This window comes from Chionomys nivalis, chromosome 25, assembly GCF_950005125.1.
Source record: "Chionomys nivalis chromosome 25, mChiNiv1.1, whole genome shotgun sequence".
Classification (NCBI taxonomy): domain Eukaryota; kingdom Metazoa; phylum Chordata; class Mammalia; order Rodentia; family Cricetidae; genus Chionomys; species Chionomys nivalis.
The window spans coordinates 29098466-29158497 of record NC_080110.1 but is presented as its reverse complement, the minus strand read 5'-3'; the positions used below and the strand labels follow the sequence as shown (position 1 = coordinate 29158497).

General features: G+C 43.8%; 4 protein-coding genes and 1 pseudogene across 5 annotated transcripts; 4 read left to right on the top strand and 1 right to left on the bottom strand.

Annotated features, from left to right (window-relative positions):
* Nucleotides 1-723: 723 nt before the first annotated feature.
* LOC130866529 (retinol dehydrogenase 16-like) lies at nt 724-6231 on the top strand. Of its 2 annotated transcripts, XM_057758047.1 has the most exons (5): nt 724-1036; nt 3572-3830; nt 5379-5534; nt 5936-5951; nt 6031-6231. In XM_057758047.1, the coding sequence occupies exons 1-5, from the start codon at nt 724-726 to the stop codon at nt 6229-6231; spliced, it is 945 nt and encodes a 314-aa protein (XP_057614030.1). The 2 variants fall into 2 exon arrangements, with proteins under 2 accessions (XP_057614030.1, XP_057614029.1); XM_057758046.1 differs by lacking the exon at nt 5936-5951 and having other exon boundaries at nt 5379-5542; nt 6014-6231.
* An 11119-nt stretch (nt 6232-17350) lies between these two features.
* On the top strand, nt 17351-24861 carry LOC130866534 (retinol dehydrogenase 16-like). Its single transcript, XM_057758054.1, has 4 exons — nt 17351-17663; nt 22134-22392; nt 23987-24150; nt 24644-24861. Exons 1-4 carry the CDS (start codon nt 17351-17353, stop codon nt 24859-24861), a joined length of 954 nt encoding a protein of 317 aa, XP_057614037.1.
* A 4580-nt stretch (nt 24862-29441) lies between these two features.
* LOC130866201 (retinol dehydrogenase 16-like) lies at nt 29442-33034 on the bottom strand (annotated as a pseudogene).
* Nucleotides 33035-40989: 7955 nt separating this feature from the next.
* On the top strand, nt 40990-46544 carry LOC130866535 (retinol dehydrogenase 16-like). Its single transcript, XM_057758055.1, has 4 exons — nt 40990-41296; nt 43835-44093; nt 45671-45834; nt 46327-46544. Exons 1-4 carry the CDS (start codon nt 40990-40992, stop codon nt 46542-46544), a joined length of 948 nt encoding a protein of 315 aa, XP_057614038.1.
* A 2921-nt stretch (nt 46545-49465) lies between these two features.
* On the top strand, nt 49466-54276 carry LOC130866520 (retinol dehydrogenase 16-like). Its single transcript, XM_057758031.1, has 4 exons — nt 49466-49833; nt 52004-52262; nt 53450-53613; nt 54059-54276. The coding sequence occupies exons 1-4, from the start codon at nt 49521-49523 to the stop codon at nt 54274-54276; spliced, it is 954 nt and encodes a 317-aa protein (XP_057614014.1). The 5' UTR covers nt 49466-49520.
* The last annotated feature ends 5756 nt before the right edge of the window (nt 54277-60032 follow it).

Here is a 60032-nt window from a genome sequence, read left to right as displayed (position 1 = left end):
TTTCACACTGATGTCTGCTCATCTCTTCCTTCCAGTCGGTGCAGGTGGGGCCTGTACCTCTGTGGGTAAGCCTTCCTATTTATATTTGATCCCTCCTTGTTCCCAGGCAGCTGCTGTACCAGGAAGTCTCCAGCTTGCCCTGGCCTCACTTTAGCCTCTTCTAAATCTCTAGACCAGAAGAGCAGCTGTATTTTCTGAGGAGAGATTCCTGGTTGAGGAGCCCAAGGAGGAGGCCTGAGCTCAGAGCAGTATTTTTTTTGTAAATTGTGTCCTGAGTCCCAGCACCTAAGTATGTTCACAAACAAATCCTGCATTTTTTTTGTGGAGGTGGAATGCAAGATGCCGAGACATAGATGAGGCAGGGATTGACTGCAGTGGGCATTTGTAAGGAAAGGTGCATGTATTCCCATATGAGAAAAAGGAGCAAAGATCATAAGAGAATGGAGGTGTGTTACTGAACAGAAAGTGATGTTTTCTTTGGCAGTAAGTAAAGAAATGCCAAAGGCCATTATATATCATGAGACCAAACAGGTGAGAGAGCAGAGAGAAGTGGGGCATGAATAAATACCCAGATAGGCAGTGGACAGAGAAGCAAGTGTGGACTTCCTGCTAGAAGCCTGCCTTCCTCTGTGTCTCCTGAGTCCTGTTTGCATATTTTGTCCTCTGTGAATAGAGGCCAGGATCACTCTGCCCCAGACTGTCTGTGCCTGTCCTTTGAAAGCCATGTGGCTCTACCTGGTGACTCTTGTGGGTCTTTACTACCTTCTGCGTTGGTACCGTGAGAGGCAAGTGGTGAGCAATCTCCAAGACAAGCATGTCTTCATCACGGGCTGTGACTCGGGCTTTGGGAATCTGCTGTCCAGACAGCTGGACAGGAGAGGCATGAGGGTGCTGGCTGCATGTCTGACGGAGAAGGGAGCTGAGGAGCTGAGGAACAAAACATCAGACAGGCTGAAGACAGTGATCCTTGATGTCACCAAGACAGAGAGTGTTGTGGAAGCCACTCAGTGGGTGAAGGAGCGTGTTGGGAACAGAGGTACAATTGAGATCCCTGTCTGTGTCTGCTGGTTTGACTCATGTGTGAAGGGGCCTCCCGGTTACACTCCTTGGAAGAAGCTTTATGTGGGTTGGGGCACTTGAAGTACCAGAGCCTCCTCCTCTCCCCTGAATATCACCTGAGCACTTTCTCTTTCTCTCCAGCCCCTACCTGCTATTTCTCAGTCTCTCTGGTCTTGGTAAGAAGGTGCCCTTTGGAGGATTTACCTTCTCACCTTCCTGTCTGTGTTCTGTCCCCTTCTCTATGTAGACAATCTAGACTGCTGGATGCTTAGAGCAGGGTCCCTTTCTGGAGCAGAGGATGGGACTTGTCCCTGGGCTATGTGTGCAGGGTATCTGGGGCCACACTTGGGTAGATGTCCTAGGTCAGCACTGTACTTGCTCTTTCTTGTCACCTGCCATCCTCTGTGGAGGGAGACAAGACTGCTCCTGTGTAGAGTGTCTATGACAAGATTAAGGACTGATTTGGGAAAGTAAGATAAAGGCTAATCTTTTTTCATCCAGCTGACATTGTTAATTGTGATGGCACAAAAAAGACCCTTGGTTAAAAGAAGTTTAAGAATAAGTTGAAAACATGGTGATTGTTCAAATTACTAGAACATGTTAAATAACAAATTTAACCTATAATTTAGCACCCAGTGCATAAAAACGGGTAACATTTTCACCTGTGTGCATTAAAGTAAATGCATTCTTTTCACTTAAAAAAGGCAAGAAATTTTTACCTTGACATTTCTTTGATGATTTTACTTTTAAAATATGGTTTCTCTGTTTCTTGATTGTTCTGGAATTCTGCAGATCAAGCATGCCTCAACTCAGAGATCAGTCCTCTTGTGCCTCCCAACTGCTGGGATTAAAGGCATATGCCACCACAGCCTGGTTTATATGGTAATATTTAATGAATTAAAAAATCTGACCATCAAGAAAGTCCCACTAATGTAACCATATCTTGGGGTTAGATGCTGGGATTGTTTGTACATTTGTGTTTGTTTTACCTTGAGTTTTTAGGATAGGAAATGGATACTGATTGGCCTTGAACTCACTACATTTCTGCCTCAGACCCTCCGGTACCAGGATTGCAGGTCTGTGCTACCACCCACATCTTGTTCCCTACAGTTATGATAATGAGCACTGTCCTGGTGGTCAGTTTTCTGATCTTGTGGTGGGATCCTAGCAATAAAATATCTCAGTTAAACAGTTTGCGTTTCCAGGCGGATAAGGTATGGGATAGGAGTGAGGTGGCACGTGACTCTTGGGAACAATTCTTCAAAACAATAAGCACCACATTAGCCTTAAACCAAGTAGTCTGCAGGAGAGAAAGCTAGTACAAAAAGCCAAAAACTTAAAGCAAAAATAAAGTAAACAGAATTGAAAATAAAGCCACGAGAAGATGGAAAGCACACAGAGAATCTGGATACTGTGTTATTATATTCTCTTTGAATTGTTTGAATGCTGAGGAAGGGGCAACAGCTGCTAAAAGACATTTGATATTAAATGTTGCTGGATTAATCCAACATACATATTTTGAAAATATGACTTTACAATTTAATTCAAAAGTTGAGTTACTTTGAAGCAGAGGTTTATTTTTGTTTCCACAAAAAAGGAGAAGCTGTGGATTTATTCTTGATTAAGAAAAATGAGGTTTGATCAAGGAAGACCCCCTGAGAAAGCTCTGATAGGAGCAGATGGCCCAGATATCTGAATTCTACATCTAGAGCAGCCTCAAGACTGCTCGCTGAGATGATCAAGCCCCACAGAATATTCCAGCCAGGACTTGATTATAATTCTAAATTTTCTTTAGGACCCCCTAAGATTATCAATGCTCCCTTCAACAGGAAGTAGTTTGAAAAACTATGCACACATTCCCCAAAAAATGGATTATGGATTTTATTTTCTTTATAGAGTGTTGGTTACAAGATGTTATGGATAATGGTCTGGACAAAAAGCTAAACAAACAATATTAGATTCAGAGGTCTTGTTTAATATAAGGGGGAGGAAGTGCTGTGGGACAATGTTCTTTTATCCTGTCACTTATCTTATTTTAATAAAATGCTGACTGGCCAGTGTAGTCAGGCAGGAAGTATAGGCGGGGTGACCAGGCAGGATGTGGAGGTGGCGGAGATGAGAAGAGGAGAATTATGGGAAGAGAAAAGGTCACACTGAAGCCATCACCCAGATGTAGAGGAAGCAAGATGAGAATATCTTGCTGATAAAAGGTGCTAAGCTGTGTGGCTAACACATACAAGAATTATGGGCTAATGTAAGTTATATGAGTTAATAAGAAGCCTGCATTAATAGGCTAACCGAATTATAATTAATGTGGGCCTTTGTGTGTTTTCTTTGTGACTAAATGTCTGTGGGGCCTGGTGGGACAGAAACCTCTGTCAACTCCATGCTGCTCTTCACTGTGTCCTAGTCTCCAGTGCACACATGTCTAAGCTGTCTTATCTTGTGGAGTGTGCATTTCATCCATAACTACACCTGACTGTGTGACTCTCTCTCTTCCCAATGTCCCCAGGACTCTGGGGCCTGGTCAACAATGCTGGCATCTCCATCCCCTCGGGTCTCAATGAGTTCCTGAAGAAAGAGCATTTTGCAAAGATACTGGATGTGAATCTGTTGGGCATGATCGACGTGACTCTGAGCATGCTGCCCTTAGTGAGGAAGGCAAAGGGCCGAGTGGTCAATGTTTCCAGCATCTTGGGTCGTTTGTGTATGTTTGGTGGAGGTTATTGCATCTCCAAGTATGGTGTAGAAGCCTTCTCGGATTCCCTCAGGTAATGACAGGGATGTGGGTATCTGAGAGAATCATTGGAATAGGATTTTATTTAATCAAGACTATTAGGAGGCCATCATGAAGAAGAAATGCTCTGGTTTTGGGGTTAATAACTGTCTCCTTGTTGGAGGTATGTGATCATTCTCCAGGGATACATTTCCATGTCTCCAGTAAAGGCAGGGCTGAGACAGGAGTGAGTTATTATTTATTTATTTATTTATTTATTTATTTATTTATTTATATTTAATTTATTTTAGACATGATCTATGTAAACTTGACTGGCCTACAATTCACTAGGTAGATCAGGCTGGCCTCAAACCTATACAGACTTATCTCCTGACCACTGGAATTAAAGGAATCTGTCAAGATGAAAATTGTGTGCCAGCATTCTGCCAAGTTCAGTTAATTGTATCCTGCTTGGAGCTGGAGACATGGCTCAGCAAAATGAGCACTGGCTGCTCTTCTAGAGGATCCAGGTTCAATTCCCAGGACCCACATGGCAACTCACAACTGTCTATGACTCCAAGATCTGACATCCTCACAAAGGCACACATCCAAGAAAAACTCCAATGCACATAAAAATGTATAATCCTTTGTAGCAGAAGGCGGACAAAGGGAATATTTTTTGAGGCATAGTCAGACATATGATATTTGTTCAACTTGAGGATGTACTTGAAGTAGGCTGAGCATCTCATTCAGCTCATATCGTAGTTTCTACACTCTTGTTATATAGTCTGTGGTCAACTCAATACGGAATCAGAAAAAGGCTTTCCTCTAGACCTTAAAAACTCTGACAACTGAGAAATTGAAAGAGGAGAGAGAGACTGTGGCCATCCTTGCAGTGAGCAGAGCAGTTATCAGACTTAGGGTCCTAGAGCAAAGAGCCAAGAGGGAACCTAGCAGCCTGGTGAGGAGGCCTGTTGGGGCAAATGCTCAGTCTCAGGCTCTGTGTGGCCATTGAATGTGCTGCTGGCTGCTACTCAACCAAAGGATACGTCATAGGATACAGGCAGGAGGCTGAGTCGGTGAGCACATGCAGGACAAGGATGTACTTCACGATCTTGGCAAGGCAAATGGGAAGAGGGTGAATCAGGGAAGCCCTGTGTGCCATGCAACCTGTCATTGTAAGAATGGGGGGATGGTATATGTGAGAGGCACTAAGAAAGCGGCCAGAGAGTGTTTCCAGAAAGATGCCTGCAGGAGCCATGGGCCATTTGGACTGAGACAGATTTAGGGAAGGTTCAAACCTAAGATTGAGGATCAGGTGACATGGGCAAGGGTAACCCTTTGCACCTGGAATGTATAGACAGGTCTTACCTGAAGTCTAGTTCTAGTTCAGAGAACTACATGCACCAAATACTTAGGGTGATATTTAAAGTGCAGAGGCATTGCCTTCACCATGAATTTCATCCCCATTTGCTGCACAACACCTATCTGAAACTTGTGGCATCTCCTCAACACAGACTCACATTGTCATGTGACTCTACTCTGATTCTGAGTTACCTGACAGAAAGTCCTCTGAAGTCCTTGACGTCTCTCTATCTTGCAGGAGGGAGCTCTCCTATTTTGGAGCGAAGGTGGCTATCATAGAACCTGGTTTCTTCCAGACTGCTATTTCCAGTAGTGACAGACATTTGTCATGTAACAAGATGCTGTGGGACCAGGCCAGCTCAGAAGTCAAAGAGATCTATGACGAGAAGTTTTTGTTATCCTGTGAGTAGGTTTTGGGGACCAAAGAAAACAAGTCTAGAATTCTGAGTCTCCTGGTGGTGTTGACAGCGCTCACCCTAAGGTGTTTCTTCTTAAAATGAGCATGATTAGCCTCTGTTTCCTTGGTATAGGGTGGGCATCTCTTCACATAATGAGATCCTGGCATCTAGAACGTAAGGTGTTGTTTCATTTAAATCCCTTATTATTAGGACACGAAACAGTGACTTTTGATGAGCTTGGACTTGTTTCCACTCTTGCAGAGACAAGAGAGTTCTCTGAACAGAGACCCAGGTGGAGCATGTATGTGGTTCCTCCTTGAAGCTGGGCTTTTGCCTCCTACGACTTCAGACCGGCTAGGCTTGGGCAGGATTCAGACATTGGCGGCTTGGGTTCTAGTGATGCTTTCCGTCATGTTGATGTAGAGCAAGAGTGTCAGAGGTAATCACCATCTGAATCCTTTCTCCTTTTGCATAGATGAAACAACGATAAAGTTATTGGACAAACTGTGCAACAAGGACCTCTCCATGGTGACGGACTGCATGGAGCATGCGCTGACTTCCCGTCATCCCCGGACTCGATACTCAGCTGGTTGGGATGCCAAGCTCTTCTACATCCCTGTGAGCTACCTGCCCACCTTTCTTGCAGATCGCATCTTATTCTGGACCTCCACGAAGCCTGAAAAAGCTCTGTGAAGCCTGCATCTGTTTCTGTTGTTAGTGGTATAAGAGTGCAGTGTGAGGGAGAGAATCCTCAGGAAAAGGCAGATGTTGGGCTCGGGACAAAATTGTCATTGGGAGGGAGAACCATAGGTGCCTGACTTTATTCCTTTGGTATGACCATGGAGAACATAGAGCCACAGGAAAAGCTTCTGTGTTTAAATAATGATTTTAATCTTGATAAAAATAAAAAAGTGATCTTCTGTGTATCACAGTCATCCATTTAACTTATTTTAATTTAAAGAATTATTATTTGTTTGTCTGCTTGTGTGTCTATATTGCATGTGTTTGGAAATACTCATAGAGGCCAGATTATTGATTTTCCTGAACATATGCAGTCTTCCATGAGAAGAATCATATGTAAAACTTGACACAGCATCCTTTAAGGGATCTTTTTCTATAAGTTTTGGGAAAATAAGATAATGTAGTTGTGCAAATTGTAGCAATCAATTAGCTGGAAAAAGATAGTTAATCTGGCCTTCAAATTGAGCAGATGCAATTGCTCAAGAATCACTATTTGGAAATAATCAATCTGATGCTTAGTATAAGGAATGTTGATCACAGCAGGTTCTCTGCCAAAACATCTCTTAGATTCCATCCAGGTTTTCTGTGCTAAGCATGCTGCTGTTTATAAATAAGGGTTAAATCCTTAACTGGTGAAACAGGAAGGTGTAGCCATAAAAGTGGACCTTTTTTTTTTTGCCATAATACTGCTATAGGAGTTTTATTATTTTTTTTAAATTTTTTTATTAAAAATTTCCACCTTCTCCCCTCCTCCCATTTCCCTTTGTCTCCCACTACTCCCTCCCCCTCCCTCTCCAGTCCAAAGAGCAGTCAGGGTTCCCTGCCCTGTGGGAAGTCCAAGGTCCTCCCTGCTACATCCAGGTCTAGGAAGGTGAACACCCAAACAGGCTAAGCTCCCACAAAGCCAGTACATGCAGTAGGATCAAAATGCAGTGCCATTGTCCTTGGCTTCTCAGTCAGCCCTCCTTGTCAGCCACGTTCAGAGAGTCTGGTTTGATCACATGTTCCATCAGTCTCAGTCCAGCTGGCCTTGGTGAGCTCCCAATAGATCAGTCCCACTGTCTCAGTCGGTTGGCACACCCCTCGCGGTCCTGACTTTCTTGCTCATGTTCTCCCTCCTTCTGCTCCTTCTTGTGAGTCTATAATGTATTGACCACAGAGTATAATAGGAATCTAGAAACTATGCTAGGAGCTGAATGAGATGCTCCACCCACCTCAAGGACCTCCTCAAGTTGAACATCATTAAAGGTCAGACTCAGAACTCAAGCCAAATAAGCACAGTAGCACCAAACAATTGCCACGGTGATAATAAGACTGCACCTCTGCAATTGTAACTGAGTCGCCCAATTTAAATAATTTCCTTTATTAGAGTTGCCAGAGTCATGGTGTCTCTTCACAGCAATAAAAACCCTAAGACTGAAGTTGGTGCATGGGCCTGGTGTATTGCTGCGATAAACCCATCCATATTTTTGCTTGGAGTAAAATGGACTCTGGGACTGTGGATTAGAAAAGCAGTTGAATGAGTTAAGTGCTGCTTAATGGGCCGTACTAGTAGGAGCAGGGAATACAGTGGTGCTGAGTGTCATTTGTCTCTACTGCATGTACTGGCTTTTTGGGATCTTAGTCTGTTTGGATGCACACCTTCCTTGGTCTGGATGGAGGGGGGCTTAGACTTCCCACAGGGCAGGGTACCCTGCCCTCTCTTATGTCTGTAGGGGGAAGGAGAAGGGTGAGTGAGGGGCAGGATGGAAATGGGAAAAGGGGAGGAAGTGGAAAATTTGAATGGTATTATTCATAAAGAAATCAAAAATTTAAAAAATCATTCAATTAAAATAGCAAGTCCTGCCCTTCTCAGCATGCCTTGGAATTGTTTGGTGCTGCTGTGTTTATTTGGCTTGGGTTTCGAGTCAGGTCTTACTATGGAGCAGGCCAGGATCTGATGTTCTTCTTTCTCAGCCTCCTCTGTGCCGGGATTGCAGTCACAGGCCACCACGCCTGGCTTCTTTCTTATATTGCTGTGCTGGCCAACTTCTACTCACTTCAGAGTCTGCCAGCATGTTAATTTTAGGATCCTAGGAATAAAATACATTTCCTTGCTTTACTAATTCTTTACATGCATTATAATTTGATCAGGTTTTCTCTTTTTACAACAACTTTAAGATTTTCCAATGTTCCTGCCACCCAGGTTCATATTCTTTTTTTCTCTCTCCGTCAAAAATAAAAACCCAAGATGAAAGTCAAAGTAAATAAACAGAAAAGCAAGAAGACAGAAAACTGCAGAAGAAACCCTTATGAGCCCCTCCTTCAAACACTAATACTTGCGGTCTGGTTTGTGTGAGCTGACCGACTCCCCGGCATGCAGCTCCAATAAGGAGACAGTGCATTCCCTGTGGCAGCAGGGATCAGCTGCAAATAGCCACTTGGGGAAAGGTAGGACCATGTGTGCCCTTGCCCTGCTCACTGCCGGTTACTGTCTGGAGCGTGCAGGTCTTGTGTGTGCTGCCACAACCTCTGTGAGTGCATTTGTGTGATGGTGCCCTTGTGTCTAGAAGCCAGTTGACTGGAGTCATCCATCACCTGTGCCTCTGAAAATCTGCCACTACCTGTCTGCACAGACCCTGTGCCTTGAGGGAGGGCTTGGACGAAGATGCCCCTCTAGGACTGAGTGTTACGAGTCTCTTGCTCTCTGCATGGTGTCCATTTGTGCATGCCTGGGCTGACTCTCATCTAGGGGAAGAAAAATGTTTTCTGATGAGGGCTGTGCAGGTCCTGATCTGTGAGTACCATGTATTCCTGCAGCAGAACAATGTTACTAGGATTTCTTGTAGACCCATGACCTGTCCATTAGTCTCAGGTATTTGAGTGCTGTAGGAGAGTCAAACATGGGTTTCATCTCAGAGTGGACCATAAGTCTACTACCAAGTGCTTAGTTACTCCCATGTCTTTGGTGCCTCTATTGCAGTAGTACATGTACATGCAGATCACTGCTGCAGGTCACAGGGTTGGTTTGTAGCTGGATGAGCCTGGTGATTGCCTTTCTCCTCTGGTAGTGTGCAGAACGTCTTCTCGGACCTCAAATGATAATCAGTAGGGGTGAATCGTTTAGTTGGGCATCTGCTCAACTCCTCCCATTTCGATGGCGTGAGTAAGTGTCATGTTCAGCAACATGGCTACTGTCAGGATTGTGGGAAACAGCGAGAAGTGTTGACAATAGCTTGTGACATAGGTTGGAAGTGGGGCTCCATTTTGATCAATGACTCTTTTGACCAATGACTCAACTGGATGTAACCTGTTCCTGGCACTGAAGGTTTTATTTAGTGGCATAAGATGTATAGGTCAGGTATCATTTCCCCATCCTATGGTGTACCCATTTAAATTCCTTGCCTATATTCATGTATTTTAGGTAGTTTCTACAGAAGTAGATTTTGATATGACTTCTCAAAACAAAACAGGATAAAATCTTGATGCCAAAGTGGGATATGACATATTGAGCAATTTTTTGAAATCAGCAAATGCCATGCTTTTTCTCAGTCAAGAAGTCTCCAATGCACAATGCAGATAGTGATATTTAGCTGTGGTGTTACTTGTAAGCCTTACTGATTGGTTACTTGATCATCCAGAATCTAAAGACCAGAGGCACTGAGGAAGGGCAGCCTCTGGCTGAGGTACAAGGAAGGGTGCCATTTCTGTGGTTGAGAGGGGAGGCTCAGTGCTGTTGGTATTCAGCAAGCCTTGTCACTTCCCTTATTCTGTCCCTGGGTTTTGCAAGCATCTGAGGAGAGCTGCCCAATATTGATGCTGGACCCTGCAAGGCCCAGCTTCATCCGAGCCCTGAACACAGCACTCTTTTCCAAAACCTCCTTGAATCAAATCTTCCTTTGTTTGTTTTTTGTAGTAAGGAGGCCACTTGTTGGTTCCCAGCTGCTTAGCCCCCAAATAGTCACACAAAAACTGTATTAATTAAATCACTGCTTGGTCCACAACTCTAGCTTCTTATTGGCTAAGTCTTATATTAATTTAAGCCATTCCTATCAATCTGTATATCACAATGTGGCTGTGGCTTACCAGGTAAAGTTCCCAGCATCTATCTCCGGAGGCTCCATAGCTTCTCTCTGATTCCACCCTTCTTTCTCCCAGCATTCAGTTTGTTTTTCCCTGCCTACCTAAATTCTGCCCTATCAACAAGCCCAAAGTAGCTTCTTTATTCATTAATGCTAATCACAGTATACATACAGAGGAGAATCCCACAGCAGTTTCTTAATCAAATCTCAACTCTGCTGGTTGGGATGCCAAGCTCTTCTTCATCCCTGTGAGCTACCTGCCCACCTGTCTTGCGGATGCCTTCTTCTACAGGGCCTCCACGAAGCCTGACAAAGCTCTGTGAAGCCTGCATCCATTTCCGTAGTTGGGGGTATAAGAGTGCAGTGTGAGGGAGAAAATCCTAGGGAGAAGGTAGATGCTGGGCTCAGGACAAACTTGTCATTAGGCGGGACATCCACAGGTGCCTGACTTGTCTTCCTTCACTGTGAGCATGGAAGACATAGAGCCACAGGAGAAACTGCTTTGTTTATACAATATTCCAATGTTACTCATTTTAATTATCCATGTTACTTATTTTAATTACCATGATTTGTTTTTTTATTTATCTGTATGCATGTGTGTCTCCATTCCATGTGTGCAGAAGTACCCATAGAGCTCAGATCATTGTGTCATCTGGATTGGAGTTACAGGCAGTAGTGAGCTACTTAAATGTGGAATTGAAATAAAAGTGGGCCCTCTAGTGTAGAAGCAAGTTCTCTTACCTGCTGTTCCTGAGTCTGAACTTTTACGTTTTTAAACAGTAAGTTTGAGACAGGATCTCACTATGTCACCCAGGTACATCATAACCTTCTCATTCTCTAGCCTTGCTTTAGCACAGCTATTAGGTCTGACACCACAGGGCCTTTGAGGGGCGGCGAGAGAATGAAGAAAGGGCAGACACACAGACACATGGACAGAAAAGCTGGCATCAGTGTCTCTTGTGTGCTCTGATGGAGCCTCAGCTGCTCCACTCTAAGCTGCGGCCTCAGTTTGTTTACTATAAACAGCATCGTGGAGGGTTTGTCTATTCCCTATAGGAAATCTGAAGGCAACAGTCTCCCACCCCACCCCCCAAAACCAAAAACCCAGGGTAACTAAAATAAGCTTATACAATAAAAGAACTTCTGGAGGTATCACCACCCCTGATTTCAAGCACTTCTACAGAGTAGAGTAATAGAAACTGCATGGTGTTGGCATAGAAACAGACAGGGTGATCAACGGAATCGAATTGAAGACCCAGACCTAAATTCACACACTTATGGACACCTGGTTTTTGATAAAGAACCCAGAACTAGAATGTGGAAAAAGGCAGCTACTTCACCCTTCATCCTTCTTTTCAGCCTCCACAGAACAGCGCCTGGTTTTCAACAGCCTCTGCAGCTCAAATCCCCCAAATCCTTTCACAATCTACACCAACAGTCACGTATGCAGGACCATCAGAATAACAACCACCCTCTGGTACCAAGCTGGATCCTAGTTTGCATTTCTGTGTGTGATGAAACGCTAAGCACTTGAGAAGGAGGAAGGGTTTTTCTGGCTTTCATGGCAGGATGGAACCCAGAGCAGGAACCTAGAGGAAATGGAACCAGAGACCATGGAGGAACACTGCTTCCTGTTTTGCCTCCGTGGCTGGTCATCAACTCCCACAGTGGACTGGACCATAAATTAGAAGTCAAGAAAAAAAAAATCCCACAGACATGCCCACATTGTGTTGGAGGACTTGCAGATGAAATCAGGTCCTTGAGAGCAAAAGGACCAGTTTGAGTCCTTACAGGTCAGGCCAGAGTGGTGGAAGAAACAGATACTGGAAACATGACTTCATCTCTGGTGGAAGGTGCCTGGGTTAGTTTGATCTGGAATCACAGAGTTAGTTGGGCACATCTCTAGAGCCAGGAACCAGAGGCACAGCTCCACACAAACTCTAGAGGTTCTGAGTAAGCCTTGCTGGGAAATTAAGCAAGAAATCCTGGCTCAGGTCGGTCAGTGACAGCCGTGGAGGTTACAACTCAAGATGGCTAAGCACATATCTGACTGAATCTATGGAAAAAAATCTATGGAAAAAAATTTTCTTTTATTTTACATACCAAACCCATTTCCCCCTCCATCCTCTTCCCAAATCCCTCCCCTTCCCCTCTTTCACCCCACCCACCCACTCCTCAGAAGGGATAGGGCCTTCCTTTGGGAGTCAACAAAGTCTGGTATACTAATTTGAGGTAGGACCATGGCCCTGCCCTTTCTCTGTAGCTTTGGAGTCTGTCCTGGAACTAGTTCTTGTAGACCAGGCTGGCCTCGAACTCACAGAGATCCACCTGCCTCTGCCTCCCAAGTGCTGGGATTAAAGTCATGCTCCACCACCACCCAGTTACTGTAGCTCTATAGTAGAGCTTGAAGTCAAGGATGGCGATGCCTCTGGAAGCTCCTTTATTGTACAGGATTGTTTGGCTATCCTGGGTGTTTTATTTTTTCATATGCAGCTGAGTATTGTTCATTTGAGGTTTATACAGAATTGTGTTGGAATTTTGATGAGATTTCATTGAGTATGTAGATTACTTTGGGTAAGATGGTTATTTTTATTATGTTGATCCCACCTACCCAAGAGCATGGATGATCTTTCCATCCTCTGATTTCTTCTTTAATTTCTTTCTTCAAAGACTTAAAGTTCTTGTCATACAGGTCTTTTACTTGTTTAATTAAAGTTACCCCAAGATATTTTATGTTATTTGTGGCTTTTATAAAGGTTGATGTTTCTCTGATATCTCTCTCAGCCCATTTATCATTTGTATATAGGAAGGCTACTGGTTTTTATTTATTTGTTTGTTTGTTTTTGAGTTAATCTTGTATCCTGCCATATTACTGAAGGTGTTATCAACTGTATGAGCTCCCGGGAAGAATTCTTGGGGGTCACTTATGTAAACTATCATATTATCAGCGAAGAGTGAAAGCTTAACTTCTTTTCTCTAATTTTTCTCCCCTTGATCTCCTTTTGTTGACTTACTGCTCCGGCTAGAACTTTGAGTACAATATTGAATAGATATGAAGACAGTGGACAATCTTGACTTCTGGCTGATTTTAGTGGGATTGCTTTGAGTTTCTCTCTATTTAATTTGATGTTAGCTGTTGGCTTGCTGTATATTACATTTTTCATGTTCAGGTATCCCCGATCTTTCCAAGAACTTTATCATGAAGGGTCCTAGATTTTGTCAAATGCTTTTTCAGCATCTAATGTGATGATCATGTGTTCTTTTCTTTCAGTTAATTATATGGTGGATTATATTAACAGATTTTCTGATGCTGAACATCCCTGCATCTCTGGGATGCAGCCTGGGTTTTATTTTGTTGTTGTTTTCTTCTGTTCTTGGATTCTGTGTGCCACTATTTTATTGAGTATTTTTGTTCAATAAAATACTCAAAACAAAAAAATATTCATGAGGGAGATTGGTTTGCAAATCTCTTTCATTGTTGTGTCTTTGCATGATTTCTGTATCAGGGTGATATAGCCTTGTGAAAAGAATTTGGCAATATTCCTTCTGTTTCTAGTGAGTGGAACAGTTTGAGGAGTATTGATATTAACTCTTCTTTGAAATTCCGGTTGAATTCTGCACTGAAACCATCTGGCCCTGGGCGTTTCTTTTTGGTTGGGAGAATTTTGATGATTGTTTCTATTTCCTAAGGGGTATATGTCTATTTAAATTGTCGACTTGGTCTTGATTTAGTTTTGGTATGTGGTACCTATGAAGAAAGTTGTCCTTTTTTTTTTTACATTTTCCAATTTTGTGGAGAACAAGTTTTCAAACTATAACCTGGTGATTCTCTGGATTTCCTCCATGTCTGCTGTTAAATCCTCCTTTTCATTACTTATTTTGTTAATTTGGATATTCTCTCTCTGCTTTTTAGATAGTTTAGATAAGGGTTTTTCTGTCTTGTTGATTTTCTAGAAGAACCAACTTTTTGTTTCATTGATTCTTGTATTGTTCTCTTTGTTTCTATTTTGTTGATTTGATTATTGCATATTGACCGCTCCTCATGGTTGAGTTTGCTTCTTTTTGTTCTAGAGCTTTCAAGTGTACTGTTAAGTCACGAGTTGTGAGATTTCTCCATGTTCTTTATGTAGGCCCTTAGTGCTGTGAACTTTCCTTTTAGCACTGCTTTCATAGTATCCCATAGGTTTGGGTATGTTGTACCTCCATTTTCACTGAATTCTAGGAAGTCTTTAACTTCTTTGTTTGTTTGTTTCTTTTTTTCTTTCTTACTTTCTTGACTTACTGATGATTCAGTTGAGAACTGTTAAATTTTCATGAATTTGTAGGCTTTTTGCAATTAGATTTGTTTGTGAATTCTAACTTTAAGTCATGGTGATCTGATAAGATACAGGGGGTTATTTTAAGTTTTTATCTGTTGAAGTTTTTTTTGTTATTGAGTATGTGGTCAATTATGGAGAAGTTTCCATCGGTGCTGAGAAGAAGGTATATTATTTTGTGTTTGGATGGAATGTTCTGTAGATGTCTGTTAAGTCCATTTTAGTCATAACATCTGTTAAATCCCTTATTTCTATGTTAGGTTTCTGTCTGGCAGACCTGTTCCTTGGTGAGATTGGGGTGCTGAAGTCTTCTACTACTAGTGTGTGGGGTTTGATGTATGATTTAAGCTTTGTGATGTTTTTTATTACAGATGTGTTTGCCCTTGTATTTGGGTCATAGATGGTTAGACTTGAGGCTTCTTTGTGATGGACTTTCCCTGTGATGAATATGAAATGTCCTTCTCCATTTCTTCTGATTAATTTGAGTTTGAAGTCTATTTTGTCAGATATTAGGATATCTACACCGCTTGTTTCTTAGGTTCATTTGATTGGAAAATCTTTTCCCAACCTTTTACTCTGAGCTAATGTCTGTCTTTGAAGTTTAAATGTGTTTCGTGTATGTAGCAGAAGGATGGTTTTGTATCCATTCTGTTAGCCTGTGTCTTTGTTTTATTTTGTTTTTCAAGACAGTGCTTCTCTGTAGCTTTGGAACCTGTCTTACAACTAGCTCTCATAGACCAGGCTGGCCTTGAACTCAGAGTTCTACCTTCCTTTGCCTCCTGAGTGCTTGGATTAAAGGCATGTGCCACCACCACCAGGCTAACCTGTGTCTTTAAATAGGTTAATTGAATTCATTGATATTAAGAGATATTAATGACCAATGATTGTTAATTCCTGTTACATTTGGTTTTGTTGATAGTGGTGGTAGTGTTTGTGTGTTGCTCTTTTTTGGATTTTGCTGGTGTGAGGTGTTAGAGTACCTGTTTTCTGTGTGTTTGTGGATGCAGCAAACTTCCTTGGGTTTTAGTTTCCCTTCTAGTACTTTCTGTAGGGCAGATTTTGTGGATATCATTTCAATCTGATTTTTCCATGGAATACCTTGTTTTCTCCATCTATGGTGACTGAAATCTTTGCTGGGTATAGTAGTCTAGGCTGACATCTGTGGTCTCTTGGTGTCTGGAGCACATCTGCCTAGGACCTTCTGGCTTTTAGAGTTCCCATTGAGAAGGCAGGTGTAATTCTGATAGGTCTGCTTTTCTATATGACTTGGCCTTTTCCTTTGCAGCTCTTAGTATTCTTTCTTTATTCTGTATGTTTAGTGTTTTTATTATGATATGGTGTGGGGAATTTCTTTTTTGATCCAGTGTGTTTGGAGTTCTGTAAGCTTCTTGTACCTTCATAGTCATATCTTTCTTTAGGTTGGGAAAATTTTCTTCTATCACTTTGTTAAATATATTTTCTGTGCTTTTGGTAAGGACTTCTATTTCTTCATCAATTCCTATCCTTAGATTTGGTCTTTTCATGGTGTCCCAAATATTTGGATGTTTGGTCTTAAGAATTTTTTGGGTTTACCATTTTCTTTGACTCTATTTCTTCTATTGATTCTCTCTTCCATCTTTTGTGATCTGCTGGTTATGCTTGCATCTGTAGTTCCTGTTCCTTTACCCAGATTTCCCATTTCCAGAATTTCCTAGGTTTGTATTTTCTTATTGCCTCTATTTCAATTTTTAAGACTTGGACAGATTCCTTCACTTGTTTGATTGTTTTTCTTCATTTTCTTGCCTTTCTTTAAGGGCTTTTTTTTTTTTAATTTCTTGCAATCTTTTGTTTTTTCCCCTTTTTTTATTTAATGGAATTTTTCTTTTCCTCTTAAAAGCCTCCATCATCTTCATAAAATTATTTTTGAGGTTGCTTTCTCCTGCTTCATCTGTGTTGGGATGTTCAGGTCTTGCTGATGTAGAAACACTAGTTTCTGGTGCTGCCATTTAGCTTTTTATGCCGTCTGGCCATCTCCTCCTGTCGGTGCAGGTGGGGCCTGTACCTCCGTGGGTCAGTCTTCCTATTCATATTTGATTCTTCCTTGTTCCCAGGCAGCTGCTGTACCAGGAAGTCACCAGCTTGCCCTGGCCTCACTTTAGCCTCTCCTAAATCTCTAGAATCCTGAAGAGCAGCTGTGTTGCCTGAGGAGACATTGTGGCTGAGGAGCCTGTGTAGGAGACCTGAGCTCAAAGCAGGATTTCCTTGTAAATGTGTCCTGAGTACCAACACTGAAATATGTTCACAAATCCTGCATTTGTGGAGGTGAAGTGCAAGATGCTGAGACACAGGTGAGGCAGGGACTTGACTGTATGGGCACGTGTAAGGAAACGTGCATGTATTCCCATATGAGTAAAAGGAGCAAAGATCATAAGAGAATGGAGCTGTGTTACTGAATAGACTGTGGTGTTGTCTTTGGCAGCAATAAAAGAATGCCAAAGGCCATTGTATATTACAAAACCAAACACGTGAAGGAACAGAGAAGTGAGGCATGAATATATACCAAGTTAGGCAGTGGACAGAGAACCAAGTGTGGACTTTCTGCTAGAAGCCTGCATCCCTCTGTGTCTCCTGAGTCCTGTGGGCCTACTTTGTCCTCTGTGAATAGAGACCAGGTTCACTCTGTCCCAGACTGTCTGTGCCTGTCCTTTGAAAGACATGTGGCTCTACCTGGCGACCCCTGTGGGTCTTTACTACCTTCTGCATTGGTACCGTGAGAGGCAGGTGGTGAGCAATCTCCAAGACAAGCATGTCTTCATCACGGGATGTGACTCGGGCTTTGGGAACCTGCTGGCCAGACAGCTGGACAGGAGAGGCATGAGGGTGCTGGCTGCATGTCTGACGGAGAAGGGAGCCGCGGAGCTGAGGAACAAGACATCAGACAGGCTGAAGACAGTGATCCTTGATGTCACCAAGACAGAGAGTGTTGTGGCAGCCACTCAATGGGTGAAGGAGTGTATTGGGAATAGAGGTACAATTGAGATCCTTGTCTGTGTCTGCTGGTTTGACTCCGTGTTTGAAGGGGACTCCTGGTTATACTCCCTGGGAAGATGCTTTATGTGGGTTGGGGCACTTGAAGTACTAGAGCCTCCTCTTCTCCCCTGAACATCACCTGAGCACTTTCTCTCTCTCTCCAGCCCCTACCTGCTGTCTCTCAGTCTCTCTGGTCTTGGTAAGAAGGTGCCCTGTGGAGGATTTGCCTTCTCATCTTCCTGTCTGTGTTCTGTCCCCTTCTCTATGTAGACAATCTAGACTGCTGGATGCTTAGAGCAGGGTCCCTTTCTGGAGCAGAGGATGGGACTTGTCCCTGGGCTATGTGTGCAGGGTATCTGGGGCCACACTTGGGTAGATGTCCTGGGTCAGCACTGTACTTGCTCTTTCTTGTCACCTGCCATCCTTTGTGGAGGGAGGCAAGACTGCTCCTGTGTAGAGTGTCTATGACAAGATTAAGGACTGATTTGGGAAAGTAAGATAAAGGCTATTTTTTTTTCATCCAGCTGACATTGTTAATTGTGATGGCACAAAAAAGACCCTTGGTTAAAAGAAGTTTAAGAATAAGTTGAAAACATGGTGATTGTTCAAATTACTAGAACATGTTAAATAACAAAATTTAACCTATAATTTAGCACCCAGTGCATAAAAACTGGTAACATTTTCACCTGTGTGCATTAAAGTAAATGCATTCTTTTCCCTTAGAAAGGTGAGCAATTTTTACCTTGACAATTCTTTGATGATTTTACTTTTGAAACATCGTTTATCTGTTTCTTGATTGTTCTGGAACTCTGTAGACCAAGCTGGGCTCCAAATCAGATATCAGTCCTCTTGTGTCTCTTAATTGCTGGGATTAAAGGCGTGCACCACCAGAGCCTGACTTGCATGGTAATACTTAATGAATTAAGAAAATCTAACCATCAAGAAAGCCGCACAAATGAACCATATCTTGGGGTCAGATGCTGGGATTTTTTGGTTTATATGTGTTTTTTTTTTAGCTTGAGTTTTTAGGATAGGAAATGGATAATGACTGGCCTTGAACTCACGACCTTTCTGCCCCAGAACCTCCTGTACCAGGATTGCAGGTCTGTGCCACCACCCACATCTTGTTCCCTACAGTTATGATCATGAGCACTGGCCTGGTCGTCAGTTTTCTGAGCTTGTGATGGAATCCTAGCAATAAAATATCTCAGTTAAACAGTTTGTGTTTCCAGGAAGATAAGGTATGAGTTTGGAGTGAGGTGGCATGTGACTTTTGGGGCCGATTCCTCAAAACCAATAAGCACCACATTAGCCTTGAACCCAGTAGCCTGCAGGTGACAGGCACGGTGGCTGACAGTGAGCGTGATGGTGAGGTGTGCAGCACTGACGGGGTGGCTGCCTGGATTCTGCCACAGTGACTAAAAGAGACCAGCGACAGCGTCCCAAGGATGAGCGGGATGAGAGGGTTCTGTTCTCTGGGGCAGAGTGGGAAGCTGTGCTGTAGCCTTGCTGCTCCCTCAGGTTGGCCTTGTGTTTTGTAAGCTCCTCGGGGAAGTTGCTCAGTGTTGATGCTCAATATGCCAAGGCATATTGGCCAGAAGACACCCTGGGATTTGTCATGGGCTTCCTTAGATTATTTATTCCTGTGGGTTTCATTGCTTTTTTTTTTTTTTTTTAAAAAAAGGGATCTCCCACCTAGGTTTCACAGATTTGTCTAGGTTATTGGGCTAGTAGTCTCCTGCCTAGGCCTCCCCAGTTTCAAGATTACACACAAGCCCCCTCTCTGGCCTTTTCATGTGGGATGTGGCGCTCAGCCTCAGGTTTTTGTGCATGGGAGGCAAGTGCTATGCAGACTGAGCTGTCCCCCACGACCCTTTCTCCTACTTTTGTTTGCCATGAAAGACAGAGGCCTCAGTGTGTAAACTGCTCAGAGAGATCTGAAAACACGGCTGTAAGCGTAAAGTATGTGCAAGCATGAAATCTACCTGTAAAACACAAGCAGAGCATCTTGATCTCCAGGTTAGCAGAGGCACAGCATGTGTTCAACATCTGTTCTGAAGATCTGCTGAGAAGTGACTGCTATTGATTCCCATGCAGCACACGGGGCCATGAAGGGTTAAAGGAGCTTGGAGCCTCGGGGATGGGTTCCCCAGCTCTGATGATACCATGCTGCTGTGGGACAGTAGTCTTTTATCCTGCCACTTGCCTTATTTTTAACAAAATGCTGATTGGCCAGTAGCCAGGCAGGAAGTATAGGCAGGGCAACAAGGCAGGAAGTGGATGCAGGGAAACGAGAACAGGAGAATTCTGGGATGAGGAAAGGTCCCTCTGCAGCTATCATCCAGAGGCAGAAGAAGCAAGGTGAGAATGCCCCACTGATAACAGGTTCCGAGCCACATGGCTAATACAGACAAGAATATGGGATAATATAAGTTATAAGAGTTAATAAGAAGCCTGTGCTAATACGCTAACCAGTTTATAATTATTGTGGGCCTTTGTGTGTTTTCTTTGTGCCTAAATGGCTGTGGGACCTTGTGGGACAGAAACCTCAGTCAACCAAATGGCACCAACATGGACAGCTAAATCCACTTAAAACCTGAGAGAGTTTGGGAAGGAATTCTAGATACAAAATAATAGCGTTATGCACGGCTTGTTGGTAACATTTTCTCAGGTGGACTCTGTTTGCTAGAGGCAAGTGCACCTCATTTAAGAGAGGCTTCCTGAGTCAGCTTTAGAAGCAAAAACCTTGCAGCTGTTTTAAGAGGCCCCACACCTAACACTTAAATGGTGTTTATGGGTAGCCAATAGCATGCTTCTTGGTGATGGCAGGGACCTTGAAACTTCATATAGCTGTGGCAATAAACACGGCTCCAGCCAGTTCCTCCACCATGAGGCTAGACTCTCAGAAAGCTAAGGATTGAGGTGGATCCAGCTGTCAAAGCTATGGTGTTAATGCAAGCTATATATATCAATTAGCCAATTAAAGACTCTTATGGTCAGAAACAGAATGATATACAGTAAAGATAGGTTCAAAGACAAAGAAAACCTCTAAATGGTTTACAGTGTGTTTAAAAATATATGTAGGTTTGGGAGAGAAAAGTAAAAGGATAAAGTTCTTAAAATAAAAAAGAAAGGAAGAGAGAAGTTGTGTGTGGTGGCACACACCTTTAATCCCAACAATGGGAGGCAGAGGCAGGCAGATTTCTGAGTTCAAGGACAACCTGGTCTACAGAGTGAGTGCCAAGACAGCCAAAGATACATGGAGAAAGCTAGTCTCAAAAAGCCAAAAACTTAATGTAAAAATGAAAGAATCAGAATTGAAAATAAAACCATGAGAAGAAGGAAAGCACACAGAGAATCTGGATACTGTATGTTATTATATTCTCTTTGAATTGTTTGAATGCTGAGGAAGGTACAACAGCTGTTAAAAGACATTTGATATTAAATGTTGCTGGATTAATCCAACATACATATTTTGAAAATGCTTTGACTTCAAAATTTAAGTCAAAAGATATGTTACTTTGGAACAGAGGTTTTGTTTTTGATTCCACAGGAAGTGAGAGGCTGTGGATTCATTCTTGTTTAAGAAAAAAGAGGTTTGATCAAGGAAGACCTCCTGTGTAATCTCTGATACAAATAGATGGACCAGATGTCTGAATTCTACATGCAGAACAGCCTCAAGACTGCTCGCTGAGATGATCAAGCCCCATAGAACATTCCAGCCAGGACTGGAACATAATTCTAAATTTTCTTTAGTTCCCTGTAATATTATTAGCCCTCTCCACCATCAGGGTGTAGCTTGGAAAACTATGCCCATATTCCCCAAAAATGGATTATGGATATTTATCCTTGTTTACAGTGTTGGTTACAAGATGTTATGAATAATGGTCTGGACAAACAGATTAAGAAAGAATATTATATGCAGAGTTCTTGTTCAAAAAGGTGGGAATGTGCTGTGGGACAATGGTCTTTTATCCTGTCACTTGTCTTATTTTTAATAAAACACTAATTGGCCAGTAGCCAGGCAGGAAGTATAGGCGGGGTGACCAGGCAGGATGTAGAGGTGGCGTGATGAGAAGAGGAGAATTCTGGGAGGAAGAAAGGTCACTCTGCAGCCATCACCCAGATACAGAGGAGGTAAGATAAAAATGCTTAGCTGAAAACAGGTACCAAGCTTTGTGGCTAACGCCGACAAGATTTATGGGCTAATATAAATTATAAGAGCTAATAGGAAGCTTGAACTAATAGGCTAACCAGTTTATAATTAATGCAAGCCTTTGTATGTTTTCTTTGGGACTGAATGGCTGTGGGACCTGGTGGGACAGAAACCTCTGTCAACTCCATGCTGCTCTTCACTGTGTCCTAGTCTCCAGTGCACACACGTCTAAGCTGTCTTATCTTGTGGAGTGTGCATTTCATCCATAACTACACCTGACTGTGTGACTCTCTCTCTTCCCACTGTTCCCAGGACTCTGGGGCCTGGTCAACAATGCTGGCATCTCCATCCCCTCGGGTCTCAATGAGTGGATGAACAAAGAGGATTTTGCAAAGATACTGGATGTGAACCTGTTGGGCATGATCGACGTGACTCTGAACATGATGCCCTTAGTGAGGAAGGCCAGGGGTCGAGTGGTCAACGTTTCCAGCGTCTTGGGACGATTGTCTTTGTTTGGTGGTGGTTACTGCATCTCCAAGTATGGTGTGGAGGCCTTCTCGGATTCCCTCAGGTAATGACAGGGATGTGGGTATCTGAGAGAATCATTGGAATAGGGTTTTATTTAATGAAGACTATTAGGAGGCCATTATAAATAGGACAAGCTCTGGTTTGGTCTTCTATAACTATCTCCTTATCAGAGTAAAGTGATCATTCTCCAATAATATATTTCCATGTCTCGAGTAAGGCCAAGGTGGAGACAGGAGTTATTTATTTATTTATTTATTTACTGACTTACTTACTTACTTAGTTTATTTTTGTCACGGTCTATGTAATTTTGACTGGCCTGCAATTTACTACATAGACCAGGCTGGCCTCAAACTCATACAGAGCTATCACCTGAGGACTGGAATTAAAGGGTTCTGTCAAGATCAAAGTTGTGTTCCAGCATCCTGCCTAGTTCAGTTCATCTTATCCTGCTTGGAGTTGGAGACATGGCTCAAAGGCTATGAACACTGGCTGTTCTTCTGGAGGTTCCAGGTTCAATTCCCAGGAGCCACATGGCAGCTCACAACTATCTCTGACTCCAAGATCTGACCCCCTCACACAGACATACATGCAGAAAAACACCTGTGCGCATAAACATGTAATATCCTCCTGTAGTGGAAGGCACAGAAAGGGAATATTTTTTGAGGCATAGTCAGACATATGATATTTGGGGAAGAGTCTAGACTCTTGACATTTAATGATGTTCAACTTGAGGATGTCCTTGAGGTAGGCTGAGCATCTCATTCAGCTCATATCGTAGTTTCTACACTCTTGTTATAGTCTGTGGTCAACTCAATAAGAAATCAGAAGAAGGCTTTCCCCTAGACCTTAAAAACTCTGACAACTGAGAAATTGAAAGAGGAGAGAGAGACTGTGGCCATCCTTGCAGTGAGCAGAGCAGTTATCAGACTTAGGGTCCTAGAGCAAGGAGTCACGTGGGAACCTAGCAGCCTGGTGAGGAGGCCTTTGTGGCAAATGCTCAGTCTTAGGCTCTGTGTGGCCATTGAATGTGCTGCTGGCTGCTACTCGTCCAAAGGATAAGTCATATGATACAGGCAGGAGGCTGAGTCGGTGAGCACATGCAGGCATGTAGGGAGCATGAGAACCACAGACAAGGATGTACTTCATGATCTTCATGAGGCAAATGGGAAAAGAGTGAATCAGGGGAGCCCTGTGTGCCATGCAACCTGTCATTGTAAGAATGGGGGGATGGTATATGTGAGAGGCACTAAGAAAGCGGCCAGAGAGTGTTTCCAGGAAGATGCCTGCAGGAGCCATGGGCCAGCTGGACTGAGACAGATTTAGGGAAGGTTCAAACCTAAGAGTGAGGAGGAAGTGACTTGTGGAAGGGTAACCTGTTCACCTGGAATGTATAGACAGGTCTTACCTGGAGTCTAGTTTCAGGCCAGAGAGCCTCATGCACCAAATACTTAGTGTGACATTTGAAGCGCAGAGGCATTGCCCTCACCATGAGTTCCATCCCCATCTGCTGCACAATGCCTGTCTGAAGCTTGTGGCCTCTCCTCACCGCAGCCTCACATTTTCACGTGACTGTACTCTGATTCTGAGTGGCCTCATGGAAACTCCTCTGAAATCCTTGATGTCTCTCTATCTTGCAGGAGGGAGCTCTCTTACTTTGGAGTGAAGGTGGCTATCATAGAACCTAGTTTCTTCCAGACTGCTATTTCAAGGAGTGACAGGCATTTGTCACATTCCCGGATACTGTGGGACCGGTCAAGCTCAGAAGCCAAAGAGATCTATGACGAGAAGTTTTTGTTATCCTGTGAGTGGGTTTTGGGGTCCAAAGCAAAAGAGTCTAGAATTCTGAGTCTCCTGGTGGTGTTGACAGCAGTCTCCCTAAGGTGTTTCTTCTTAAAATGAGCATGATTAGCCTCTGTTTCCTTGGTACAGGGTGGGCATCTCTTCACATAATGAGATCCTGGGTTCTAGAACATGAGGTGTTGTTTCATTTAAATCCCTTATTATCAGGACATGAAAGTGAAGCTGGAGTCACGAAACAGTGACTTTTGATGAGCTTGGACTTGTTTCCACTCTTGCAGAGACAAGAGAGTTCTCTGTACAGAGACCCAGGTGGAGCATGTGTGCGGTTCCTCCTTGAAGCTGGGCTGTTTCCTCCTAATGACCTCAGACCGGCTGGGCTTGGCAAGGGCTTCAGATGTGGGCGGCTTGGCCTCTAGTGAGGCTTTCCTTCATGTTGGTCTAGAGCAGGAGTGTCAGAGGTAATCACCTCCTGAATCCTTTCTCCTTTTGCATAGATCTGACAGGGCTAAAGTTATTGGACAAAATGTGCAACACGGACCTCTCCTTGGTGACGAACTGCATGGAGCATGCGCTGACTTCCCGTCATCCCCGGACTCGATACTCAGTTGGTTGGGATGCCAAGCTCTTCTACATCCCTGTGAGCTACTTGCCCACCTTTCTTGCAGATCGCATCTTATTCTGGACCTCCACGAAGCCTGAAAAAGCTCTGTGAAGCCTGCATCAGTTTACGTAGTTGGGAATTTAAGAATGCAGTGTGAGGGAGAGAATCCTCAGGAGAAGGCAGATGCTGGGTTTGGGACAAACTTGTCATTGGGAGGGAGATCCATAGGTGCCTGACTTGTCTTCCTTTGGTATGACCATGGAGAACATAGAGCCACAGGAAAACCTTCTATGTTTAAACAATGATTCCAATCTTGATAAAAATAAGAAAGTGATCTTCCATATATCAGGTCATCCATGTTACTTATTTTAATTTAAATTTTTTTATTTGTCTGTCTTTATGTGTGTCTATATTGCATATGTGTAGGAATACCCATGGAGTCCAGATTATTAATTTTCCTGAACATGGAGTTACAGGCTGTTGTGAATTACCTAACTGTGGAGTTTAACACAACTTAGGTCCTCTAGTCTACCACCTCCCCTATGGTTAAACCCTTTATTTATGATTTTAGTTAATTATCTATTTTGAGAGAGGTTCTTCCTATGCCGCACTGGTACATAAAAACATTCTGACTCTGCTTTCCTGCAGCAATCTGGCTTAGCTATGAAGCCCTGACTAGGATCAGTGAGGGAATAAAGAAAGGACAGACATACAGACACATGGACAGAAAAACTGGTATCCAGTGGCATGCAACATGTACTCTTAGTATGTATATTATAAACAGCTAAGGGAAAAGACTTTGTGATCTCTGTAGGAGGTCTGAAGACAGCTGATGTGGGATTCACCTCTGTAGGTATGTATTTCTGTTCATCTGTGTATTGCCACATGGCTGTGGCTTACCAGCTAAGGTTCCATCTGGCTCCTGCAAGGCTACATGGCTTCTCTCTGACTCCACCCTTTTTTCTCCCAGCATTCAGTTTAGTTTGACCTGTTCTGCGTGCTGACTGTGGGGAGTAAAAATATTCCTCTAAGTTTCTTTGTTTCCTGCTTGGCTTTCCTGGCTCCACCATACAGCACAGACTCAGCTGGCTACAGCAAGGGTCAAACTCAGCAGGCAACGAGGTATGTGTGTGGACTGTGACAATCTCAGTGTTAATCTAGGCAAATTTTGGGTGAAACACTGCATTTTCTTCACTCTTCCTACCAGTGATAGAAGCTGCATCTTTGTGACTACAGCTCTTCACTAATATGGGAAGGTAGGGCCTCACCTTGGCTCCCCCAAGGCCCAGAGTAGCTCCAAGGCAGCAGCTTGGATGCTGCCAGTATAGGGGTGGGAATGTGCTATTTACAAACTCTAAATATCTCTGCCTTTGTTTCTGCTCCACTTTAGCTCTTATAGCTATCAAAATACATCCAAGCAACTGTACCGATAGCTGAATATTATTTCCTTGTCTCATATCTACAACTATATACAGTTTTGCTCTCTATTTTTTCTTCTTCACTTCTCTCTTTTTTTAATATCTCCTTATTTCTGAGAGCTCATTACTCACCTCTTCACCTGTGGGGCAATGTTTTCCTCTGGGGTTCCTCATGGGCCCCCCGTACACCTGGTACTCTTCTGTGTTTTTTGGGGTTCCTCAGTCAGCTCCTCATTGTGGCGCTATATGTTGGGGATCAGCCATAAAAGTGGACCTTTTTGCCATAATACTGCTGTAAGAGTAAGTATTGTAGATAATGTAATGCTTGCCAAGGCTGATCAAAATTAATATAATGGACTTGCTGTCTCTTTATGGCATTCTCTAACAGTGTGAGTGCCTCTTTGGCTGCTTCTGTAAGCTGTCTAGTGGAATTTGGATCACTGTTCCCTTTAAGAATTTTACTTAGTAGATCAAGGCCTCCCGTAGGATATTTTAAATAAGATCTCAGTTATTGGATGTTTTCCAACAACTTTTAAAAATCATTTAGAGTCTTTAAACTATCATTTTTAATTTTTAGTTTTGAGGCCTAATTTTTTCTTTAAAATTTAACATATCACCTAAATTCTGGAAAGGCGTGTCTCTTGTATTTTCTGTGGAGCAACGATTAACCCTGTATGCTCTGTTGTAGTAGTCCATATTTCTCAAGTAAAACACCTTCATCTTTATGGGCAAGTAAGATATCACTCATATACTGGACAATATAAACCTGTGGAAATAGATCTCTAGCATTTTGTATAGCCTGAGCTACAAATTTCTGGCACAAGGTAGCACTGTTTGCCATACCCTGAGGTAAGACACTCCACTGATATCTTTTCATTGGCTCTTTGAAATTAACTTAGGTTATACTAAATACAAATCTTTGACAATCTTGTGGTGCGAAAAAGATGGCATAAAAACAATCTTTTGAATCTAAAATAATCTTATGGGTGTCTTTTGGTATAGTTATAGGAGAAGGCAACCCAGGTTGTGATGCTCACATCAGCTACATGGTTCCATTAGCCTCTCTTAGGTCCTGAATTAATCTCTACTTTTCAGACTTCTTTTTAATTACAAAAATAGGAGAATTATGGGAGTGGGGATTGGATGGTATAATGTGACATTTTCCCAGCTATTCTGGCACTAGCTGTTGGGAAGCTTGTAAGTTTTCTTCTATTAGAGGCCACTGATTTTACCCATATAGGCTTGCTACTTTTCCAGACAATTGGGTAACCTGCATGGAGTGCAGGTTTCTCAGTGACCTCTCCTAAAAACATCCTAATGCTACTTTGGGAGACCTTTCACTAGGAATGATAGGATTGCTTCTTCTCTTATTTTCCTTGTCTAGACCCTGATTGGGTAATAATCCTTGCTGAAACATTTGATTAGCAATAACTGTTGGAGGGATATGTCAGCCCCATAAATTTACCGGTAAATGAGGAACAATGTATGACTGAAAAGTTCCTTCATGACCTTTTCCATCCTTTCATAAAGCTCATTCTTACTTTGTTCAGGATTTTGAGTCTGACCAATCCCTTGTAGCTTTGGTACAGTCTCCATTTTTCACAATTTTGAAGGCCATTTACTGACAGGTATAACAGAAATATCCACAGCAGTATCCAGAAGAGCAGAAAAACTGGTAGTCCCCTCCTGACAGGCAAGCTTTGGCTTCTAGTCTCCTGGGGGCAGAGCTTGAGTTATGTCACTTTCTGTGAGGTCACGCAGAATCAGAGTACAGTCACATGACAATGTGAGGCTGCGGTGAGGAGAGGCCACAGCTCAGACAGGCGTTGTGCAGCAATGGGGGTGGAACTCATGGTGAGGGCAATGCCTCTGCGCTTTAAATATCACACTAAGTATTTGGTGCATGTAGCTCTCTAGCCTGAAACTAGACTCCAGGTAAGACCTGTCTATACATTCCAGGTGCAAAGGGTTACCCTTGCGCAAGTCACCTCCTCCTCACTCTTAGGTTTGAACCTTCCCAAATATGTCTTAGTCCAGCTGGCCCATAGCTCCTGCAGGCATCTTCCTGGAAACACTCTCTGGCTGCTTTCTTAGTTCCTCTCACATTTACCATCCCCCCATTCTCTACAACTGACAGGCTGCATGGCACACAGGGCTCCCCTGATTCACTCTTTTCCCATTTGCCTCATGAAGATCATGAAGTACATCCTTGTCTTTGGTTCTCATGCTCCCTACATGCGTGCATGTGCTCACCGACTCAGCCTCCTGCCTGTATCATATGACGTATCCTTTGGTTGAGTAGCAGCCAGCAGCACATTCAATGGCCACACAGAGCCTAAGACTGAGCATTTGCCACAAAGGCCTCCTCACCAGGCTGCTAGGTTCCCACGTGACTCCTTGCTCTAGGACCCTAAGTCTGATAACTGCTCTGCTCACTGCAAGGATGGCCACAGTCTCTCTCTCCTCTTTCAATTTCTCAGTTGTCAGAGCTTTTAAGGTCTGGGAGAAAGTCTTCTTGTGATTCTATAATGGGTTTATCACAGACAAAAACAAGAGTCTAGAAACTACGATATGAGTTGAATGAGATGCTCATCCCATCTCAATGACATCCTCACGTTGACCACAACTAAAGGTCAAGAGTCTAGACTCTTCCCCAAATATCATGTGAACTGTCTTGTGGGTCCTGGAATTAAACCTGGATCCTCTAGAAGAGCAGCCAGTGCTCATAGCTGCTGAGTCATGTCTCCAGCATCAAGCAGGATATGATTAACTGAACTTGGCAGGATGCTGGCATACAATTTTCATCTTGACAGGTTCTTTTAATTCCAATCCTCAGGAGATAGGTCTGTATGTGTTTGAGGCCAGCCAGGCCAGTCACAGTTACATAAACCGTGTTAGAAAGAAGGAAAGAAGGAAAGAAGGAAAGAAAGAAAGAAAGAAAGAAAGAAAGAAAGAAAGAAAGAAAGAAAGGAGGGAGGGAGGGAGGGAGGGAGGGAGGGAGGGAGGAAAGAAAGAAAGAAAGAAAGAGAGAAGAAAGAAAGAAAGAAAGAAAGAAAGAAAGAAAGAAAGAAAGAAAGAAAAAGTCTTGTCTCAGTCCTGCCCTTCCAGTAACACATGGAAATGTGTTCCTGGAGAATGATCACCTCCCTCCTACAAGGAGACAGTTATCGAACCTGAAAACCTGAGTGTGCCCTCTTCATGATGACCTTCTAATGGTCTTGATTAAATAAAACCCTATTCCACTGATTCTCTCAGATACTCACATCCCTATCATTACCTGAGGGAGTCTGAAAAGGCTTCTACACCATACTTGGAGATGCAGTAACCACCACCAAATATAGATATTCGACCCAAACCATGGAAACGTTGACCACTTGGCCTTTTACCTTCCACACTAAGGGCAGCATGCTCAGAGTCACCTCGATCATGCACAACAGGTTCACATCCAGTATCTCTGCAAAATCCTCTTTGTTCATTCATTCATTGAGACCCGAGAGGATGGAGATGCCAGCATTGTTGACCAGGCCCCAGAGTCCTGGGGACAGTGGGAAGAGAGAGAGTCACACAGCACAGGTATAGTTATGGATGAAATGCACACTCCACAAGATAAGACAGCTTAGACATGTGTGCACTGGAGACTAGGACACAGTGAAGAGCAGAATGGAGTTGACAGAGGTTTCTGTCCCACCAGGTCCCACAGCCATTCAGTCCCAAAGAAAACACACAAGTGCCACATTAATTAAAACTGGTTAGCATATTAGTGCAGCTTCTTACTAACTCTTATAATTTATATTAGTCCATAATTCTTGTCTGTGTCAGCCACACAGCTTGGTTTTTGCTATCAGTGAGGCATTCTCATCTTGTTTCCTTTGCCTCTGGGTGATGGCTGCAGAGTGGCCTTTCCTCTTCCCAGAATTCTCCTGTTCTCGTTGCCCTGCCTCCATTTCCTGCCTGGTTGCCCTACCTATACTTCCTGCCAGGCTACTGGCCAATCAGCGTTTTGTTAAAAATAAGGCAAATGACAGGATAAAAGACAACTATCCCTAAGCAGCATGGTTTTATCAGGGCTGGGGAACCCATCCCTGAGACTCCAGGCTCCTTTAACCCTTCATGGCCCCGTGTGCTGAAATGGGAAGCAATAGCAGTCACTTCTCAGCTGATCTTCAGAACAGATGTTGAACACATGCTGTGCCTCTGCTAACCTGGAGAACAAGATGCTCTGCTTGTGTTTTACAGGTAGATTTCATGTTTGCACATACTTTACGCTTACAGCCGTGTTTTCAGATCTCTCTGAGCAGTTTACACTCTGAGGCCTCTGTCTTTCATGGCAAACAAAAGTAGGAGAAAGGGTCGTGGGGGACAGCTCAGTCTGCATAGCACTTGCCTCCTATGCATGAAGACCTAAATTTGAGCACCACATCCCACATGAAAAGGCCAGAAAGGGGCTTGTGTGTAATCCTGGAACTAGGGAGGCCTAGACAGGAGCCTACTAGCCCAATAGTCTAGACAAATCTGTGAAACCCAGGCAGGAGATCCTTTTTTATAAAAACCAGGCAAACGAAACCCACAGGAATAAACGAAGAGGGTAGGCAATGACCACTCCCTGGGTGTCTTCTGGCCGATATGCCTTAGCACATTCAGCATCAATATTGAGCAACTTCCCCGAGGAGCTTACAAAACACAAGGCCAACCTGAGGGAGCAGCAAGGCTACAGCACAGCTTCCCACTCTGCCCCAGAGAACAGAACCCTCTCATCCAGCTCATCCTTGGGACGCTGTCGCTGTTCTCTTTTAGTCACTGTTGCAGAATCCAGGCAGCCACCCCGTCAGTGCTGCACACCTCACCATCACGCTCACTGTCAGCCACCGTGCCTGTCACCTGCAGGCTACTTGGTTCATGGCTATTGTCGTGCTTATTGGCCCCGAAAGTCATGTGCCACCTCATTACAAATCCATACCTTAGCCAGCTGGAAATGCAAACTGTTTAACTGAGATATTTTATTGCTAGGATCCCATCACAAGCTCAGAAAACTGACGACCAGGCCAGTGCTCATGATCATAACTGTAGGGAACAAGATGTGGGTGGTGGGACAGACCTGCAATCCTGGTATAGGAGGGTCTGAAGCAGAAAGTTCGTGAGTTCAAGGCCAATCAGTATTCATTTCCTATCCTACAAACAAAAGCTAAAACAAACACAAATGTACCAAACAATCCCAGCATCTTACCCCAAGATATGCTTACATTAGTAGGGCTTTCTTGATGGTCAGATTTTTTCAATTCATTAAGTATTACCATGCAAGCCAGGCTGTGGGGAAGCACGCCTTTAATCTCAGCAGTTGGGAGGCACAAGAAGATTGATCTCTGAGTTGGAGGCCAGCTTGGTCTACAGAGTTCCAGAACATTCAAGAAACAGAGAAACGATGTTTCAAAAGTAAAATCATTTAAGAAATGTCGAGGTAAATATTGCTCACCTTTCTTAAGTGAAAATAATGCATTTACTTTAATGCACACAGGTGAAAACGTTACCAATTTTTATGCACTGGGTGCTAAATTATAGGTTAAATTTTGCTGTTTAACATGTTCTAGTAATTTGAACAATCAACATGTTTTCAACTCTTCTTAGATTTCTTTTAACCAAGGGTCTTCTTTGTGCCATTACAATTAACACTGTCAGCTGGATTAAAGAAGAATAACCTCTATCTTACTTTCCCAAATCAGTCCTTAAGCTTGTCATGGCTGCTCTACACAGGAGCAGTCTTGTCTCCCTCCACAGAGGATTGCAGATGACAATGACGGTGCTGGCCCACAAGATCTACCCAGGTGTAGCCCCAGACACCCTGTACAAATAGCAAAGGGAAAGTCCCATCCTCTGCTCCACTAAGGGACCCTGCTCTAAGAATCCAGCAGTCTAGATTGTCTACATAGAGATGGGAACAGAGCACAGACAGGAAGGTGAGAAGTTAAATCCTCCAAAGGGCATGTTCTTACCAAGACCAGAAAGACTGAGAGACAACAGATAGGGGCTGGAGATTAAGTGATCAGGTGATGTTCAGGGGAGATCAGGAGACTGCTGGTATTTCAAGTGCCCCAACCCACATAAGGCTTCTTGCCACAGAGTATAACCGGAAGACCCATTCAAACACGGAGTCAAACCAGCAGACACAGATAGAGATCTCAATGGTACCTCTGTTCCCAACACGCTCCTTCACCCACTGAGTGGCTGCCAAAATACTCTCTGTCTTGGTGACGTCAATGATCACTGTCTCCAGCCTGTCTGATGTCTTGTTCCTCAGCTCCTCTGCTCCCTTCTCCGTCAGACATGCAGCCAGCACCCTCATGCCTCTCCTGTCCAGCTGTCTGGACAGCAGATTCCCAAAGCCTGAGTCACAGCCTGTGATGAAGACATGCTTGTCTTGGAGATGGCTCACCACCTGCCTCTCCCTGATGAAGCACAGGAGGGTCCACAGGCCCACTAGAGCCACATGGCTTTCAAAGGACAGGCACAGACAGTCTGGGACAGAGTCAGCCTGGCCTCTATTCACAGAGGACAAAGTAGGCCCACAGGACTCAGGAGACACAGAGGAAGGCAGGCTTCTAGCAGGAAGTCCACACTTGCTTCTCTGTCCACTGCCTATCTGGGTATTTATTCATGCCCCACTTCTCTGCTCTCTCACCTGTTTGGTCTTATGATATATAATGGCCTTTGACATTTCTTTACTTACTGCCAAAGAAAACATCACTGTCTGTTCAGTAACACACCTCCACTTTCTTATGATCTTTGCTCCTTATTCTTATATGGGAATACATGCACGTTTCCTTACACATACCTACTACAGTCAAGTCCCTGCCTCACCTGTGTTTCAGCATCTTGCACTCTACCTAAACAAATGCAGGATTTGTGAACATATTTCGGTGCTGGGAATCAAGACACAATTTACAAGAAAATCCTGCTCTGAATTAAGGTCTCCTCCTCAGGCTCCTCAGCCAGAATCTCTCCTCAAAAAATACAGCTGCTCTTCTGGTTTCTAGAGATTTAGGAGAGGCTAAAGTGAAGTAGGGGTAAGCTGGTGATTTTTTGGTACAGCAGCTGCCTGGGAACAAGGAGGGATCAAATATGAATAGGAAGACTGACCCACAGAGGTACAGGCCCCACCTGCACCGACAAGAAGGAACCGATGGGCAGAGGGCAGTGTAAGAACACATTCAACAACATAAAGACCAATATGGCAGCACCAGAAACTATTGTTTCTACACCAACAAGACGTGAACATCCCAGCACAGCTGAAGCAGGAGTAAGAAACCTCAAAAATAATTTTATGAATATGATGGATGCCGTAAAAAGGAAAAGAAAAATTCCATTAAAAAATGGAGGAAAGACAAAAAAAAAAAAAACTGGGAAAAAGTCCCATAAAGAAATCCAAGAAAACCAAGAAAAAACAATCAAACAAGTGAAGGAAACAGTCCAAGACTTAAAAATTGAAATAGAGTAATTAGAAAACACAAACTGAAGGAATTCTGGAAATGGAAAATCTGGGTAAAGAAACAGGAACTACAGATGCAAGCATAACCAGCAGATCACAAGAGATGGAAGAGAGAATCTCAGGCATTGAAGATACAATAGAAGAAATAGAGTCATCGATCAAAGAAAATGGTAAACCCAGATAATTCTTAGCCTAAACATCAAAATATCTGGGAAAGGTTCAAACCTACCAATAGGAGTGGAAGAAGAAAGAGAAGTACAGACCAAAAGCACAGAAAATATATTTAACAAAGTGATAGAAGAAAACTTCCCCAAGCTAAAGAAGGATATGACTATGAACATACAAGAAGCTTACAGAACTCTAAATAGACTGGATCAAAAAAGAAAGTCCCATCCCCATATATTAAAGAAAACACTAAACATACAGAATAAAGAAAGAATACTGAGAGCTGCAAAGGAAAAAGGCCAAGTAATATAGAAAGGCAGTCCTATCAGAATTACACCTGACTTCTCAATTGCAACTGAAAGCCAGAAGATCCTGGGCACATGTGCTACAGACACTAAGAGACCATAGATGTCAGCCTAGATTACTATATCCAACAAAGATTTCAGTAATCATAGATGGAGAAAACAAGGTATTCCATGACAAAATCAGATTGAAATGATATCCACAAAATCTGCCCTATAGGAAGTACTAGAAGGGAAACTAAAACCCAAGGAAGTTTGCTGCACCCACAAACACACAGAAAACAGGTACTCTAACACCTCACACCAGCAAAATCCAAAGAAGAGAAACACACAAACACTACCACCACTAACAGCAAAACCAAATGTAACAGGAATTAACAATCATTGGTCATTAATATCTCTTAATATCAATGGCTTCTATTCAACTTGTTAAAGACACAGGTTAGCCTGGTGTTGGGGGCACATGCCTTTAATCCAAGCATTCAGGAGGCAAAGGAAGGTAGAACTCTGAGTTCAATGTAAGCCTGGTCTATGAGAGCTAGTTGTAAGACAGATTCCAAAGCTACAGAGAAGCACTGTCTTGAAAAACAAAATAAAACAAAGACACAGGCTAACAGAATGGATACAAAACCATCCTTCTGCTACATACAAGAAACACACCTCAAACCCAAAAACAGACATTAGCTCAGAGTAAAGGGTTGGGAAAAGTTTATCCAAATGGACCTAAGTGGTGTAGCAATCCTAATATCTGACAAAATAGACTTCAAACTCAAATTAATCAGAAGAAATGGAGAAGGACATTTCATATTTATCACAGGGAAAGTCCATCATGAAGAAGTCTCAAGTCTAACCATCTATGACCCAAATACAAGGGCAAACACATCTGTAATAAAAAACATCACAAAGCTTAAATCATATATCAAACCCCACACACTAGTAGAAGAAGACTTCAGCACCCCAATCTCACCAAGGAACAGGTCTGCCAGACAGAAACCTAACATAGAAATAAGGGATTTAACAGATGTTATGACTAAAACAGACTTAACAGACATCTACAGAACATTCCATCCCAACACAAAATAATATACCTTATCTCAGCACTGCATGGAACCTTCTCTAAAATTGACCACATACTCAATAACAAAGAAAACCTCAACAGATTTTTTTAAAAATGAAATAAGCTCCTGTATCTTATCAGATCACCATGGCTTAAGGTTAGAATTCAAAAACAAAACTAATTGCAGAAATCCTACAAACTCATGGAAATGTAAAAGTTCTCAACTGAATCATCACTGGATCAAGGAAGAAAGAAAGAAAGAGAGAGAGAGAGAGAGAGAGAGAGAGAGAAAGAAAGAAAGAGAGAGAAAGAAAGAAAGAAATTAAAGACTTCCTAGAATTCAGAGTAAATGAAGGCACAACATATCCAAACCTATAGGACACTATGAAAGCAGTGCTAAGAGGCAAGTTCATAGCTCTAAGTGCCTACATAAAGAACGTGGAGAAATCTCACACTAGCGACTTAACAGTACCCTTGAAAGATCTAGAACAAAAAGAAGCAGACTCAACCAGGAGGAGTAGTCAACAGGAAATAATCAAATTGAAGCTAAAATCAATATAATAGAAACAAAGAGAACAATACAAAGAATTAATGAAACAAAAAGTTTGGTTCTTCAAGAAAATCAACAAGACAGACAAACCCTTATCCAAACTATCCAAAAACCAGAGAGAGAATATCCAAATTAACAAATTCAGAAATGAAAAGGAGGATTTAACAGCAGACATGGAGGAAATCCAGAGAATCACCAGTTCATACCTTGAAAACTTGTTCTCCACAAAATTGGAAAATGTAAAAGAAAAGGACAACTTTCTTCATAGGGACCACATACCAAAACTAAATCAAGATCCGGTAGACAATTTAAATACACCTATAACCCTTTAGGAAATAGAAACAGTCATCAAAAGTCTCCCAACCAAAAGTAAAGCCCAAGGCCAGATGGTTTCAGTGCAGAATTTGACCAGAATTTCAAAGAAGAGTTAATATCAATACTCCTCAAACTGTTCCACTCACTAAAAACAGAAGAAACATTGTCAAACTCTTTATACAAGACTACAGTCACCCTGATACCAAATCATACAAAGACACATCTGAAAAAGAGAATTACAGACCAAATTCCTTCATGAGTATTTTATTGAACAAAGCATTCAATAAAAACTGGTAAGCAGAATCCAAGAACACAACAACAACAACAACAAAATAAATCCTAGCCTGCATCCCAGAGATGCAGGGATGTTCAACATACAAAAATCTGTCAATATAATCCACCATATAATTAACTGAAGGAAAAAAATGCATTATCATCTCATCAGATGCTGAAAAAGCATTTGAAAAAATCCAGCACCTTCATGATAAAGGTCTTGGAGAGATCAGGGATACCTAAACATGATAAAGGTAATATACAGCAAGCCAACAGCCAACATCAAATTAAATAGAGAGAAACTCAAAGTGATCCCACTAAAATCAGCCAGAAGACAAGGTTGTCCACTCTCTCCATATCTCCATATCAGTATTGTACTCAAAGTTCTAGTTAGAGCAGTAAGTCAGCAAAAGGAGATCAAGGGGAGACAAATTAGAAGAAAATGAGTTAAACTTTCACTATTTGCTGATGATGTGATACTTTACATAAGAGACCCCAAGAATCCTTCCAGGGAGTTCCTAAAGCTGATAACACCTTCAGTAAAATGGCAGGATACAAGATTAAATAAAAAACAAACCAATAAAGAAATACAGCAGTAACCCTCCTATATATAAATGACAAGTGGGCTGAGAATGAAATCAGAGAAATGAGCGGGAGAGATGGCTCAGAGGTTAAGAGCACTGACTATTCTACCAGAGGACACGAGTTCAGTTCCCAGCACCTATATGGCAGCTCACAACTGTCAGTAACTCCAGTTCCAGGGGATCTGAAACCCTCACACGGTCATTCACGTGGCAAAATCACCAATGCACATAAAATAAAAATAAGAAATATTTTTTAAAAAAGCAGGCCGGCAGTGGCACAAGCCTTTAATCCCAGCACTTGGGAGGCAGAGGCAGGTGGATCTCTGTGAATTCAAGAAGAGCCTGGTCTACAAGAGCTAGTTCCAGCACAGGCTCCAAAGCTACAGAGAAACCCTGTCTCGAAAAACCAAAAAAGAAAAAAAGAAAAAAAAAAAAAGAAAAGAAAAGAAATCAGAGAAACATCACCCTTCCTAAAAGCCACAAATAACATAAAATACCTTGGGGTAACTCTAATCAAACAAGTAAAAGGCCTGTATGACAAGAACTTTAAGTCTTTGAAGAAAGAAATTGAAGGAGATATCAGAGGATGGAAAGATCTCGCATGCTCTTGGGTAGGTGGAATCAACGTAATAAAAATGACCATCTTAACAAAAGCAATCTACAGATTCAATGCAATCCCATCAAAATTCCAACACAATTCTTCACAAACCCCGAAAGAAAAATATTCGGCTTCATATGGAAAAATAAAAAGTCCAGGATAGCCAAACAATCCTGTACAATAAAGGAGCTTCCAGACGCATCACCATCCTTGACTTAAAGCTCTACCATAGAGCTACAGTAATAAAACAGCTTCATAGTAGCATAAAAAAGACAATGGATCAATGGAATCCCCTGATATTAATCCATACACCTATAAACACCTGGTTTTTGACAAAGAAGCCAAAATTGTACAATGGAAAAAAGAAAGCATCTTCAACAAATGGTGCTGGCATAACTGGATGTTGACATTTAGAATAATAAAAATAGATCCATATCTATTCCCATGCATAAAACTCAAGTCCAAATGTGTCAACGATCTCAACATAAATTCAGTTACATTGAACCTGATAGAAGAGAAAGTGGGAAGTAGCCTTGAACGCATGGGCACAAGAGACCACTTCCTAAATATAACCCCAGCAGCACAGACACTGAAAGCAACAATAAATGGTACCTCCTGAAACTGACAAAAGGACAATCTACAGAATGAAAAAAGAAATTTACCAACCCCAGAGGGCTGTCTCCAAAATATATAAAAAACTCAGGAAACTAAGCACCTAAATACAAGATAACCCAATTAAAAAGTGGGGTAGAGTTCTAAACAGAGAGTTCTAAACAGAAGAAACTCAAATGTCTGAAAGACATTTAAAGAATTGTTCAACATCCTTAGCTATCGGGGAAATGTAAAATAAAACAACTCTGAGATACCTCTTACACCTATCAGAATGGCTAAGATAAAAAACTCTGATGACAGCTTATGTTAGAGAGGACGTGGAGTAAGGGGAACACTCCTCCATTGCTGATGGGAGTGAAAACTTGTACAGTCACTTTGGAAATCAGTATGGCAATTTCTCAGAAAATCTGGAATCAGTCTACCTCAAGACTAAGCATTATCACTCTTGGGCACATACCCAAAGGATGCACAATCGTATCACAAGGACATTTGCTCAGTTAAGTTAATAGTAGCATTATTTACAATAGTCAGAACCTGGAAACAACCTAGATGTCCCTCAACCGAAGAATGGATAAAGAAAAGGTGGTACATTTGCACAATAGGGTACTGCTCAGTGCTAAAAAATAATAACATTTAAAATTTGCAGACAAATGGTTGGAAGCTAAAAGACCATGCTAAGTGAAGTAACCCAGACCCAGAAAGACCAACACGGTGTATACAAACTCCTAAGTGGATCTTAGACTTAAAGCAAAGGAGAACCGGGTACAATCCACAAGCCCGGGGAGTTAGGTAAAAAAGAGGACCCCAAGAGTGACACACATGGAGGGCCCTAATGGGAGCCCTAAGTCTCTGGATTGACAGCTGGGAAACCTGTATGGAACCAAACTAGGCCTATGAATGTGCCCGACAGCTATGTGCTTGATCTGTTGTGGGGTCCCTTGGCGGTGGGACCAGGACCTATTCCAAGTGCATGAACTGGCTTTTTGGACCCTATTCCCTATGGTGGGATACCTTGCTCAGCCTTGATAGAGGGGCGAGGGGCTTGGTCCTACCTCAACTTAGTATGCCAGACTTTCTTTTCTTTTCTTTTGGATTATTTCTTTTTTTTTTTTTTTTTACTTAAAAATTTCCACCTCCTCCTCCCCTCCCATTTCCCTCCCCCTCCTCCTATACCCCTCCTCCTCCCTCTCCAGTTCTAAGAGCAGTCAGGGTTCCCTGTCCTGTGGGAAGTCCAAGGTCCTCCCCCCTCCATTCAGGTCTAGGAAGGTGGGCATCTAAACAGACTAGTCTCCCACAAAGCCAGTACATGCAGTAGGATCAAAACCCAGTGCCATTGTCCTTGGCTTCTCAGTCAGCCCTCCTTGTCAGCCACGTTCAGAGAGTCCAGTTTGATCACATGCTCCATCAGTCCCAGTCCAGCTTGCTTTGGTGAGCTCCCATTATTCAGCCCCACCGTCTCAGTGGGTGGTATGCCAGACTTTCTTGACTCCCCAAGGAAGGCCTCACCCCTTCTGAGGAGTGGGTAGATGGTGTGAAAAGGGAGGAAGTGGAGGGGCGGAAGGAGAGGAGGGAGGGGAAACTAGGGTTGGTATGTAAAATAAAAGAAAAATTTTTAAATAAAAAAAGATGCTCTTCTCCGGGTTCCATAGATTCAGTCAGACAAGAGCTCAGCCATCTTGAGTTGTAACCTCCATGACTGTTACTGACCGACCTGAGCCAGGACTTCTTGCTTAATTTCCCAGCAAGCCTTACTCAGAACCTCTAGAGTTTGTGTGGAGCTGTGCCTCTGGTTCCTGGCTCTAGAGATGTGCTCAACTAACTCTGTGATTCCAGCTCAAACTAAACCAGGCACCTTCCACCAGAGATCAAGCCATGTTTCCAGTATCTGTTTCTTCCACCACTCTGGCCTGACCTGTAAGGACTCAAATTGGTCCTTTTGCTCTCAAGGACCCGATTCCATCTGCAAGTCCTCCAACACAATGTGGGCAATTTTGATTTTCCCCCTGTTTCTTTAATGGAATTTTTCATTTCTTCTTCAAGGGCTTCTATCATCCTCATAAAATTATTTTTGAGGTTGCTTTCTCCTGCTTCATCTGTGTTGGGATGTTCACGTCTTGCTGGTGTAGAAACACTAGTTTCTGGTGCTGCCATATTGCTCTTTATGTTGTTGAATTTGTTCTTACATTGCCGTCTGCTCATCTCTTCCTTCCTGTTGGTGCAGGTGTAGCCTGTAACTCCGTGGGTAAACCTTCCTATTTATTTGATCCCTCCTTGTTCCCAGGCAGCTGCTGTACCAGGAAGTCTCCAGCTTTCCCTGGCCTCACTTTAGCCTCTCCTAAATCTCTAGAAACCAGAAAAACGGCTTTGTTTTCTGAAGAGATTCTGGCTGAGGATCCCGAGCAGGAGACCTGAACTCAGGGCAGGATTTCCTTGTAAATGTGTCCTGAGTCCCAGCACCTAAGTATGTTCACAAATCCTGCATTTGTGGAGGTGGAGTGCAAGATGCTGAGACACAGGTGAGGCAGGGATTGACTGTAGTGGACATGTGTAAGGAAACGTGCATGTATTCCCATATGAGTAAAAGGAGTAAAGATCATAAGAGAATGGAGCTGTGTTACTGGACAGTGATTTTTTTTTCCCATTGGCAATAAGTAAAGGAATACCAAAGGCCATTATATATTATGAGACCAAACAGGTGAGAAAGCAGAGAAGTGGGGCATGAATAAATACCCAGATAGGTAGTGGATAGAGAACCAAGTGTGGACTTTCTGCTAGAAGCCTGCATTACTCTGTATCTCCTGAGTCCTGTTTGCATATTTTATCCTCTGTGAATAGAGGCCAGGATCACTCTGCCCCAGACTGTCGGTGCCTGTCCTTTGAAAGACATGTGGCTCTACCTGGTGACCCCTGTGGGCCTTTATTACCTTCTCCGATGGTACCGTGAGAGGCAGGTGGTGAGCAATCTCCAAGACAAGCATGTCTTCATCACGGGCTGTGACTCGGGCTTTGGGAACCTGTTGGCCAGACAGCTGGACAGGAGAGGCATGAAGGTGCTGGCTGCATGTCTGACGGAGAAGGGAGCCGAGGAGTTGAGAAAGAAGACATCAGACAGGCTGGAGGCAGTGATCCTTGATGTCACCAAGAGTATTGTGGCAGCCACTCAATGGGTGAAGGAGCGTGTTGGGAACAGAGGTACCATTGAGATCCCTGTCTGTGTCTGCTGGTTTGACTCATGTGTGAAGGGGCCTCCCGGTTACACTCCTTGGAAGAAGCTTTATGTGGGTTGGGGCACTTGAAGTACCAGAGCCTCCTCCTCTCCCCTGAACACCACCTGAGCACTTTCTCTTTCTCTCCAGCCCCTACCTGCTATTTCTCAGTCTCTCTGGTCTTGGTAAGAAGGTGCCCTTTGGAGGATTCGCCTTCTCACCTTCCTGTCTGTGTTCTGTCCCCTTCTCTATGTAGACAATCTAGACTGCTGGATGCTTAGAGCAGGGTCCCTTTCTGGAGCAGAGGATGGGACTTGTCCCTGGGCTATGTGTGCAGGGTATCTGTGGCCACACTTGGGAAGATGTTCTGGCTCAGCACTGTACTTGCTCTTACGTGTCACCTGCCATCCTCTGTGGAGGGAGACAAGACTGCTCCTGTGTAGAGTAGCCATGACAAGATAAAGGACTGACATGGATAAGTAAGATAGAAGCTATTCTTCTTTCTTCCAGGTGACGGTGTTAATTGTGATGGCCCCCAAAGACCCTTGGTTAAAAGAAGTTTAAGAATAAGTGGAAAACATGGTGATTTATCAAATTACTAGAACATGCTAAACAACAAAATTTAACCTATAATTTAGCACCCAGTGCATAAAAACTAGTAATGTTTTCACCTGTGTGCATTAAAGTAAATGCATTATTTTCATTTAAGAAAGGTGAGCAATTTTTAACTCGACATTTCTTTGATGATTTTACTTTTGAAACATCGTTTCTCTGTTTCTTGATTGTTCTAGAACTCTGTAGACCAAGCTGGCCTCCAAATCAGAGACCAGTCCTCTTGTGTCTCCAAATTGCTGGGATTAAAGGCGTGTGCACCCATAGCCTGACTTGCATGGTAATACTTAATGAATTGAAAAAAATCCCCCATCAATAAACCCAACTAATGTAACCATATCTTGGGGTTAGATGCTGGGATTGTTTGTACATTTGTGTTTGTTTTACCTTGAGTTTTTAGGATAGGAAATGGATACTGATTGGCCTTGAACTCACAACATTTCTGCTTCAGACCCTCCTGTACCAGGATTGCAGGTCTGTGCCACCACCCACATCTTGTTCCCTACAGTTATGATAATGAGCACTGGCCTGGTAGTCATTTTTCTGAGCTTGTAGTGGGATCCTAGCAATAAAATATCTCAGTTAAACAGTTTGCGTTTCCAGGAGGATAAGATATGGGATAGGAGTGAGGTGGCACGTGACTTTTGGGAACAATTCTCAAAACCAATAAGCACCACATTAGCCTTAAAACAAGTAGTCTGCAGGTTGAGAAAGCTAGTCTCAAAAAGCCAAAAAGTTAAAGCAAAAATAAAATGAACAGAATTGAATATAAAGCCACGAGAAGAAGGAAAACACACAGAGAATCTGGATACTGTGTTATTATACTCTCTTTGAATTGTTTGAATGCTGAGGAAGGGGCAACAGCTGCTAAAAGACATTTGATATTAAATGTTGCTGGATTAATCCAACATACATATTTTGAAAATATGACTTTACAATTTAATTCAAAGGATAGGTTACTTTGGAGCAGAGATTTATTTTTTGTTTCCACAGGAAAAGGGAAGCTGTGGATTTATTCTTGATTAAGAAAAATGAGGTTTGATCAAGGAAGACCCCCTGAGTAAGCTCTGATAGGAGCAGATGGCCCAGATGTCTGAATTCTACATCCAGAACAGCCTCAAGACTGCTCGCTGAGATGATCAAGCCCCACAGAATATTCCAGCCAGGACTTAATTATAATTCTAAGTTTTCTTTAGGACCCCCTAAGTTTATCAGCGCTCCCATCAACAGGAAGTAGCTTGAAAAACTATGCACACATTCCCCAAAAAATGGATTATGAATTTTATCTTGTTTATAGAGTGTTGGTTACAAGATGTTATGGATAATGGTCTGGACAAAAAGCTAAACAAACGATATTAGATTCAGAGGTCTTGTTTAATATAAGGGGGAGGAAGTGCTGTGGGACAATGTTCTTGTATCCTGTCACGTATCTTATTTTAATAAAATGCTGACTGGCCAGTGTAGTCAGGCAGGAAGTATAGGCGGGGTGACCAGGCAGGATGTGGAGGTGGCGAGATGAGAAGAGGAGAATTATGGGAAGAGGAAAGGTCACACTGAAGCCATCACCCAGATGTAGAGGAAGCAAGATGAGAATATCTCGCTGATAAAAGGTGCTAAGCTGTGTGGCTAACACATACAAGAATTATGGGCTAATGTAAGTTATATGAGTTAATAAGAAGCCTGCATTAATAGGCTAACCGAATTATAATTAATGTGGGCCTTTGTGTGTTTTCTTTGTGACTAAATGTCTGTGGGGCCTGGTGGGACAGAAACCTCTGTCAACTCCATGCTGCTCTTCACTGTGTCCTAGTCTCCAGTGCACACATGTCTAAGCTGTCTTATCTTGTGGAGTGTGCATTTCATCCATAACTACACCTGACTGTATGACTCTCTCTCTTCCCAATGTCCCCAGGACTCTGGGGCCTGGTCAACAATGCTGGCATCTCCCTCCCCTCGGGTCTCAATGAGTTCCTGAAGAAAGAGCATTTTGCAAAGATACTGGATGTGAACCTATTGGGCATGATCGACGTGACTCTGAGCATGCTGCCCTTAGTGAGGAAGGCAAAGGGCCAAGTGGTCAACGTTTCCAGCATCTTGGGTCGTTTGTGTTTGTTTGGTGGTGGTTACTGCATCTCCAAGTATGGTGTAGAAGCCTTCTCGGATTCCCTCAGGTAATGACAGGGATGTGGGTATCTGAGAGAATCATTGGAATAAGGTTTTATTTAATCAAGACTATTAGGAGGCCATCACGAAGAAGAAATGCTCTGGTTTTGGCGTTGATAACAGTCTCCTTGTTGGAAGTATGTGATCCTTCTCCACGAATACATTTCCATGTCTCCAGTAAAGGCAGGGCTGAGACAGGAGTTATTTATTTATTTATTTATATTTAATCTATTTTTGACATGATCTATGTAAACTTGACTGGCCTGAAATTCACTAGGTAGATCAGGCTGGCCTCAAACCTATACAGATCTATCTCCTGAGGACTGGAATTAAAGGAATCTGTCAAGATGAAAATTTTATACCAGCGTTCTGCCAAGTTCAGTTAATTGTATCCTGCTTGGAGCTGGAGACATGGCTCAGCAAAATGAGCACTGGCTGCTCTTCTAGAGGATACAGGTTCAATTCCCAGGACCCACATGACAACTCACAACTGACTCCAAGATCTGACCCCCTCACAAAGACACACATTCAGGAAAACCCCAATGCATATAAATATGTATAATCCTGCTGTAGCAGAAGGCGCACAAAGGGAATATTTTTTGAGGCATAGTCAGACATATGATATTTGGGGAAGAGTCCAGACTCTTGACCATTAATGATGTTCAACTTGAGGATGTCCTTGAGGTGGGCTGAGCATCTCATTCAGCTCATATCGTAGTTTCTACACTCTTGTTATAGTCTGTGGTCAACTCATTAAGGAATCACAAGAAGTCTTTCCCCTAGACCTTAAAAACTCTGACAACTGAGAAATTGAAAGAGGAGAGAGAGACTGTGGCCATCCTTGCAGTGAGCAGAGCAGTTATCAGACTTAGGGTCCTAGAGCAAAGAGCCAAGAGGGAACCTAGCAGCCTGGTGAGGAGGCCTTTGTGGCAAATGCTCAGTCTTAGGCTCTGTGTGGCCATTGAATGTGCTGCTGGCTGCTACTCAACCAAAGGATACGTCATATGATACAGGCAGGAGGCTGAGTCGGTGAGCACATGCAGGCATGTAGGGAGCATGAGAACCACAGACAAGGATATACTTCATGATCTTCATGAGGCAAATGGGAAGAGAGTGAATCAGAGGAGCCCTGTGTGCCATGCAGCCTGTCATTGTAGAGAATTGGGGGGGGGGGATAGTAAATGTGAGAGTAACTAAGAAAGCAGCCAGAGAGTGTTTCCAGGAAGATGCCTGCAGGAGCCATGGGCCAGCTGGACTGAGATGGATTTAGGGAAGGTTCAAACCTAAGAGTGAGGAGGAAGTGACTTGCGCAAGGGTAACCCTTTGCACCTGAATTGTATAGACAGGTCTTACCTGGAGTCTAGTTCTAGTCCAGAGAACTACATGCACCAAATACTTAAGGTGATATTTAAAGTGCAGAGGCATTGCCTTCACCATGAATTTCATCCCCATTTGCTGCACAACACCTATCTGAAGCTTGTGGCTTCTCCTCAACACAGACTCACGTTGTCATGTGACTGTACTCTGATTCTGAGTGACCTCACGGAAACTCCTCTGAAGTCCTTGATGTCTCTCTATCTTGCAGGAGGGAACTCTCCTATTTTGGAGTGAAGGTGGCTATCATAGAACCTGGTTTCTTCCAGACTGCTATTTCCAGTAGTGACAGGCATTTCTCATATAACAAGATGCTGTGGGACCAGGCCAGCTCAGAAGTCAAAGAGATCTATGACGAGAAGTTTTTGTTATCCTGTGAGTAGGTTTTGGGGTCCAAATAAAACAAGTCTAGAATTCTGAGTCTCCTGGTGGTGTTGACAGCGCTCACCCTAAGGTGTTTCTTCTTAAAATGAGCATGATTAGCCTCTGTTTCCTTGGTACAGGGTGGGCTTCTCTTCACATAAAGAGATCATGGCTTCTAGAACGTAAGGTGTTGTTTCATTTAAATCCCTTATTATTATGATATGAATGTGAAGTCGGAGTCACGAAACAGTGACTTTCGATGAGCTTGGACTTGTTTCCACTCTTGCAGAGACAAGAGAGTTCTCTGAACAGAGACCCAGGTGGAGCATGTGTGCGGTTCCTCCTTGAAGCTGGGCTGTGCCCTCCTGATGACCTCAGACTGGCTGGGCTTGGGCAGGATTCAGACATGGGCGGCTTGGGTTTTTGTGAGGCTTTCCTTAATATTGATCTAGAGCAGGAGTGTCAGAGGTAATCATCCCCCTAATCCTTTCTCCTTTTGCATAGATGAAACAACGATAAAGTTATTGGACACACTGTGCAACACGGACCTCTCCGTGGTGACGGACTGCATGGAGCATGTGCTGACTTCCCGTCATCCCCGGACTCGATACTCAGCTGGTTGGGATGCCAAGCTCTTCTACATCCCTGTGAGCTACCTGCCCACCTTTCTTGCAGATCGCATCTTATTCTGGACCTCCACGAAGCCTGAAAAAGCTCTATGAAGCCTGCATCTGTTTCTGTTGTTAGTGGTATAAGAGTGCAGTGTGAGGGAGAGAATCCTCAGGAGAAGGCAGATGCTGGGCTCGGGACAAAATTGTCATTGGAAGGGAGATCCATAGGTGCCTGACTTTATTCCTTTGGTATGACTATGGAGAACATAGAGCCACAGGAAAAGCTTCTGTGTTTAAACAATGATTTTAATCTTGATAAAAATAAAAAAGTGATCTTCTGTGTATCACGGTTATCCATTTAACTAATTTTAATTTAAAAAATTATTATTTGTTTGTCTGCTTGTGTGTCTATATTGCATGTGTTTGGAAATACTCATAGAGGCCAGATTATTAATTTTCCTGAACATATGCAGTCTTCCATGAGAAGAACCATATGTAAAACTTGACACAGCATCCTTTAAGGGATCTTTTCCTGTAAGTTTTGGGAAAATAACATAATGTAGTTGTGCAAATTGTAGCAACCAATTAGCTGGAAAAAGATTGTTAATCTGGCCTTTAAATTGAGCAAACGCAATTGCCCATGAATCACTCTATTTGGAAATAATCAATCTGATGCTTAGTATAAGGAATGTTGATCACAGCAGGTTCTCTGCCAAAACATCTCTTACATTCCATCCAGGTTTTCTGTGCTAAGCATGCTACTGTTTATACATAAGGGTTAAATCCCTTAACTGGTGAAACAGGAAGGTGTAGCCATAAAAGTGGACCTTTTTTGCCATAATACTGCTATAGGAGTTTTATTATTTTTTTTAATTTTTTTATTAAATATTTCCACCTCCTCCCCTCCTCCCATTTCCCTTTGTCTCCCCCAACTTCCCCTCCCTCTCCCTCTCCAGTCCAAAGAGTAGTCAGGGTTCCCTGCCCAGTGGGAAGTCGAAGGTCCTTCCTGCTACATCCAGGTCTAGGAAGGTGAGCATCCAAACAGACTAGGCTCCCATAAAGCCAGTACATGCAGTAAAATCAAAACCCAGTGCCATTGTCCTTGGCTTCTCAGTCAGCCCTCCTTGTCAGCCATGTTCAGAGAGTCTAGTTTGATCACATGTTCCATCAGTCTCAGTCTAGCTGGCCTTGGTGAGCTCCCATTAGATCAGCCCCACCATCTCAGTGGGTTGGCACACCCCTCACGGTCCTGACTTCCTTGCTCATGTTCTCCCTCCCTCTGCTCCTCATTTGGATCTTGGGAGCTCAATCCAGTGCTCCAACGTGGGTCTCTGTCTCTATTTCCATCCATCATCAGATGAAGATTCTATGGTGATATGCAAGAAATTCATCAGTGTGGCTATAGGATAGGGCCAGTTCAGGTGTCCTCTCCTCCGCTGTCCAAGGAACAAGCTGGGGACATCTCCTTGGATACCTGGGAACCCCTCTAGAGTCAAGTCTGCCCTGAAAGGGAGATGAATGGGTTTTTTTGTGGGAGAACAGGTAGCTGGGTTACGCCAAAATTTGTCTAGGGACCTGAGGCTTGCCCTTGTGTCCATTTCCTAAAAGGGGGTCCCCTTGGTCATTTCTCTTTGGCCTGCGCTTGCTAGTCCAATGTTTCTCTCTCCTGCATCTCCTGCACAGGCCTGGTTCCTTCCCTGCCCTCAGGCTTACTCTCCTATCAGGACATTGCCTGACGTGATGCCCCATAAGACCACACCCAAAGCAGTTCCAGGAGACCCAGTAGATCTCGCTGTTCCTGGGCCTTGATGTCTTTGTTGGAAGGGAACGCCATTAACTGTCTTTCCCTGTAAAGCAGCAGCTATGGTCAGTCCCTGAGTATACAAGTGGTCAATATCTGAAAAATCCAAATATTATCAGTCATGTTACTTTTCTTTCTTAAAGGCCTTAAAGCAGTTTTACGTATATATAGCATTAGCATTCTCAAAGGATAGCTCTTTAACTATCAAAAGTCCTGCTTCTGTGTCTCCAGTCAACCTGTTTGATGTCTGCATCAGTCTGGAGACAAAGTCTTGAAACAGTTCATCTGGTCCCTGCCTTATACTGGACAGTTCTGCAGTCTGCTCTTTAGAGACAGAAGTCTAGTCCAGGCCTTTTGGTAGCTGCATTAATTTGGGCATGTGCTGCCATATCAACGTTAAGCTGCTGCTCTGTTCCTGTATAAGATCCCTCAGCAACAAGCATCCCATAAGAACTAGGAACTCGTTGGGCCCTGTTCTCTCAGCTGTGGCCTGACATGGTTGTGCAAACTCAGTTTTCTACAACAGGTAGTCCCCTCCTGACAGGCAAGCTTTGGCTTCTAGTCTCCTGGGGGCAGAGCTTGAGTTATGTCACTTTCTGTGAGGTCACACAGAATCAGAGTACAGTCACATGACAACGTGAGGCTGCGGTGAGGAGAGGCCACAGCTCAGACAGGTGTTGTGCAGTAGATGGGTGTAGTGATGAGGTGAACAGGCCTGCTTTTAGCGTGTTCCCGCCCGGCTCCCACATTCCTAGCTTTATACCCAAAATAACAACACACAAATTGTATTCATTTAAACACTGCTTAACACATTACCTCTAGCCTCTTACTGGCTAACTCTCACATCTTGATTAACCCATTTCTGTTAATTGTGTAGCACCATGAGGTGGTGGCTTAGCAGGAAGATTTTAACCTGCATCCATCTTGGAGAGGAGAGCTATAGCGTCTGCCTCACTTCCCTTCTTTCCAGCATTCTGTTTGGTCTACTCCACCTATCTAAATTCTGCCCTATCAGGCCAAGCAGTTTTCTTTATTAATTAACCAATCAAACAACAGATAGAGATGGGGATGAAACTCAATGTCAGATTAGGAAACAGGTGAAAGAGCAGAGAAGTGAGGCAAGAATAAATATTGAAGACAGACAGTGGACAGAGGACAAAGTCTGTACTCCTTGTTAAAGCCTGCGTTTCTCTGTGTCTCTGAGTTCTCTGTGCCTACTTCATCTTTTGGGAATAGAGACCAGGTGCACTCTGTCCCAGACTGTCTGTCCCTGTCCATAGAAAGCCATGTGGCTCTACCTGGCGGCTCTAGTGGGCCTGTGGACCCTCCTGCGCTTCATCAGGGAGAGGCAGGTGGTGAGCAATCTCCAAGACAAGCACGTCTTCATCACGGGCTGTGACTCGGGCTTTGGGAACCTGCTGGCCAGACAGCTGGACAGGAGAGGCATGAGGGTGCTGGCTGCATGTCTGACGGAGAAGGGAGCCGAGGAGCTGAGGAACAAGACATCAGACAGGCTGAAGACAGTGATCCTTGATGTCACCAAGACAGAGAGTATTGTGGCAGCCACTCAGTGGGTGAAAGAGCGTGTTGGGAACAGAGGTACCATTGAGATCTCTGTCTGTGTCTGCTGGTTTGTTGGCTGCGTGAAGGGAATGTCTGCTTTGCCTGCAATGATTCCCAATGTGTGTGGGGGTGGAATTGAGGTGGCTGCAGACTCCGGCCCTCCCCAGCATGTCAGCCCTTCCTCTTACTCCTACACCAAGTCCTTCAAGCTCTCTACTCTTGGTCAGCTGGTGCCCTGTGTGATCTCACATCCTCACTCCCATCTGTCCTCTTCTGCCACTGTATGGAGGAAGACTGGACTCTTGGCTGCTGGGTGCCACATTAGAGAGAGTGAGAGAGAGGAGGGCTGGTCCCTGGCTCTGTGTGAAGCTTGCTGGTCCTGTGACAGTTGCATCTCCTCTCTCAGTACGAGAACCTGGTCTCCCCTTCCACCTGGGATTCCTTATGGGAAGCCAAAGTCAGTCATTGCCATGATTAAGTGCACACTCACACTGGAGGATTCCTTAGGAAAGAAAACCTAGGAAGGGCTCTCTTTCTCTCTCTCTCTCTCTCTCTCTCTCTCTCTCTCTCTCTCTCTCTCTCTCACACACACACACACACACACACACACACACAGCCTGTGATGGGGGTCAGGAGTTGGTCTTCCTGGAGACCTTTTGACCAATGACTCAACCGGATGTAACCCGTTCCTGGCACTGGAGGTTTTATTTAGTGGCATAAGATGTCTAGGTCAGGTATCATCCCCCCATCCTATGGTGCACCCACTTAAATTCATAGCCTATATTCATGTATTTTAGGAAGCTTCTACAGGAGTAGATTTCCATATGGCTCCTCAAAACAAAAGAAGATAAAATCTTGATGCCAAAGTGGGATATGACATATTGAGCAATTTTTTTTTAATCAGCAAATGCCGTGCTTATTCTCAGTCAAGCAGTCTCCAATGCACCCTGAACAGATAGTGATAGATTAGATGTGGTATTAGTTGTAAGCCTTACTGATTGATTACTTGAGCATCCAGGATCTAAAGACCAGAGGGGATGAGGAAGGGCAGCCTCTGGCTGAGGTACAAGGAAGGGTGCCATTTTCTGTGGTTGAGAGGGGAGGCTCAATGAGGTTGGTGATCAGCAAGCTTTGTCACTTCCCTTATCCTGTCCTTGGGTTTTGCAAGCATCTGAGGAGAGCTGCCCAATATTGATGCTGGATCCTGCAAGGCCCAGCTTCATCAGAGCCTTGAACACAGCACTGTTTTCCAAAACATTCTCCAATCAGGTCTTTAGGGTTTTGTTCTGATTTCATCCAGGCATTAATTTTGTCCTCCTTCTTTTCTCCTGGTATTCTCCGCGGGTTCCACTCTCCCCAATACTTCCTCATTACTGCTTCTACTTGCCATTTGAAGGATAAGGCCGCAGTGCGCATTAGTTAGTTTCTATATATATGTCAGCCCTTCCTCTTACTCCTACATTAGTTTTCTTTGTCTGTGGAGGAAGCCCATGATCATGGAAATCCTTATAAAGGAAGACATTTAATTGGGGCTGGCTTACAGTTTCAGAGGCTTAGTTAATCATCAAAATGCTGGGAAGCCTGGTGTCACACAGGCAGGCACGGTGCAGGAGAATGAGCTGAGGGTTCTACATCCAGATCAGTTCTACATGCATCCATCCAGGCAGCAGGAAGATTGAGACCCTGGGCCTGGCTTGTTCTTTTCAAACCACTTATCCCAACCCCAGTGACACACTTCCTCCAGCAAGGTCACATTTCCTAATCCCTCTCAAAATTGCTTTCCCCAATGACCAAGCTACCAAATCTATAAGAAGGGACAATTCCAATTCCATCCATTACCACAAATGAAAGAATGAAGTATCTACAAGGATGGGGATAATCTGGAAAACATAATCACAATTGCCTGTTCTCTAGATCAGCGGGCACATCCCATCCTCAACACCCATTCTTAAAATCAGCAAGTGAGAAATGACTGCTTCTTGCTTCCCAGGCAGAGACCTGGGTCATGGAGACTTAGAGGATGGTATCCATGCTGTGAGCCTACAGCCTCAGGGACGGTTCCCCAGCCCTGATGACTCCATGCTGCTCTTCACTGTGTCCTAGTCTCCAGTGCACACACGTCTAAGCTGTCTTATCTTGTGGAGTGTGCATTTCATCCATAACTACACCTGACTGTGTGACTCTCTCTCCTTCCCATTGTCTCCAGGACTCTGGGGCCTGGTCAACAATGCTGGCATCTCCGTCCCCTCGGGTCTCAATGAGTGGATGAACAAAGAGGATTTTGCAAAGATACTGGATGTGAACCTGTTGGGCATGATCGACGTGACTCTGAACATGATGCCCTTAGTGAGGAAGGCCAGGGGCCGAGTGGTCAACGTCTCCAGCATCATGGGTCGAGTGTCAATGTTTGGTGGTGGTTACTGCATCTCCAAGTATGGTGTGGAGGCCTTCTCGGACTCCCTCAGGTATTTGCCAGGTTTGATGGTCCCTGAGGGAAGCTTATTGGGGATCTATTTAATCAAGGCCTTTAGTATGCCATCGTGGAGGGGGACACCCTGGAATTTGGGGCCCTTTCACCTCATCCTTGCTGAATCAGACATTGAGAAGCACATTTCCATGTCTCTAGTAGAGGGCAGGACTGAGAGCTGATTCATCTTTTCTGTCATGGAGGAAGTAGGGCACCGGGAGTCATTAGTGACATAGAATTTGACCTGTAAGTGTTTGGGGTCAAAAATAGCAACCTTTGAGCTCTATGATGCAAAACACATATTTGAGTTGGGCCGAACATCTCATTTATATCGATAAACAAGTGTGAGGCCCCTGTGGAGTCCATAATCAAGACAATGCAGCAAGCAGAAATGTTTTGAGCCTGAACTAAAGACTACAGCAACTGAGAGAGGAGACACAAACGATGTGGGTCCTTCCCTAGGATTGGCCGTGGCCCAGTCAGCTGTGTCGGCCATGGTTGTCATCTCTTTGTCAGGGTCCCCTAGCAGGACTGGGCAGCAGCAGAGTGAAGGTTGAACATGGAAACCTGGAACCTGATTGTAGGTGGATTCTCCTTGGGGAAAGGACAGGCAGGATATGGAGGAGGATGGTCACCAGGAGGGCTGAGGTAGACCTGAGGAGAGCCGTAGGGTGCTAGGCAGTTATGTACAGCACATCAAAGTTATTGCAAGAGGGGAGCCATTCAGGGCAGGTACATCCCTGGCTACAGGGAACATGGAGGCTGTGGATGGGAGGAAGTGGCAGGCAGGGGTTTGCTTTCTGAAGACCCCTGCAGGAAGCAAGGGGCAGATGTCCTGGGAGCGTCCTGGAACAGATGAGAGTAGACTGAGACTTAGGGGTGAGATGAAGGTGACCTGGGCAAGGATGGTGATCATTTCGTCAGCCGTACACGGAGAGAGGTGACACAAGTGTCATAGAACAGAGTGCCTGGTTTTAGGCAGGTGAGCATCATACTCCAAATACTTAGGGTGACATTTGACTTAGGGCAGAGGCATTGCCCTCACCAGGAGTTCCATCCCCATCTGTTGCACAACGCTTGTGACCTCTCCTCACCACAGGCTCACGTTGTCTTGTGACTGTACTCTGATTCTGAGTGACCTCACAGAAAGTCCTCTGAAGTCCTTAATGTCTCTCTATCTTGCAGGAGGGAGCTCTCCTATTTTGGAGTGAAGGTGGCTATTGTAGAGCCTGGTTTCTTCCGGACTGGTGTTTCCGATAGTGACATGCATTTATGTAGTGCTAAGATGCTGTGGGACCGGGCCAGCTCAGAAGTCAAAGAGATCTATGGAGAGAAGTTTCTGGTATCCTGTATGTGATTTATGAGGACCTAAGTCAAACTAGTCTGAATCCCTAGGCTCCTATTCATTTTACCAGAAGTAACCACAGGATCTTTGTCTTCAAAAGAAGGGCATTTAGACCCATGGCATGGGTGGGTACATTTTCGGGATGTGAGTCCTTGACCTAGAGCTTGGGACTCTGTTCCATCTGAACCTCTCATCCTCTTCACCTGAGAGTGAAGTCAGCAATGGGAGCAGGGCTGGACAGCACTTTCCATGAACTAAGACCCAGGTGGAGCCTGTGCATGGTTGCTCCTTGAAGCTGGGCTGTGTCCTCCTGACGACCTTGGACAGGCTAGGCTTGGGCATGGCTTCAGATATGGGAGGCTTGGGCTCTAGAGAGGCTTTCCTCCATGTTGTCTAGAGCAGGAGTGGTAGAGGTAATCACCTCCTGAATCCTTTCTCCTTCTGTGTAGATCTGACAATGTTAAAGTCACTGGACCAAAAGTGCAACAAGGACCTCTCCTTGGTGATGGACTGCATGGAGCATGCGCTGACTTCCCGTCACCCCCGGACTCGATACTCAGCTGGTTGGGATGCCAAGCTCTTCTATATCCCTGTGAGCTACCTGCCCACCTGTCTTGCAGATGCCTTCTTCTACAGGGCCTCCACGAAGCCTGACAAAGCTCTGTGAAGCATGCATCTGCTTCCATAGTTGGGGGTATAAGAGTGCAGTGTGAGGGAGAGGATCCTCAGGAGAAGGCCGATGCTGGGCTCGGGACAATCTTGTTGTTGGGAGGGAGATTCACAGGTGCCTGACTTGTCTTCCTTTGGTATGACCATGGAGAACATAGAGCCACAGGAGAAACTGCTATGTTTATACAATGATTCCAATTTTGGTAAAAACACAAAGTGATCTTTCATGTATCATCATCATCCACTTTACTTATTTTAATGAAGAAATTTTTATTTGTCTGTCTGCATGTGTGTCTATATTGCATGTGTGTAGGAATACCCATAGAGCCCAGATGATTGATTTCCCTGGGCCTGTACTTACAGGCTCCTGTGAATTGCCTAACTGTGGAGTTGGGAGCACAGTTTTGGTCCTCTAGTCTACCACCTGTCCCTATGGCTAAACTCCTTATTTACATCTCTAGTTCATTTTCTAGTTTGAGACAGGATCTCACTATGTCACCCAGGTACATCATGACCTTCTCAATCTCTAGCCTTGCTTTAGCACATCTCTTAGGTCTGACACCCACAGGACCTTTGAGGGGCAGTGAGGTTATGAAGAAAGGACAGACACACAGACACATGGACAGAAAAGCTGGCATCACTGTCTCGTGTGTGCTCTGATGGAGCCTCAGCTGCTCACTGTAAGCTGTAGCCTCGGCTTGTTTATTCTAACAGAGAAGGGGAAGAGGCTGTCTAGGCTCTGTAGGAGATCTGAAGGCAGCTGTCTCGGGCTAGAACTTCCAGGGAGCAGCAGGTGCTTGGTTTTGCTTACATTTAACCATTACTGGAGAGTGCATGCCTCATGCATTGATTATATTATATTATATTATATTATATTATATCATATCATATGTATTCAACCAATACATTTAAATACTATTACTCATGATAATAGTCTAGCATGTAATACTTCAAGCAATTCTTCATCAGACTCACAATGAGTGTTGGTTCCAGCATCAGAGCAGTGAAGGAACAGGATGACCAGGATGTGAAGGAGCCTGGAGTCTCCAAATGCTCCTGTGTGGTTCATTCAGACCAACCCAGGTTCTCCTTGTAGGGAGAGGAAGGCCAGGGAATGGTTGGTCACTCCTGCAATGCTAGCATTCTGCAAAGCTGAGCCAGGAGGATCGCTGTGAGTGGAAGGCAAGTGGGACTATGAAGTCTGCTGGATTTACAGCTCCCTCTACATATGTGTGAACATAAAAAATGTGTATACTCACAAGCACCTTCACCCACAAATCACATTTTAGAAAAAAATTATAGCATTTCTCGGCTTTACAGACTATAGATTGCAAGGAAGCTGATCATGGATCTCTTCTAAAATTCCATCCATAGTAGAAAATAAAAGGTTTTTTAAATTTCTGAATAATAATATTATCCACTATCGGCACAGAAGTTTACAAAATGTAAAAAGCAAATTATTCATCTATCTATTATATATATATGTCTTTACACTTTAATATATATTATATATAATATAATATATATTAATATAATATAATATAATATAATATAATATAATATAATATAATATAATATAATATATATATATATATTAAAGTGTAAAGACATCCAATCATTTACTTCAGATAAATCTTTGGGAGATGGTCCTAGATATCCTAGGCTCTCATTTAACCAGGCAGGTATGGATGGCAGGTTTGAAGGGTGATTTTGTAATGTAATGACAGGGTTTGGCCAGCAGGTGCCGCAGGCGTAACGCCAAAGCAGGTCCTGGGCTGCTGTACCTCTGCTCTGGCTTTGGGTTCCGAAGTCGAGCCACTTGTAAATTCTAAACAGGACTGGAGGCAACTACACCGAACAGATTTTGGTTAGAGGGAAAAGAAAAGGAGCAGCCTGCAAGTGCAGCAGGTGCCGAGGGGCCGCCAGTCGGTGGTAGGCAGGCAGAATGTAGCAGCCACTCTGTTCAGAGCTGCGGGGGGGGGGGGGGGGGGGGGGGGGCGGCCATGGGCTGTGAGCACGTGGAATGAAACGCAAAACTACAGTCCAATCTGCCGCAGGCAGCATTCCAAATTAGGAGCTCCAGCTGCTGAAGGGCATTCAGCTGCTTGCAGCTAACTGCTGGCCTTTGTGGGCTCTTGTTGCTTAAATGGAGCAGAGCAGAATGGCTGGAGTCATGCCAGACTCAGGCGTGCTTGGCTGAGGAGCGGCTGTCCATACTGGCCAGGAGTGCCAAGAGCCAGGGAATGGCCAAGATGGGAGCAGGAACTAAGCAGCTCATGGGTGCCTACAGGCTAAGGCTCTGGGTCCCCCTCACAGGCAGCGGAACATAGGAGGGGGCAGCTGAATTTCAAGGGGATCCTGCCTCTCAGGATTCTAGCAGGTATCGGCAAGGTGTGGGAAGGGATGCCATGCAGGTTAGCAGCAGGCCATGGGGTTCAGTTGGGCACTAAATGTAGGACAATCCACAAGTGTTGACTGAGGTTTCTTTCCTGCCCGGTCCCTGCAGCCATTAAGTCCCAAACAAATCACACAAAGTTCTACATTAGTTATAAACTGATTGGCCCATTAGCTCAGGCTTCTTATTAACTCTTATAACTTATATTAGTCCACTATTCTTATCTGTGTTAGCCACATGGCTCAGTACCTTTTTCAGCGAGGCAGTCACATCTTGCTTCCTCTGTGTCTGGGCCAGGACTGTGGAGGAGTGGGCTTTTCTCTTCCCAGCATTCTCCTGTTCTCATTGGGCCACCTCTACTTCCTGTCTGTTTGTTCCGCCTATACTTCCTGCTTAGCTACTGGCCAATTAGTGTTTATTTAAAACATAATTGACAGAATGCAGAGCATTGTCCCACACCACACAAGAGCCCCTTTAAAGGGATATCAAGGATTTATTAGAATACACTCACAGATACACAATTAGGTAAATAGCTGCCGTGGTCTTTCATTACGCCTGGGAATGAATGGAACCAGCAGTCTGACCTCTGGCCACCACTGAGGGAGGGAGAGAGGGAGAAAGGGAGCAGGAAAAAAAGAGTACAGCCACCCCCCTCTTTCCTTTGAAGAGGTCACTTTTGCAGAAAAGATTCACCACCTCTAACCTCTATCGGGTCAGGTCACAGACAGAGTAACACCCACTAGAGTACCCTGGTGTGGAACAGTCATTTTGTATGCTGTGAATGTGTATTACTATCAATGGCTAATGAAGAGCTGCCTGGCATAGTCACAGTGGGCTGGCCCATCTCATGCATTTCAAGGCAAGAAAAAGACCCACAGACAAGCTCACAGGCAATCTGAGGGAGGCGAGCCCTCAAGTGAGATTCCCTGTCTCCAGGTGACTCTTCACTGTGTCACATGGACAAAACAAACCAGCACACAGGGGCAGGACAGAAGTGGGAACAGAGCTAGAATCAAGGCAGTCACCCATGTGAAGGAAGGGTGGCCCAGTCCAGGTCACAATTCACTCTCTGCTGACAACCACGGCTTAGCCTCAGGGTAGAACTGTAATGTACCCACTGTTCTCTTCTTTATCATTGGCTTCTGTCCTTCCTTGAGCTTTGTATAAAGTCTTCCTACTCTTAGGGCATGACTGGTGCTTTAGAGAATGGATAAATGAAAGCCTTTGGAAGCTCTCAGAGCCATGAAACTGGCTTTTCTCCTCATCTCTAGTCCTTCTGCTCTCTGTCCTTATCCAGACCTTGTGTGACATGAGACCCTCTCCTTTCGGTACAGTCCTCCATGCTAAGTCTAACAGATCCTGATTGGAACACCGATGTGGGACTCTTAGGGGAAATTGCTCAGTCAGTCCACATGTGATGCGAGACTCCCCTCTCTATGCTCTTGTAACACGAGGGCCTGCTCATTGGGGTTTCTGTCCTGCCCAGTTCCCACAGCTGGTAAGCCCCAAAGAAATCACACAGAGGTCTATATTAATGATAAACTGATTGGTCCATTAGCTCAGGCTTCTTATTAACTCTTAAAACTTATATTAACCCATTATTCTTATCTATGTTAACTACATGGCTCAGTACCTTTTTCAGCGGGGCAGGTCACATCCTACTTCTTTGGTGTCTGGGCAGGGATGGCAGAAAGAGCTTCCCTCTTCCCAGAATTCTCCTGTTCTCAATTTGTCCCACCTCTATTCCTGTCTGGTTGCCCCCCCTATACTTCCTGCCTGGCTACTGGCCAATCAGAATTTATATAAAACAAAATTAACAGAGTACAGAATTGTCCTGTACCATTTCCCCCTTTTTTTAAAAAAAAAAATTATTTTTTTCCGTTTAAAAATTTGCACTTCCTCCCCCCCTCTTCCCATTCCACTCCTGCTTCCCCACTCCCCCTCCTCCCTCCCCCTCTCTCCTTAAGAGAGGGCAGGGAACCCTGCCCTGTAGGAAGTCCAAGGCCCTACCCCCTCCATCCAGGCCTAGGAAGCTTTGCATCCAAATAGACTAGGATCCCAAAAAGCCAGTACGTGCAGTAGAAACAAGTTCCAGTGCCTTTATCAATGGCTTCTAGGTCAGCCCCCATTGTCAGCCACATTCAGAGAGTCCAGTTTGATCACATTTTCATTCAGTCCCGGTCCAGCTGGATTTGATGAGCTCCCATTAGAACAGGCACACTGTCTCAGTGGGTGGACCAATCCCTTGCGGTCCTGACTTCCTTGCTCATCTTCTCCCTCCTTCTGCTCTTCAACTGGACCTTGGGAGCTCAGTCCATTGCTCTGATGAGGGTCTCTGTCTCTATCTCCATTCGTCGCCAGATGGAGATTCTATGGTGATATTTGAGATAATCATCAGTGTGATAGTGGGGCAAGGCCAGTTCAGGCACCCTCTGCCCTGCTGCCCAAGGACCTAGCTGGGAACATCCCCATGGACACCTGGGATCCCCTCTAGAGCCAAGTCTCTTACCAACCCTAAAATGGCTCCCTTAATGTAGATATCTTCTTCCCTGTTCCTATATCCACCCTTCCTCCATCTCCACACTCCCACTCCCCCAAGCTCTCTCCAATCTTTCCTTTCTCCCTTCTCTCTCCCCCTCTCTGCTTCCGCCAACCCCACCCCCACCCCTACCCCCACCCCCATGCTCCCAACTTTTGCCCTGCAATCTTGTTTGCTTCCAATTTCCAGGAGGATCTATATATGTTTTTCTTTGGGTTCACATTGTTATTTGGCTTCTCTAGGCTTAATGTCCTTTGTTTATGGCTAGAGTCCACTAATGAATGAGTACATACCATATTCATCTTTTTGGATCTGGGTTATCTCACTCAGGATAATGTTTTCTATTTCCATCCATTTGCATGCAAAATTCAAAATGTCATTATTTTTTACCTCTGAGAAGTACTCTAATGTGTATATATTCCACACTTTCTTTATCCATTCTAAAATTGAGGGGCATAGCAGCTATTTTGTAATAGCCAGAACCTGGAAACAACCTAGATTCCTCTCTTTTTTTTAAACAAAGAAAAATATCCATAGTTTATTATTTGAGAATGTGAGCGTAGTATTCCATGCTACTTCCCGCTGGTTGGGGGCACTCATAATCTTATGGGGACCTAAAAACTTTTTGAATTTTAATTAAATCCTGACTAGAATATTTTGTGAGTCTTGATCATCTCAGGCAGCAGTCTTGAATCTGTTCTGGATATAGAACTCAGACATCCAGGCCATCTGTTCCTACCAGAGATTTCTCAGTTGGTCTTCTTTGATCAAACCTGATTTTTATTAGCTCAGAATGAATCCACAGCCTCTCATTTCCTGT

Coding starts and splice junctions, on each gene's coding strand:
- LOC130866535 (XM_057758055.1), top strand. CDS start 40,990: ATGTGGCTCTACCTGGTGACCCCTGTGGGCCTTTATTACCTTCTCCGA. Junction 44,094..45,670: donor GCCTTCTCGGATTCCCTCAG/GTAATGACAGGG, acceptor TCTATCTTGCAG/GAGGGAACTCTCCTATTTTG. Junction 45,835..46,326: donor CGAGAAGTTTTTGTTATCCT/GTGAGTAGGTTT, acceptor CCTTTTGCATAG/ATGAAACAACGATAAAGTTA.
- LOC130866529 (XM_057758046.1), top strand. CDS start 724: ATGTGGCTCTACCTGGTGACTCTTGTGGGTCTTTACTACCTTCTGCGT. Junction 1,037..3,571: donor GGAGCGTGTTGGGAACAGAG/GTACAATTGAGA, acceptor CAATGTCCCCAG/GACTCTGGGGCCTGGTCAAC. Junction 3,831..5,378: donor GCCTTCTCGGATTCCCTCAG/GTAATGACAGGG, acceptor TCTATCTTGCAG/GAGGGAGCTCTCCTATTTTG.
- LOC130866534 (XM_057758054.1), top strand. CDS start 17,351: ATGTGGCTCTACCTGGCGACCCCTGTGGGTCTTTACTACCTTCTGCAT. Junction 22,393..23,986: donor GCCTTCTCGGATTCCCTCAG/GTAATGACAGGG, acceptor TCTATCTTGCAG/GAGGGAGCTCTCTTACTTTG. Junction 24,151..24,643: donor CGAGAAGTTTTTGTTATCCT/GTGAGTGGGTTT, acceptor CCTTTTGCATAG/ATCTGACAGGGCTAAAGTTA.
- LOC130866520 (XM_057758031.1), top strand. CDS start 49,521: ATGTGGCTCTACCTGGCGGCTCTAGTGGGCCTGTGGACCCTCCTGCGC. Junction 49,834..52,003: donor AGAGCGTGTTGGGAACAGAG/GTACCATTGAGA, acceptor CATTGTCTCCAG/GACTCTGGGGCCTGGTCAAC. Junction 53,614..54,058: donor AGAGAAGTTTCTGGTATCCT/GTATGTGATTTA, acceptor CCTTCTGTGTAG/ATCTGACAATGTTAAAGTCA.